General features: G+C 39.4%; 1 pseudogene; it reads right to left on the bottom strand.

Moving 5' to 3' along the window:
* Positions 1–4,496: 4,496 nt before the first annotated feature.
* Positions 4,497–39,922, bottom strand: LOC101538863 (cytochrome P450 2C42-like; annotated as a pseudogene).
* Between the last annotated feature and the right edge of the window lie 18,350 nt (positions 39,923–58,272).

Genomic DNA, 58,272 nt, shown 5'->3' on the forward strand with positions numbered 1-58,272 from the left:
ATACTCTTCGTAGCTTGCCGGGCTCTCCAAGAGGGTCAGAGGAATTGAACCCGGATTGGCTGCTTGCAGGGAAAGTGCCCTACCCACTATGCTATCACTCCAGCCCATTATAAACAATGGAGTTAATAATAGAGTTAATAGAGTTTATAATAGAGTTAATACCTATGCTTTTGATGTATAAAATGACAAAGACAAACCTTAGTGACCAGGTCCTTCTCCATAGGACTTATGTCACTTTACATCAGCCCCATATCTCACCATCTTTGATATATCTCACACCCCTGTCTATGGTAGCCTCAGTTCATTGTCTTAAAGCAACCACGTAATAAATGTTCCACAGTAAAAATTGTAAGAGTTTGCATCTCTGCAGAGTTTATGCATTAAGTGGTAGCGGTGAGCCCTTGGCACAAATGCAGCAGTGGTGTATGGATGCAGACTCAGGTACTTTGGCAAGGCAGAGGTATATACCCCATTTGTTTCCCTAGGGCCCTCTGGAATTTTTAGTTCCAGGGGCCAGTGTTTCCATGAGTTTTAGCTGCTTGGTGTGCATCACCTGGGAGATAAAATCAGGATCAGTAGAGCAAGACTGGTAGAATCAACCCTGTAGTACTCTTTTCCATAACCTTGAAGAATGCCAGTGGAATTTGTTTTTACCAATTATTTTTCCTATTGCAAGTTTTACTGAGGAACATTGTTTACTACATGGTTAATGATAGAATTTCAGTCATCCAATGTTCTAACATCACATTTGTCTTCGTGGTGTCAGCTTCCATACACCAATATCCCAAGTTTCCGCCCATTTATTCCCCCACATCTTGGTAAGCTCGGTTCTGTGGCTTATTTTCAGGTTCTGTTGCCTTTGGCAGTTTGTTCTTTTCTTTTCTTTTCTTTTCTTTTCTTTTCTTTTCTTTTCTTTTCTTTTCTTATATTCCACATACAAGAGAAATAATTATGTATTTGTCTGCCCCAGCCCCCGAAATTTTTTTACTGATTTCCCTCTAACTCTAAAATATTGCAGTAAATTTCATTATTTCATATTTTTTATAGCTAATTGTTATTTAATCGTGCATTTATAGCACAGTTTCTTTATCCAGTCATCTGTTCTTTAACACTTGAATTGTTTCAAATGTTGTATATTGTGGTTAGCATTGCAATGAATATAGGATGCACTGTAGCAGTGTAGTACTGTCATCTCATTGTTCATTGATTTGCTTGAGCCGGCACCAGTAACATCTCCATTGTGAGACTTGTTGTCCCTGGTTTTGGCATATCGAATACGCCTTGGGTAGCTTGCCAGGCTCTTCTGTTTTGGTGAGAAACTTTCAGTAGCTTGCTGAGCTCTCCAAGAGGGACAGAGGAATCGAACACAGGTCGGCCGCATGCAAGACAAATGCCCTACCTGCTGTGCTATCACTCCAGAATATAGGATAACAAAAGTATTTTCAAAATAACATTTTGGGAATTTCTGGGTAACATTGAATTTTGATTCATAATTTTTTTCCATTTGAAATGTTATTTAACCACTATGATTTACAAAGTTTTTCATATAAAATCATTTTAATATTTAATATTCCAATACCAATCCTACCATCAATGTGACCTTCTCTCCACAAATGTGTCAAGTTACCACCCAATCCCCCTTAATGCTCCTTAGCAAGCAGAATATAATTGACTTTGTATTGTTTGGTACAAACAATACAAAATAAATTATATAATTGTATATATCATAAGTTATTGTACCAGGATTTGCTAAGTTGTTAAGTGCTAGATGAACCTTCTGTGCTATTGTTTTTGCTCATTGAGCTTAGCAGGCCTATCTGCATCTTTCCCATTTAATTTTCTGGCTTCCTAAGGGGCTGTCAGCACTGTGAACTTTGGAGATGTCTCGGCCCTGCATCAGCAGATATATGACTAGGATGATCGAGCACCATTGCATTTTGGACCTACCAGGTTCATCTTGCATGCAGATTCTCTTCACGGTGGGTCATGGGACTGGGCGGTTAAATCCAAGCGGAAGCAGGATGGATACTGGGTCCTCCGATAGGGTTCTGAAAGCCTGCACCATCCTGAGAGCTCCATGATCAGGGTCCGAGAACAGGACTACCACCTTCAGCACGGGATGCAGCTTCTCTCAGATCAGACGTGGTGCTGGGCCATTTAAACAGGAGTAAAACTCAGTGTGGCACGGCTGGTAGGGCGCTGGGTCCTCCAACAGGTAGGGATGTGATTTGCGTTGTCCCAAGAAAATTCCATTGATCTGGGTCCAGAGACTAGGTTCAGCACAGTAGAGTCCGGTCACTTTAAGGAGAGCAGGATCAGGTGTGATTGGTGGCGCACTGGGGCTTCCAGCCAGGGAGGACTGCATATGACCCTCCAGACAAAGCTCCAGTGAGCTGGGTCAGGAGACTCAGTCTACCCGTTCCATAAGGGCTGAGGCTCTCTTTGAGATTGGTCAGGGGACCAATTAAATGCCAGCAGGAGCACTGAGATGCCAGCAGGGCTGGGACTCAGCCAGCCGGGTTCTAAGGAGGCTCGGGTGATCTTGTCCAGAGTCTGAGTCCACAATTTCAGCCAGGCTGCAGTTTCTCCCCAAGAGCGTTCTTGGGTTCATGCTATTTTCCTATTATATAGTTTTGAGTAATCTCCATACTTTTTCTCATAGAGAATGAACCTAATGGCATTGCCAACAGCACGTGACTGTTCCTTTTCTTCTACACCCCTGGTGGCACTGGTTGTTTATTCTTATTGTTTTGTGGGTTTTTTTGGGTAAAAGGCACAACCTTTTAGTAGCAGTGTTCAGAGCTTACTCCTGGCTCTGTGCTCAGGGGTCACTCTTGATAGGGATTGGAAGATCATATGGGGTGCTGGGAATCAAACGCCAGTTGACTGTGTGCAAGGCAAGTGCCGTATTTACTATCACTCCCACCCTGTTCCTACTTGTTCTGATGTGTGTCAGTCTCACTGGTGTGAAGTAAAAACTCATTACTTTGATTTGTGTATCTCTAATGGTGAGTAGAACATTTTTTCATATGCCTATTGGATATCTGGGTGCCTTCTTTGAGGACATGTCTGTTCATCTATTCTCCATTGTTTATAGAGTTATTATTTTCTCATTACTTTTTTGAATGCTTCATGTTTCTTGTACTTTAGTGCTTTACTAAATGTGTGATGAGCAGGTATTTTATATACATTATCAAATATAGGGCATAAAACTGCTAGTACTTCTTATTTTTTAATCCTTTTAATTTCAGTGAAATCAAACAATGATATCTTGTTAAATTTGGTATTAGACATTTGTATCTTCTCTCTTTTTTCGGAGTAGTCTGGTGTTATCAACATGACTATTTTAAAGAGTTTTGCTTTTTACAATATTGATTGTATGCTTATAATTTCATTGATTTCTGCTCTTATTTTTCTTCATAGTCTTCATGGCTTATGGGGGTAAAATGCCTCACCATCACTTATTTCAGTATCTCCCTACAGAATAAAGCTGCTTTTGAACAGCTTTCCCACATTTTCAAAATTGGTATCAATATCTCTCAATGATACTAAGACCAAAAGGCCTGTTCTATTCTCTTTCTTTTACTCCTTCCTGTGTGAATCATTATGAAGGTCAAAATATCTTTTTTGCATTATTTTCATTTTTTGGAGGGTGGGATACCCAGCAGTGCTCAGGGCTTATTCCTCGGGGATTATTCCTGATGGTATTAGGTCTCATAATAGAGATGTTACTGTGTCCACTCGAGCAAATCAATGAGCAATGGGATGACAGTGATACAGTGATATAGTGCTATGGGGTGCATAGGATCAATACTGGGTCCACTGCATGCACGGCCCATGTCCTACCTACTTATTATCTCTTTAGCGTCTCATTTTCATTCTTCTTTTATTATCTGACCTATGGAAAATGGAATAAAATTTAGTACTTGGCTCATCAAATTATAATTTTTATTTAGAACATACAGAAGAGAAATATATATATAAATAATTTGGTATAAATAATCTTTCTCTGTCATACTGTCTATCTAGAACTACGTAACATTAAGTAAATATTATATATAGTGGCCAGTACAAAAGTTATATATTGGTGAGGTAACTAATACATGTGCATTGAGATTAAGGAAATTCTCTTTATTGTTTAAATGTATTGTATTTTATTTAATTCTTTGCTTCTGGGGTCACACCAGGAAATGCACAGGAGTTACTCCTGGCTCTACACTCAGGAATTACTCCTGGTGGTGCTCAGAGAACCACATGGAATGCTGGGAATTGAACCAGAATGCGTGCAAGGTAAACGCCCTACCCCTTATACTATAATTCCAGCCCTGAAAATTCTCTTTTAATGTACATTGGTTGTTCTTGGGTTTTTGATGAAAATCAGAGAGGTAAACAGGGCAATTTCAGGAAATGGATAAAAAAGAAAGGAGGTAAACCCAGCCCCAGGTGAGCAGAAGTTATAGATAACATAACAGTAGAAACCAAATTGTCTGTACTCTTCACACAGGAATGAAGCGGAGTTTGTAGTTAGGGGGTACACGAGCAAGTCCACTGAAAGTTGGGGTAGTGTCAATGTCCTTGGGATCAACATCAGATTTCAAGGTAAAATTCTGTAAAATGGTGGTGAGGTACAAAAACAGCTCCATACGACCCAGACTCTCTCCAGCACATGCTCGTTTTCCTAAAAATAACAAACACAGAATGCAAAAATATCTTGAACATTTTTTCTCTTGTGAGAAGGAGAATATGCAATACCTATATGATGAATGGTTCCATTAGAGACAGAAGGTTTGAATAACCAGATGGACAAAAGGTAGACACCTATGCTATCTATTTACCTAAACACATATTTCTCTTTAAGTAAATATTCACTGAGGATCAACATTATGCCAAAGACTTTATTAAATAATCCTATAGTTGATATTTTGATATTTAAAACTTTGATCAGTGTTTCTCTAGAAATGCACATGCATAAGTAATAATTTCTGTTCCTACTCTGTTATTCCATTACTTTGTTTCCATTCTTCATAACCTCGCATTTCTGGTATTACTCTCATTATCAAAATTCAAAAAAACAAGAAATTTAGATATTTTACTACACTGTTATTTTTAGTATGCCCTTCATTCATATTTTTAATACCTAAATCAAATTGTGTTTCTAACCTTTTAAAAAGCTGGATGAAATACCCAAAGTTCTAGTGATCTGGATCAATAATTATTATCATATAGGAAATTGCATGGACACTAAGATGGATGTTTTTACTAAAAGACAGCAATTCTATCAACCCTGTATGAGCACTCAAGTGTCCAAGGATAGATGACTAAATAATAAAACTATGGTAAATATACACAATGGAATATTACTCAGCCATTAGAAAAGATAAAGAAAATTTGCTGCTACTACATGGAGAAACCTGGAGAGTATCACATTAAGAGAATTTAGTCAGAGAGAGAGACACACACACACTGATCTCTCTCATATGCAGGATATATAGAACCATAATGGTGGGACAACAAATGACTAAAGACAGTGGAAACAAAGGACATAAGAACTGGCCTTCAGTAGGAAACATGCCACTTGAGAATGCTAGGGGATAGGACAGGGAGGGGCAAAATATCTAGGGTGGAGGGAAGTGTTCAAGCAAGAGGAGGAGATGGTGCCGAAAGGTGGTAAAGTGTATGTATGAAACTCTATCAGCAATAGTACTGTAAATCACAGTACAAAATCTTACATAGAGCTTTTTTTTAAAGCACCTCTCTTAGGAGCAGACTGGTAGATGGGAGGCAAATGGGGTTTGGGGTGGGGAGTAATGAGAGAGGGAAGTGGACGCTGGTGAAGGAATCCATGTTGAAACATTTAATGCCTGAAACACAATCAAAATAACTTATGGTTGTTTGTTTGTTTGTTTTGGAGCCACACCTGGCAATACTTAAGAGTTATTTTTGGCTCTGCACTCAGCAATCATCCCTGGCAGTGGTCAGGGGACATGACTATGTGGAATGCTGAGAATAGAACCCTGGTTGGTCGTGTCCATGGAAAATGCTCTCTCTGCTGTACTAACGCTTCAAGCCCCGATAATCATGAATACTTTTATAATTTCACAATGACTATATCTGGATAAAAAGAATGGGTACTACATGAGTTTTTAATAATTCCCAAAATGGTCCTTGTCCTCTAAATACAAAGGAATTAAGCATTTGTTACCTGCTGAGAAAGCCATAAAATGGTCACTTTTCTTAAACTTTCCATTCTTATCCAGAAAGTGACCAGGGTCAAACACCTTTGGGTTGGGAAATTCTTTGTCATCATGCAGGACTGATGTCAGTGATGTTAATATCATTGTGCCCTGAAATAAATATAAACTGAGTTAGGAAGAAGGTGTGAAGTTGGAATAAATCCTCAAAATAATTCAATCCAATCATTTAGATTTTTTTAAACCCTGATTCCAAAAAATGTCAGTGTATCTTGAGTCAGATAAAATGAAAAATACAGAAAGATAAGTATAAAACTAGTGGTGCTAGTGGTGGTGATGTTAATAATGAGGACTTCAAAAGCATTTAAATAGTGAATACATGGGATCTAGGATACCAGACCTCTGAATCCATCCTGCTTATTTGGACACTGATATCTTACACTATCAGATGGATTATCTTATTTCTATTTTCAGTAATTTCTAATTTGGGTCAAAAATAAAATGAAAATATGTATGAAACTTGAGTTTAGTATTATCTGCATATAATAATTTTATAAATAAAAATGTGATCTAATAAAAATACTCTTTGTATTAATAAAATTGCATAGTAACAAGTACTAGTATTTACTAGTTAATACTAGTACTAGTACTAGTGTTAACAATGTTGATTCTCCATTGAGGATGATGCTTGCATAGGCTTGTTGTAGATGGCTTTGACTGTATTGAGGAAGGTCCCTTCTATACCCATTTTGGCAAGAGTTTTCATCATAAATGGTGCTAGATCTTGTCAAATACTTTCTCTGCATCTATTAATATGAATATATGATTTTTATCTTTTCTTTAGTTGATATGATGGATTATGTTGATTGATTTCTGAATGTTAAACCATCCTTGCATCCCCGGGATGAATCCCACTTGGTTGTGGTGTATGATCTTTTTGATGAGTTGTTGGATTCTGTTTGCTAATATTTTGTTAAGAATTTTCGCAACTGGGGCTGGAGTAATAGCACAGCGGGTAGGGAGTTTGCCTTGCACGCGGCCAACCCGGGTTCGATTCCCAGCATCCCATATGGTCCCCTGAGCACCGCCAGGGATAATTCCTGAGTGCAGAGCCAGGAGTGACCCCTGTGCAACGCCAAGTGTGACCCAAAAAGCAAAAAAAAAAAAAAGAATTTTCGCATCTGTGTTTATCAGGGATATTGGCCTGTAGTTTTCTTTTTTTGTGGTATCTTTGTTTGCTTTTGGTATTAGGGAGATGTGAGCCTCATAGAAACTGTTTGAGAGGGTTTCTGTTTCTTCAATTTCCTGGAAAAGCTTGAGAAGAACTGGCAATAGGTCCTCTTTAAATGTTTGGAAGAATTTGCTAGTGAATCTGTCTGGATCTGGGCTTTTGTTTTTGGGAAGACTTTTGATTACCATGTCAATTTCCTTGATGTTAATAGGACTATTCAGGTACTCCAGGTCTTCTTGGTTCTGCCTTGGGAGATTATAGGAATCTAGGAATTTATCTATTTCTTCTAGGTTCTTCTGTTTCGTGTCATAAAGATTTTCAAAGTAGTCTCTGATGATCTTTTGAATTTCTTTGGTTTCTGTTGTGATGCACCCTTTTCATTTCTGATTCTGCTTATAAATGTTCTCTCTCTTTCTTTGTGAGTCTTGCTAGTGGTTTATCAATCTTATTCATTTTCTCGAAGAACCAGCTCTTGGTTTCATTGATATTTCGAATTGTCTTTTGGGTTTCCATGTCATTAATTTCTGCTCTAAGTTTTATTATCTCTTTCCTTCTGCCTGGTTTGGGCTTCTTTTGTTGATCCTTTTCTAAGGTCTTGAGCTGTGAAGTCAAGTTATTTATGCGGGCCCTTTCTTCCTTCCTGAGCTATGCTTGCAGAGCTATAAATTTTCCCCTTAAAACAGCTTTAGCTGCATCCCACAGGTTCTGGTAGCTCGTGTCTTCATTCTCATTTGTTTCCAGGTACCTTTTGATTTCCTCCTTGATTTCCTTCCTGATCCACTCATTGTTCAACATCGAGCTATTTAATTTCCAGGTGTTTGATTTATTTTTCTGCATCTGTCCATGATTACCTTCTATTTTCAGTGCATCATGGTCTGAAAAAATAGCTGGTACAATGTCTAGTTTGTTGATTCTGTTGAGGTATGTTGCGTGGCCCAGCGCATGGTCTATTCTGGAAAATCTTCCATGTGCACTGGAAAAGAATGTGTAATCCTTTTTTTTTTGGATATAGAGCCCTGTATAGATCTATTAGCCCTCTCTCGTCTATTTCTTCCTTCAGAGCCAGTATTTCCTTGGTGAGTTTTAATATTCTTGATCTGTCCAGAGGTGATAGGGCGGTGTTGAAGTCTCCAACTACTATTGTGTTGCTCACAATGTCCTTCTTAAGGTCTGTTAGCAGCTGTTGTGGGTATTTAGCTGGCCCCTCATTGGGTCCCACATTTAAGAGTGTGATTTCTTCTTGCTGTGCATATCCGTTGATTAATAAAAAGTGGCCTTCACTATCCCTTCTAATCTTTTTCAACCTGAAGTCTATGTTGTCTGATACTAGTAGAGCCACCCCAGCTTTTTTGAGAGAGTTGTTTGCTTGTAGGATTGTTTTCCATCCTTTGACTTTGAGTCTGTGTTTGTTCTGGCTATTCAGATGTGTTTCTTGCAGGCAGAAGAATGTTGGGTTCAGTCTCTGAATCCATTTTGCCAGTCTGTGTCTCTTAATTGGTGAATTCAGACCATTGACATTGAGAGAGATTATTGTCATAGGGTTTTGTGCCATTTTTCTGTAAGTTTTTGTTGTGCTTGTAGGGGTTTTTCTTGTCTTATAATAGCCCCTTTAGACCTTCTTTTAGGTTTGGTTTAGAGTCTATGAAGTTCCTGCGTTGTTGTTTACCCGCAAAATAGTGTATAATTCCTTCGAGTTTGAATGAGAGTTTGGCCGGATAAAGTGTTCTTGGTGAAGCATTCATTTCATTGAGTTTTTTCACTATTCCACCACTGCCTTCGAGCTTGAAGGGTTTCCTCTGATAGGTCTACTGTGAACCTAAGGGGTGCTCCATTGTATGTGATTTCCTTCTTCGACTTTGTGGCTTGCAGTAATGTGTCTCTATTTGTTACGTCCATCATCCTAACTATGATATGTCTTGGAGTTTTTCTGCTAGGGTCTCTGAACCTTCCCTCTGAGAACAGGGACAAGACAAGGATGCCCACTCTCTCCTCTTCTGTTCAATATAGTACTGGAAGTACTTGCAATAGCGATTTGGCAAGAAAAAGATATTAAGGGCATTCAGGTAGGAAAGGAAGAAATCAAGCTCTCATTATTCGCTGATGATATGATATTATACTTAGAAAACCCTAAAACCTATACCAAGAAACTCCTAGAAACAAAAGACTCGTATAGTAAAGTTGCAGGCTATAAAATCAATACCCAAAAGTCCATGGCTTTATTATATGCAAATAGTGAGAGAGAAGAAAGCAACATGATAAAAGCAATCCCGTTCACAATTGTGCCTCAAAAAATCAAATACTTCGGAATCAGCTTAACTAAGGAGGTAAAGGACTTGTATAATGAAAACTACACAACGCTACTTCAGGAAACAAAAGAAGACACGAGGAAATGGGAAAATATTCCCTGCTCATGGATTGGAAGAATTAATATTGTCAAAATGGCAATTCTCCCCAAAGCATTGTACAAATTCAATTGAGGATGGAGATTCCCCATTGAGGTGGGGAAGCTTCTGCACCTCAAGAGAAAAAGTGACTAAAGTACAAAGACAATCTACAGAATGGGAAAGGATAGTTCCGCAGTACCCATGCGATAAAGGGTTGATAACAAAGATATACAATGCACTGGTTCAACTTCACAAGAAGAAAACTGCCAACCCGATCAAAAAATGGGGTGATGAAATTAACAGAAACTTTCCCAAAGAAGAAATCCTAATGGCTCAGAGGCACATGAGAAAATGTTCCACATCACTAATCATCAGGGAGATGCAGATCAAAACAACAATGAGATATCATCTCACACCACAGAGACTGGCCCACATCCCAAAAAAACAAAAACAAATGGTGTTGGCATGGATATGGGGAGAAAGGGACTCTTCTTCACTGCTGGTGGGAATGCCGACTCGTTCAGCCCTTTTGGAAAACAATATGGACTATTCTCAAAAAATTAGAAATTGAGCTTCCATTTGACCCAGCAATACCACTCCTGGGAATATATCCCGGAGAGGCAAAAAGGTATAGTAGAGATGGCATCTGCATTTCTATGTTCATTGCAGCACTGTTTACAATAACCAGAATCTGGAAAAAACCAGAGTGCCCCAAAACAGATGACTGGTTAAAGAAACTCTGATACATCTACACAATGGAATACTATGTAGTTGTCAGGAAACATGAAGTCATGAAATTTGCATATAAATGGATCAATATGGAAAGTATCATGTTGAGTGAAATGAGTCAGAAAAGAGACAGACATAGAAAGATTTCACTCATATGTGAAATATAATGTAACTGAGAAGTACAAATTGGCAATGATGCAACTTCTGGCAGATATTTCGCTGGACTTAGTTACTAAAATACTAAAATACAGAAACCCAAAACCGTGAGGCTGCTAAGTGCAGTCACTCGACCTCATACCTCTTCATTCTCAGCAATGGAAAACAAATTATCTAATGCTTCCTTTTCAGCAGGTCCGACTTTAGGGGAGAGACTCTCCAAACAGTAATAGTGAGTTTTGTTGAAATATTGAATGCAATCAAAGTGAAAGTAAAGTGAAATTTATTAGTTACACAGGCGGGGTGGCTAGGGGTGTGGGGGAGGCTAAGGCTGTGGGGGGGCTAGGGGTGTGGGGGTGTGGGGTGGAGCTATACTGTGATTCTTGGTGGTGGAATATGTGCACTGGTGAAGGGATGGGTGTTTGAGCATTGTATAACTGAGACTTAAACCTGAAAACTTTTTAACTTTCCACATGGTGACTCAATAAAAAAATTTTTAAAAATTTGCATTCCCTCAGCATTAAATGAGAGCTCATGTTAATAAACACTCCTAAACAGCATTTAGTGCAAAAAAAAAAAGAATTTCAAGAACAGCTGAAAAAGAAAATGTTGATTCTTCTGACCAGTGAACTAGACTATATTTTCATTTTCTTGTGCCTTCTTTTATTTATTTTAGAAGTGATTTATAGTTTTCCCTAACTAAATTTTTCTCTTCCTTTGTAAAATGAATTCATAGATATTTAACTATTTTTGAGATGATAATAAAATTGAAGTCCCTTATATTTTTCTGTCTCTTCCATGGCCTTGTTGACACCTCAGAATGTGATAATTTTTGCATTTGATTTTGTAGCCTGTTACTTTAATGGATTACTGGTTCTAGGAGATTTTTAGTGGAACCTTTGGGTTCTCTTTGCATAATATGATGTCTTCTTTACATAGTGATCATATAGCTTCTCTATTTATCTGAATTCTTTTGTCCTATTTTCTTGTCTAATTGCTGTGTCAAGGATTTCTCATATAATACTTGTCTTGTGCCTAAACTCAGGGGGACGCTTTTCAATTTTTATTCTAAGGATAATGACATCTGTGAGTTTATTGTATAAGGCCTTTACAGTACAGAGATACGTTTCTTCTATCCCAGTTCTGTTGAGAGTCTCTAGCAGGATGATTGGATTTTGTTAAATGTTTCTTCTGCATCTAAAAATATGATCCTGTGGTTCTTGTCCTCTTAACTGCTGTGAAACACATCAATTATGTATGTTAAAACAAACTTGCTGTGAGTTACATAATTATGTATGTTAAGAAAAACTTGCTTCTCTGGGATAAATACTATCTCACTTAATCATCATGTATGATGTTTTCAATGCAGTATCAATATTGTAAAAAAAAATTACCCAATGTACTTTATAGATGCTACACCATACTCATAAAAATTTCTATGGAATTTTATGTACATCTTTAATTTATTTGAGTCCTTAATACTCACAAAGTGGCCAATATAATCCTTGGCCTAAGAAAAAAGTATTTGGGAAACATTTCATTCTTAACTTTAATCTTTACTACAAAGTTATAGTCATTAAAACTGCATGGTAATGAAACAAAGAGTCTAGATAAGCAGATTATAGTTTAAAGTCCAGAGATTAACTTCAGATGTATGGACAGTGAGTTTATAACAAAGACTCTAGGTTTATGAAGTGGGACAAAAATAGCCATTTAACAAATGATGTTGGAAAATCTGGCTATCCAAGTACAAAAAATGGAAAAAACACCAGGACCCTTTGAATCACACTGTACATAACAGTTGATTCAATAGGTTAAAGACATTAATATCAAATCTTTATTCATAAAATACACTAAGGAAAACATAGGCAGATCTCCAATATCTTGACCTCAGAGGAGGTTTCACAAATATGACCCCACTGGCAAAGTAAACAAAGCAGAAACCATCAAATGGAACTATATCAACTAATATGCTTCTTTATTGTGGAAGAAATGAGGTCTAAAGTAAAAAAACACCCAACTGACTGGTAGAAATTCTATGAACATCATGTATAAGACAGAAAGCACCTATTATATCCTATCATATCTATATATCTATATCTATATTATCACCTTAAAAACTCAACAACACAAAATAACAAAAATCCCTATCAAAATGGGAACGGTGAATGAACAATATCTCAAAGATGTATAAAGACAGCCAAGACACTGAAAAAATGCTGCATTCTCACAATTTATCAGGGAAACTCAAATTAAAATGATAATTACATCATTTTACACCAGCAAGGATGGTTTATATAAAAAGGTCAGGAAAGAATAAGTGTTGGCAGATATATGGTGAAAAAGAAACTTTATCTACTGCTGTTTAGACTGTTGCTTACTTCAGCTTCTTTGGAAAATGGTTTGTATTAGTGTCAAAAATTTAGGAATAGAGTTTTCTTTGGACCCTGCAGCTTTATCATTGGACACTACAATAACATGAAAATATTAATAAAAAAGACACGTTGAAGTTTTGGTGCCACCAGCAGCTCAACCTGTACCCGAGAAGGGTGGGAGGCAAAATGAATCAGCAGCCTGATGGATCCTTTAAGCTTTAAGTTTTTGACACCCCCAAATTGCTGCTGTGCCTCTTGGTCAAACTCCAACAACTCAGAACCAAGTTTCTCCAAGAAATTAAACTGCCAAAGGTTAGATATGTGGGAGCCACGCCCACAAAACACCCCCAGCTTAGCTATACTAGCTCATTTATGGGCCTTGCTTCAGAGTGCCATACAAAAAAAAAATTCTTGGAAGACTCTCTGCTGCTGCACAAGCACGATCCTGGAGGCCAACTGAACTACTTTAGACAAGAGCAGTTCACAAAAATGCCTCCAGACTGTGAACTGAGCCACTGCCCCATGCGGCGCCAGTGGGCTAGGGTTTCTCTCTTGTTGCAACAATGTTGCGATTTTACTGGAGAGTCAGAGGCACTTTACTCAGAGAATAAATATCTTTTGTGGAGTATCACAGGACTGCCTCCGAAGGTTTTGTGTTATGGCCTGCCGGAGAGCAGCCTGTTCAACCTCCTTTTATTTATAAAATTAACATACAAACCAATCATATTCAGCCACATAGGCAAATATGCAAATCAACCAACGGAAACAGTAACCGCCATTTAAAGTTACAGTAACCAAAACATAAACTGTTTACACCCAGGCCTAGCTAGGCCTGAGATTTCAACCGTTTACATCCAGGCCTAGCTAGGCCTGAGATTATGGGATGTTGTATACCAACACTCTCTCTCAACCCTTTCTTCCTGGGCACAGCATGGCGATCGCCACTTTTTGAGCACAAAATGGAGATACCAGCCTGGATGCCATGGGACGGGCATGAGATCCCAGGGGGCGGTACCGGCTCCACCCTCTGCCGATATTTAAGCGCAGCAACTACACATGTGTTGCCTCTCCTCTGCTGCACGAGCACTATCCCGGAGGCCAACTGAACTACTTTTGACACAAGCAGCTCACAAAAATGCCTCCAGACTGTGAACTGAGCCACTGCCCCATGCGGCAACAGCGGGCAAGGGTTTCTCTCTCCAGGCTTCTCCATCTTATGAGCACCACAAAAGGGAAGTAAAAGGTTGAAGTGATACAATTTCTGGTAGAATTTTCCCTGGACTTTATACAGAAATCCAAAACCGTGCAGCCGCGACAGTGGTCACACGACCCAATATCTCTTAATTGTCAGCAATGTGAAATGATTCCTTTTTAGTAGGTCTGACTTTGGGGGGAAACTCCAAACAGTAATAATGGGGTTTTTGTTGAAATATTGAAGGTAATCAAAGTAGCAGTCATTGTGAACTAAGCTATAGCCCCACGCCGGCCGAGGAGAGAAAATACCCTTGTTTCTCGGTTCTTTTCCCTTTTCGGGGAGAAACGCGGTGTGGTGTCCGCCATATTATGAGGTCTATTAAGCAGGCACAAACTTGGTGGCATGGGAAGGGAAAAAAGAAAAAAATATTATGTACTTGGAACAGTGGGATGCTTGGGCAGTCTTGGGCTGGGGCCGATACCAGCGCACGCTCCACCGAGATTTGATCGGGGTGGCCTCACTTTTGTGCAGCTGCTTTGCTGCTGATCAACCAGAATCCAGAGGCCAACTAGACTACTTTTGGTTCCAGAAACTGCTTGCAGCCATGTCTCTAGACTGTGAACTAAACCATAGCCCCATGCTGGCCAAGGACAGGAAATATCTTTCTTTCTCGGTTTTCTTTACCCTTATTGTGTGGCGTGGCGTCAGCCATATTATGAGGACTATTAAGCAGGCATGAACTTAGTAATGCGGGAAGGAGGGGGAAAAAGTTATGTACTTGGAACAGCGGGACTTCATTCTCAGCAATGGAAAACTAATTATCAAATGCATCCTTGGCAGTAGGGCTGTCTTTTTTGGGGGGAACTCCAATAACAATAGTGAGTTTTGTGTTGAAATAAGGAATGTAATCAAGGTAAAGAGAAAATGAAGTGAAATTTATCATTTACGTAGGTGGGGGGTGTGGGGTGATGTGGGGGAGGTATATTTGGGTTTTTGGTGGTGGAATATGGGCACTGGTGAAGGGATGGGTGTTTGAGTATTGTATAATTGAGACATAAGCCTGAGAACTTTGTAACTTTCCACATGGTGATTCAATTAAAAAAAAAAGAAAAGGAAGAAAAAAAATCTTGGAAGAGATCAAAAACTTCGTTTAAACTCAGGCCTTTGCAAGGCCTAATAGACCAGGATAAGTCAGAGGGGGCAAGATTAATCCCTCACTCCCACAATCCAAAATCACTGCCATGCTCCCACCAGACCCCAACATCTCAGGACAGATCTTTATGAGATACTAACCTGCTGAAAATTTGAGTATGTGGATTTTGTGACTGAAATACCCAAGATCTTTGGGGTTGGAATGGGCTACCTCCTCTCACTTCCCTATACTCCAGCAATCACCCCAACCAACCAACTCCAGTGCCTCCATGTAAGCTTTTCTATCAGCCTTGTTTCAGAGACCCATAAATAAATCTCGAAAGAGATCAAAAGCCAGTTAATCTCAGACCTGTATAAGGCTGAACAGGACAAATAAGAAGGGCATGGGTCCGCCTGGTACTCACCCAAGCAGAAATCTCTCCCTCACCCCCAGCTGCTTGCTTCCACAATCCAAAATCACTGCCACGTCCCTTGCCAGATTCCACCACCTTGGGATGGACCTCACCAAGATAGAGTCGCTGAAAATTTGAGTAAGCAGGTTTTGTGACTGAAATCTACAGGCTTTCAGGGGGTCAGGATGAACTACATTCCTCAACCTCCCCATATTTTGGAAGCCTCAGCAGTCACATTCCAAAACTGCCACCCAGTTGAAAAAGCTACTCCAGCCTTACCTTCCCAAAAAATTTACTAAATTCCCTGAACCAACACAATGACTTCCTCTTAGTACCTGTATTGCAAATAATAATTCAAAAAGGAGAGAAATGCAGGTGGGCAATAGTGTTGGAAGGTGGGGGGATGGAAAGGGGGTTATTGGTGGTAGGAAATGTACACTGGTGGAGGAATGGGTGTTGTATCATTGTATGAATGAAATCTAATCATGAACAGCTTTGTAATGGTCTTATAAATATTCAATAAAATTAAAAAAACACATGTACATCTATGTTTACCACAGCATTATTCACAACAACCAAGATTTAGAAACAATCCAAATGCCCAACAACAATTAAATGATAAAAACTTGTGGTGTATGCACAATGGAATCCTACTCAGCTATGAAATAAGGTCAAATTTTATAGTTCACTGGATGAAACTAGACACAGTCATACTGAGTTATGTGAACCAGAAGAAAAAATACAAGAATCAGTTGACTCCTCTCATTTTTGAATCTGAAGAATATTCAAGTGATTATAAAATCCCCCGTGGAAACAACTACAAGTTATGATCAAGAGAAACGTGAACTGAGTGTGTTAGTCAGAAGGGAACCAGGAGATAATGGTGAAGAGATCCTGACACTTTTATAGTGGCCATGTTGTACCAGTAATGCAAGTAGAAAACAATAATATTTTGTACTATTGTAAAAAATATTTGGCTAGAGGGCCAAAGACGTGAGAGGCCCTGGGATTGACACACGACAAAATGAACAAACTAAAATACATCAAACTATAAAGATTCTTTACTATGAAAGAAACTCACTAAAACAAAAGCATCATATTGAATGGGTAAATTATTCACATATTGTAATATAACATAGGACAAGTATTGAAGATATTTAAGGAGTACACAAAACTGCAATAAAATTAACAGATGACCCCATCAGAAATGGGAAGAGGAGGTAGACAGTGAAAATTATTATTATCAGTGGTTATTAAATAAAGCTGTCAATGAGTTAACACCTCATATATTGTGAGTGATGTATATCAAAGTGACCAGAAACAATGAGAGCCAGCAGAGAAGTGGTGAAACATGAACCTTGATTCAATGTTGGTAGAAATGTAAACTGGTTCAACTGCTATGGAAAACAGTATGAAGACCTCAAAAATATTAAAAATAGAACACCAAACAATACATAAATTGTACTCCAAGTACCTATTCCAAGAACACGAAAACACTTATTTGAAAAGATATATGCATACCCTATGTTCATTGAAGCATGACTTACAATAGCCAAGATCTGGATACAACTTAAGTGCTCAATGACAGATGAGTGAACCAAGGTGTGGAACACCGACACAATGAAAAACTACTTAGCCATGAGAGAAGGTGAACTCTTGCTTCTTAGTCTAACCTGAATTGGAGGATGTCATGCTAAGTGAAATCAGTCAGAAAGTGAAAGACAAAGACTCGGTGACCTTCTTCACATGTGATACAGTAAGAAGGTAAGGGAATAGACTATTTAGAATGAAAATATTCCCTAGGCATCCATGTCTACCTCCCACAACTGCCTGCCATATTGACTTACCCACAGATCCTGTTCTACCAATTCATGACTAAATCTTCAAGGAGATGAAAGCAAAACATCTAAAATGTATGGACATTCTAGGGTACCCTTGGGAAGCAGGTGGGTCAAGTACCCTGCTGAAGCCCCAACAGCTGTACCCACACTCCACCGATGGAGTCACACCAAGGGTTAACTCCACCACTTCACTAATATTCTCTGCAGAGACACCAAACTTCAATATATTTCAGGTACACTGGTGCCAAGGCTTAGAAAACTGGGGTCTTCTCAGAGTGGGGGTAGGAAGCCTCCTCCCAGGCCTAAAATTTCAGGAAACCCAGGCAGCCACAATCATGTCCCCCAGTTACCACCATGTCACCTTATTGGCTCAGACCTAAGATTCTGAAGTCTCTGGTATGTGACTGCACAACACCTCCTAATTTCTTAAGACACTGAAATTCCAGCAGCAAGACACCCAATTGGATGCTAATGTAACAGAAGCCAGTCAAACTCAACAAACAAAAACAATAATACAGAAGGCTCAACTAGCAACAAAGAGCTTAGTAAATCCTGAGATATGGACTTAGCAACCCAGTGATGAGATATAACAATTTACACAAAAATAAATATTTATACTTATCAATTTTAATATTGGAGCTTTTTTATCTAATAAATTTTAGCTCTAGAATGAATTATATCCACAGTTGTGGCTATTTTCTACATTAAAATAAATAATTTTTTAAAAATTTCTATAATTTACCATAGAAATTAAAATGCCTTGTGAAGGAATATGGGCCAAAATTACCACTGAACTGTGGTGTTGTGTACTGTCACTATGTAAGTAGCAAAGTGTATACCTTATGAGTGTGTAAATATTTATGTGTTTTTAAACCAATGTTGCCTCAAAAATGTTAAAACAAATATGGAATAAATTTCCTCAAAGATTAATTCTAACTAAATGCACAGAAAAGATAAAATTAAATAAATCACTGTATCACTGTCATCTCATTGTTCATTGATTTACTCGAGTGGGCACCAGTAATGTCTCTATCACACTCAGCCCTGAGATTTTAGCAGCATCTGCTTACTCATCTTTCTCAAAGATTGGAGGCTCTTTCAGGATCAAGGGAATGAGACCTATCATTACTGTTTTTGGCATATCAAATACACCATGGGTAGCTTGCCAGGCTCTGCCGTTCAGGTGGGATACTCTTGGTAGTTTGCTGGGCTCTCTGAGAGGTATGTATATATCTTTTACTACATTTGGGATATGAATACACCATGGGGAGCTTGCCAGGCTCTCATGTGTGGGCAATAGACTCCTGGTAGCTTGCCAGGTTCTTCAAGAGGCAGAACAAGCCTATTAGATGTCTCGTGGCCACAAAGGAGCTTGGTCTTAAGTCTCTGGATGTTGGCCATTGGTGGGGTTACACGGCACCAGGGGCAGTTTGTGAGTGTGGCTGCCAAGGTACCAAAAAATGGGGGGTTTGGATGGAGAAGGCTCAGTCCCAATCCGAACAAGCTTGGAAATCTCAGCCCCGGGTTCCGTACACCTAGGTTCCTCTCTGGTCCCTTCATGGGTGAGGCTCATCAGAATGTGTGGAGAGTGACCTTGAGTGGCTTGTTTCCAGAGGTCTTCAACTGTCAAGGCTCTGCTTGGGGCTGGGATAATTCATCATATGCAATAACTCATAAGGGATCATTGATTCAAGCAGTTTTTATCCATCAGGCGAAACCTTTTGGGAAATTATTAGTCAGTTTCTTGTTTATAACTTACTGAAGTGTCATTCCTAGTTTCGTAGTAGTGAAATGTAAAAACCAAGCCAAACAGAAACAAAATGAACTCTGACCTCTGTCTAGTAACAGACACAAAAGTCAGATCAAAGTGGACTAAAAATCTCAATATCAGACATCAAGCCATAAGGTACATACAGGAAATGTAGGCAGAATCCTCCATGACATTGAAACTAAAAGCATCTTTAAGGACGAAACACCACTGAGGAAGCAAGTGGAAATCATCAGGAAGAATAAATGAACAGAAGTTTCCTCAAAAAAGAAATACAAATGGCCAAAAGGCACATGAAAAAATGCTCCACATCGCTAGTCATCAGGGAGATGCAAATCAAAGCAACAATGAGATATCTCACACCACAGAGATTGGCACATATTCAAAAGAAAAAAAGCAACCAGTGCTGGCGTGGATGTGGGGAAAAAGGGACGCTCTTTCACTTTGGTGGGAATACCAACTGGTTCAGCTTTTTTGGAAAACAATATGGACAGTCCTTCAAAAACTAGAAATTGAGCTTCCATAGGATCCTTCAATACAACTTTTGGAACTATATCCCAAGGCTGCGAAAGAGCACAGTAGAAATGACATCTGTAGCTATATGTTCATTGCAGCACTGTTCACAATAGCCAAAATCTGGAAACAACCCAAGTGCCTGAGAACAGACGATTGGTTAAAGAAACTTTGGTATATCTACACAATGGAATACTATGCAGTTGTTAGGAGAGATCACTGTCACTGTTACACTGTCATCCCATTGCTCATCGATTTGCTCGAGGGGGCACCAATAACATTTCCATTGTGAGACTTGTTACTGTTTTTGGTATATCAAATATGCTACGGGTAGCTTGCCAGGCTTTGTTCTTCGAGCGAGATACTCTTGATAGCTTGCGGGGCTCTCCGAGAGGGGCAGAGGAACAGAACTTGGGTCGGCCACATGCAAGCAAACATCTTACCCGCTGTGCTATCTCTCCAGTTCCTTAGGAGAGATGAAGTCATGAAATTTGCTTATAAGTGGATACAAATGGAGAGTATCATCTACGTGAAATGAGTCAGAAGAGAGGGACAGATATAGAAGGACTGCACTCATTTGTGAAGTATAGAATAACATAAGACCAACACCCAAGGACAGTAAACAGAAGGGTCAGGAAGATTGCTCCATAGTTGGAAGCCTGCCAATGAGTAGGCGGGGAGAGGACAGCAAGAATAGAGAAGGAATCACTAGGAAAATGATGGTTGGTGGAATCGTTCAGGATGGATGTGTGCCAAAAGTAGATAAAGGACCAAACATGATAACCTCTCAGTATCTGCATTGCAAACCATAATGCCCAAAAGTAGAGAGAGAGTATGAGGAATATTGTATGCCATGGAGGCAATGGGAGGGTAGGATATGTGGGGATATATACTAGGGATATTGGTAGTGGAGAATGTGCACTGGTGGAAGGATGAGTGTTTGATCATTGTGTGATTGTAACTCAGATATGAAAGCTTGTAACTATATCTCATGGTCAATCAATAAAATTTTAAAAGTTTTTTTTTCTTTTTGGGTCACACCCGGCAACACACAGGGGTGACTCCTGGCTCTGCACTCAGGAATCATCCCTGGCAGTGCTCAGGAGACCGTATGGGATGCTGGGAATCGAACCCGGGTCGGCCAAATGCAAGGCAAACGCCCTCCCCGCTGTGCTATTGCTCCAGCCCCAAAATTTTAAAAGTTTTTTAAAAAGAACATTGTATGCCTAAAACTCTACTATTTTCACAATTGTACATTATAGTGCCTGAATAAAATTTATTTTAAAACTAAAACAAAACAAAACCTAAAAACAAACAGGTATCTCCTTAGAAATTACTAGAACAGAATAATCAATACTGGCATAAGTAACATGATCCACTTCCCTGGTCACTTTCAGTGGGATATACAAAGCAACTAAGTGCTTTTTTAGTCAAAGTTGTAACAAAAATATAAGCTCTGGAAAACAGTTACACAGAACAAGACTCAGAAATACTTTGCATGTTGGTTTTCCCAGACACTACAAAGTTTAATAAACTGAAAGAAAAACAAGAAATAGAATAACAAAAATCTAAAGGGAATGATAGACAAATTATATGTTATTCTCTGAAAACTTATTGAAAAGAAAAAATGAAATATTAATGTATTGATGATAACTTGAGTATAAATGCTATAATACCATTTGAGACAAAAATAAATTATTATTAAATATATACACTGAGGACTGGAGGGATAGCACAGGACTGAGGACTGAGCGATAGCACAGTGGGTAGGGCATTTGCCTTGCACGCGGCCGACCCGTGTTTGATTCCTCTGTCCCTCTCAGAGAGCCTGGCAAGCTACCGAGAGTATCCTCCTTGCATGGCAGAGCCTGGCAAGCTAGCTGTGGTATATTCAGTATGACAAAAACAGTAACAACAAGTCTCAGAATGGAGACATTACTGGTGCCTGCTCGAGCAAATCGATAAACAACAAAATGACAATGCAGTGCAGTGCTATATACACTGAAATATTTAAGGTGTTGATAGGTGCATACATATGCATAAATGCATATAAATGTATACACATTAATTTATATATTATACAATCTAAGCATATTTATTTTATTATTTTTAGTTTTTAAAACTTTTTCATGTAAAACTGGGAAATTCCATCCCTTAAAGTTATGTAAAAGATCTGTGACTATTTTAAAAATTGTTCCCTCATATGTTTTAAGCAAGTAATATAAGAAAATTCTACTTAAGTCTTACGAAGATCCTAAATATATGTGCATATATATGTATATATATTTCTTTTTGGGTCACACCCAGCATTGCTCAGTGGTTACTCCTGACTCTGCACTCAGGAATTACTCCTGCTGAGGGGACCATATGGAATGCTGGGAATCGAACCCAGTTCGACCATGTGCAAGACAAATGCCCTACCTGCTGTGCTATTGCTCCAGGACCAAACAATTGAATATTTTTAAAGAAATAAAAAGAATCATAACTATTATATCACTGTGTAATTAAAAACTTCTATAAACTTTTACCTGAATTTAAACCCATTGTAAACATTGATTATGATAATTTTTTAAATTCTTACCTGAATTGAAAAATAAATTAAGTGTAAGCACTAAGTCAATAAAGGTTTATAGATAAATAATGGTAAATCTTTGGGCCCCTGTACTGGAAATGTCCTTTACACAGAAGGAGGAAACCACAAATACATCAATGCAATGTGCTCTATTATATCATCTTACAACAGACTTTGATAACAACAACCAATATGCAGATTGATTCTATCACCTTTTTGCGCTCTTATCTTGTATTTTTGGGCTGGAGCGATAGCACAGCGGGTAGGGCGTTTGCTTTGCATGCAGCCGACCCTGGTTCAATTCCTCCATCCCTCTCGGAGAGTCCAGCAAGCTACTGAGAGTATCTCACACACACAGAAGAGCTTGGCAAGCTACCTGTGGCATATTCGATATGCCAAAAACAGTAACAAGTTTCACAATGGAGATGTTACTGGTCCCAGCTCAAGCAAATCAATGAGCTATGGGATGACAGTGACAGTGATCTTGTATTCTTTGATGATTGGATACATAATGTGAAATATAGAACCACTGAGATCAGAATAACAAAAGCAACAACAATAAAATCTAACCTTGGGGATAAAGTAATTTCTGAATGTAACATCACGGGTCACAGCATGAGGCACACTGTTGGGAGCGATGTCAATGAATCTCTGGACCTCGTGCACCAAGGCATCCATGTAGGGCATGTTGCTCCTGTCCTGCATGCAAGGGCTTCGGTGTCTACCAATCACACGCTCAATCTCTTCTCGGGCTTTGGCTGATGAGATGCAAGTAAGACTCATTGAAAAAGAGAATGATAAGTACCACAGTGTACACCATTTCAGGGATATGCAAAGTATTATGTAAATACCAGCATCATTATAGGCACCAACTACATTTCAGAACTTATATATGCATATAACTTTTTCACACTTAAGTTACATCTCTCCACACCTATATACTAGCACATATGATAAGAAAACGGAAATACTTGTATATTAGCAGATATGATAATAAAACAGAAAAAATGTCTCAAAATATAAATAAAATTAAGACATTTTAGTTTGTTTAGGAAGAAAACTAGGAAGTATTAATTTTATATCTAATAATTATCAGTTAAAATTAAATTACAGTTAAATTACAGGGACTGGAGTATAGCAGGTAAGACATTTGTCTTGCATGTGGCCAACCAAAGTTTGGTCCCTGACACCCCATATAGTGCCCAAGACTGCCAGGAGTGATCACTGAGAGTAAGGAGTAAGCCCTGGGCACTGCTGAGTGTGGTCCACAAACAAATTAAATTACAATGACTAAATGTGGGGTTGCAGCATAATTGTGTATTGTTAGTATTACCAGTACAGGAGAGATCTCTACTAATATATGTACTATTCAGGCATCAGAGCAATAGTACAGTGGGCAGGGTATTTGCCTTGCACATGGTAGAACTGTGTTCAATCCCTGGCATCTTATATGGTCTCCCAAACACTGTCAAGATAAATTCCTGAGTGCAGAGCCAGGAATCACTTGGTGTAACCCAAAAATATAATAATAATAATAATACATGTACTGTTCAGACTAATTTTTCTCATATGAAAACAAATAGGTAGTTCTTGCCAATTCAAGATGGACATCCTGTCACAGCAGTCCTTCCCATGAAGTCCAATCACTGTTTTCCATTTTTCGTTGGTTGTATCCTGCCTGTCACTGTCACTGTCATCCCATTGCTCATCGATTTGCTTGAGCAGGCACCAGTAATGTCTCCATTGTGAGACTTGTTGTTACTGTTTTTGGCATATCGAATACGCCAGGGGTAGCTTGCCAGGCTCTGCCATATGGGTGAGATACTCTCGGTAGCTTGCCAGTCTCTCCGAGAGGGATGAAGGAATCGAACCCTGATTGGCCGCATGCAAGGCATATGCCCTACCCACTGTGCTATCACTTCAGCCCTATTTTATGCCTACTATGATTTAATTTGTCCCAATTATGTCCTCATATTGAACAAAGATTCCCATTATTTCCTCTTTATTACATTTGAGAAGATTAAGCAAGTAGTCAGACAACTGAAAAATGAAGTTTTTCTAAGAAAAACAAGACACTCTCTGTGCCTTTGCTATGTCTATCAAGATGTTTCTGAAATTCTCCCAGTCTACCATGCTGGCGATACCTGTGACATCTGGGTGCTTTAGCAGCAGAAGCAAAGCATATTTCAGTGTGGAACTTGTTGTCTGTGTCCCAGCTACAAACAGACCAATTACAGTGATCACCAAATTTCCGAAAGTAAATATCAGCTCTTGACTCTGTTTTTCCTAAAAAAAATTTTGATAAAATTACTTGAGAAATAGTTTCCCAGAATTATAGCTGATCCAGTTTTGCTCATATTATAAAATGTAGCCAACATATGAGATTCTAGTTATATTTTAGAAAATATTACCATGTGGTATGATAAAACACAGTAGATCAGATGAATAGAAGATCATTTTCCAGTATCTAATTCCTTGCTCACCTAGAAGTTCTGTTTCTTAGATTTTTTTCACAGTTAGATATGTCATGCAACATAATCTTTATCAGTGAGAAATAAGGAGAATTGAGTGTGTTATTTTCTTTATTTATCCTTCTTATCCCAACCTAAGATGGAAGAGCATAGCAGATCTCATCTTGGGTGAGAGGAATCAATCATTAATTAAGGCTTATTATAAAATACTCTGTGTGAATGAAGAATAGTGAGAGACATTTGATTCTGATATTCCAGCGTCACTGTATTAAACCATGCTAGCATCATGTTCGCGGGCTCTCAGGGCAGCACACTCTCTCTCTTTCTCTCTCTCTCTCTCTCTCTCTCTCTCTCTCTCTCTCTCCACTCATGTTCGGTGCTCTCACGCCACTCAGTATAAACTGGATCTTGATGGCTCCTCCCTTGTCCTCCTATTTTGTGTGCTGCTGTGCTCTCTTCTATCTGTCTCTCTATCTCTGACTCTGTCTCTGTAGTCTCTTCTCTGGTCTCTTCCGATCTCTCTCTGTCTCTGTCGTCTCTCCTCTGGTCTTCTGATCTCTCTACCAATCTCATCCAGATCTTTTCTGCTTCTCTCTATGGAGCCCCACTCACTCTCACTTCTGACTCTGACCCTACTTCTAACTCTGACTCTGACTGTGATTCTCACTCTACTCTGACTCTAACTCTGACTCTGATTCTCACTCGCTTTGCTCTTACAATCTTAGTTTATATAGCAATCACATAAGTTGGTGATACATAGATGGACTGAAGATTAACAAATCAACAAAGAGAGGTAAAACCATTCCTCTAGGAGATTAACAAAATCTTATCTAAGGAGACTACTCCAGATTATAGGAGATCCACATAAGGACAGGATCCCATCTAGGGTGTGTCACTTTCTTCTTTTCTCAGCTAATAATCCACTTAAATAGTTATAGTAAATTTACTTCTAATATTTCTAGCAATGTGGTGATAGCACAGCGGGCAAGGCATTTGACTTGCACGCAGCCAATGCGGGTTCGATTCTTCTGTCCCTCTCAAGAGACTGACAAGCTACCGAGAGTATCCTGCCCACACAGCAGAGCCTGACAAGCTACCCATGGCGTATTCGATGTGTCAAGAATAGTAACAAGTCTCACAATGGAGACATTACTGGGGCCCGCTCGAGCAATTGATGAACAATGGGACGACAGTGCTACATTCTGTATGAGCACAGTAAGAGATATATTAAACTTAAAGTATAGTTCTTCCTGAGGACATCTCACAATATTTTCTAGACCAAATTTCTCAGGTCAGGTTAGTCTTTGTAACCCCAGCAGGGTCCTAGTCTCATCGTTATTTTTAGTTGTATCACACTTGTATCACTTGTCATCCCATTGATCTTTGATTTGCACGAGCGGGCACCAGTAACGTCCCCAATTGTCCCTGTCGAGAGCTAGGGTAGCCCAATGATATCTGCTCACTCTAGGAACAGGAAGAGCCTCAAACCATTTATTCAGGGTTTTGACGAAGAAGTCTGACCATCTCTTTGGTGGGCGGCCACACGGTCTTTTGTTGTCCTGTGGAATCCAGTTGGTAATAGCTCTAGTCCAGTGGTCATCTCTGAATCGCATTATGTGTCTGACCCATCTGATTTTTGATGCCTTGGCAAATGAGACAGCATCCTGATTTATTTTTTTTTAGTAATGTTGATTTTTTTTTTACTAGTGAATCACCGTGAGATAAAGTTACAGACTTACAAGTTTACATGCTTATGTTTCAGTCATACAATGATCGAGTACCCATACCTCCAATAGTGTCCATTTTCCACCACCAGTGGTTTCAGCATCACTCACACCACCCCCACCCTGTCTCCTTCACCCCACCCTGCCTCGGTGGCAGGGCATTCCCTTTTGCTCTCTCTCTCTCTTTGGGTGTTGTGGTTGGCTACAGAGGTATTAAGTAGGCATCACATTCAGTCTATAGTCTGTTTTCAGCCCATATCTCTCACTCCAGTGGGCCCACCTAGCACCCTAGGTGATCCCGTCTCTATCAGAGCTCCTTCTTCCTAGCAATTGAGGCCAGCTTCCAAGCTGTGGAGTAATCCTCCTGGTACTTATGTCCACTATTCTTGGGTGTTAGTATCCCATTCTGTTACTTTATATTTCATAATTGAGTGCAATCTTTCTGTTTGTCCCTCTATTTCTGACTCATTTCACTTAACATACTTTCCATGTTGACCCACCTATATGCAAATTTCATGACTTCATCTTTTCTAACAGCTGAATAGTATTCCATTGTGTAGATGTACCAAACTTTCTTTAACCAGTCATCTGTTCTTGGGCACTCGGGTTTTTCCCAGATTCTGGCTATTGTGAACAGTGCTGCAATGAACATATACATGCAGATGTCACATTTCCTATACTTTTTTGCATCTCTGGGATATATTCCCATAAGTGGTATTGCTGGGTCAAAGGGGAGCTCAATTTCTAATATTTTGAGAAGTGTCCATACTGTTTTCCAAAAAGGCTGAACCAGTGAGCATTCCCACCAGCAGAGAAGGAAAGTCTCTTTCTCCCCACATCCGTGCCAACACGAATCACTTTTGTTCTTTTGGATGTATGCCAGTCTGATCCGTGCCAACATGGGTCACTTTTGTTCTTTTGGATGTATGCCAGTCTTTGCGGTGTGAGATGGTATCTTACTGTTGTTTTGATTTGCATCTCCCTTATGATTAGTGATGAGGAGCATTTTTTCATGTGTCTTTTAGCCATTCGGACTTCTTCCTTGAGAAAATTTATATTCATACCCCATTTCTGATGGAGTTGAGCATCCCTGATTCTTGATGTCGATGAAAGTCAGAACTCCAGATTCCTTCTCTCACTTGAGTGAAATGTGATATTCCAAGCATAGCTCTCTCTATTCCTCTTTGGGATACCTGAATAGCATTCTCATCCTGTTTTCGAAGGGGCCAGGTCTCTAAGGCGTATGTTAGTGCTGGAAGAATGGTGGAGTAGAAAAGATGTGCCCTGAGCCAGAGTTTCTTTGTCCTCTTAACCACTTTTAATACTCTTGAAGGTGTTCCACGCTGCTTTCTTCCTCCTGCGCAATTCTGGTGCCAAGTTGTTCATCATGTTGAATTCTCGACCCAGGTGCATATAGCTGCTGCATTTGGAGATGTTCATTCCATAGAGAGCAAATAGAACATCAGGGACTAGTTCGCTTTTCATGAACATTGTTTTGCTAGGTTTTAACTGCAGTCCGACCTTTCCACACTCGCAGTCGAAGTCGGCCAGGATTCGTGCCGCTTGGCTAATGTTTGGCTAATGATGTCATCAGTGAAGCGGAGGTGGTGTAGTTGCCAACGGTCTATCTTCACTCCCATTCCTTCCCATTCCAGTCCTCGCATGATGTTCTCAAGGGTGGCACAGAAGAATTTTGGTGAAATGGTATCACCCAGCCGAACTTCTCTCTTTACGTCAATGATCACTTCCTTGTAGAATGGCGAAATCCTGTTGGTGAATCCTTAATACAGCTCACAGAGGATCTTGATGTACTGAGTTAGAACGCACTCTTTGGCTAGGGCTTCGATGACTATTTCAGTCTCAACAGAATTGAAGGACTTCTTTAAATCGATGAAAAATAAACAGAGTGGTATCTTGAACTCTTGCAAAACTTTGATGAGCTTGGTCACCATGTGGATATGGTCAATCGTGCTGAAATCATTTCAGAACCCAGCTTGCTCACATGGTTGTCCTTTATCTAGTGTTCTGCCTATTCTATTCTGGATGACTGAAGTGAACAACTTGTTGAAGATGAGCAACAAGCACATTGGGTGATAGTTGACGATGTCGAGGATGTATCCCTTCTTTTACAACAGAATGGTCCTCCTGGTTTTTTATTGGGAGGGAACCTTGCATACAGACAGGTAGCGTGTGAAGAGCTGAGACAGAGTATTGACGAGTACTGGCGGCCGATTCTTCAGGTGTTCGTTGTCTGGATAAGGTGCTATACACATCTTTACTGACAAAATGGCATGTTGGATTTTGGAAGGGAGGATGTGGGGAATGACATATCCATCCTGCATAATTTGGTATGTTGGCAGGTGGAAGTGACTGTTGAAGAGATCCGAGTAGAAGTCATGAATAATCCTTTCCATTGCCCTTCTGGAAGATGTGATAGATCCATTAGGAGGGCAGTCATCTTGGTCTTGTAGTTGGCAAAGGACAGCGAGCATTGCAAATACTTTTTTCAGCTTCTGCCACATTGGCCAACACTGCTGCTCTTCTCTCTTTGAGGTCTTCCTTTACTGCTTCTCTACATAGCTTTGCGAGTTCTGACGTTAGCATGTGGTTGCCTGAGGTCGTGTAAAACCACTTTGGTGAATGAGCTCGAGAGTTTCTGAAGTCAGGCATCTGTTTGTCACTTTCCCATTCTTGGCATTTTTCGTACAGTCATGGAGGTGATGAACCAGTTGATCGTATTCCTCGTTGATGTTGTCAATGATGGCATCTTCTTTTTTTTTTAATGGTCTGAGTGCATTCTTTATTTTTTTAATTTATTTTATTGAATCACCATGTGGAAAGTTACAAAGTTCTCAGGTTTATGTCTCAGTTATACAATGCTCAAACACCCATCCTTTCACCAGTGCCCATATTTCACCACCAAAAAAAAGAAAACTCAGTATACCTCCCACCCCCCCAACCCCGAGTCCCCCACCCCCCGAATAACTGATAAATTTCACTTCCTTTTCTCTTTACCTTGATTACATTCCATATTTCAACACAAAACTCACTATTGTTGTTGGAGTTTCAACTCAGAACTCACTATTCTTGTTGGAGTTTATCCCCCAAGAATACGGCCCTATTGACAAGGAGACATTTGATAATTAATTTCCCACTAATGAGAATGAAGAGATGTAAAGTCACGCAGCTGCAGCGGCCATGCAATTTAGGATTTCTGTATTTTAGTAATTAAGTCCAGGGAGATTTAAGTTGGAAATTGCATCATTTCCCTTCCTGGAGCAGCATGTAGCAAAAGCTTAGTTCACAGTCTGGAGACATGGCTGCAAGCACTCGCTGGGACCCCAAGTAATACAGCTGGCTCTGGATCCTGGTCGTTCAGCAGCAAAGCGGCTGTACAAAGGCATGGCCACCCGGGTCGAATCTCGGCGGAGCTTGAGCCTGCACAGGCCCCAGCCTAGACTGCCCAAGAATCCCGCTGTTTTAAGCTCAAAACACATTTTTTTTCTCCCGCTCCACCAAGTTCATACCTGCTTAAAAGTTCCATAAAATGGTGGACGAACGATGGTATCTTCTCAAGTTGCCGCAATAGTGCCAAAGAGCTCCCAGTTGGTGCTCATTCTGGAAGTTCTCTTCTTAAACTTAAACTTGACAGTCCTTTCATCCTGCTCTGTGAAGTAGAATTTCTCATGAAGGAGACAGTGGTCTGATTCCATTTGGAATTTGGGGACAACAGCGACATCAGTCAAGCAAAACCTTCGATTGAATATGATGTGGTCAATTTTGTTGTGGAACTGTCCACTGCGAGATTCCCATGTCCAGTGTTTAGATTCGGTCTTCTGGAACTGTGAGTTACCATGGATTGTCTTGGTCAACATGGTGAACTCAGACAATCTCTCACCCTGAGATTATGATTGTGATTTTTGGATTATGACACCTGTATCTATGACCATGTTCTCAACATATAGTTGAGTATTATGGTGCTTTGGGCTGGCCCATTTCGATGCCAGGGTCGCTCACAGCTTGCCCTGGGTCCATTCCATCCCTAGTCAAGACCATGCTTTTGGGGTGCTGGAAATAAGGGCAATTGAGTCTAGAAAGCAGATGTCCAGGAGTAAATATTATTGGAGTCATCAACTCCCAAGTTACAAGCGTAATATTAACTGTCTTCCTGTGTCCATACAGAAAGGACATTGCATTAAGTTAAACTAAGTTTCCTGTGGCAAGGCTGAAAGGGCAAATCCAGTGTTATCCTACACATCATAGTCCCTGAATGGGAGGTGAATAAATCCTTTACTTGTGAGAATAATAATAAATCTACTCGTAGTAAACTCCTCTTAATTGTAGACAAGCATAATATTAATTACTAGAGAAAGCTGAACTGGATGTTTTTCATGGAAGATACAAATATCTGATTCAAGACTTTACAATTTTCTCAGTGAAAAACTTATATGAATTCAATATTGTGAGTACTTTGAAATGCTATGATAGCTAATATGGCATTTCAACCTTAAATATATTCTAGCAAAGCAATAGGTTCACAAACACAATATAGTATCATAAAATATTGTATATATCATTCATTGAAATAGGCGTCTAGGTCTAGGAAACAAATTTAAGAATAAATATTGATTTAGAAGACACTGCAAAAAAAACCCACCCCCAAAGTCCCCCCAAGAGTGATTCCTGAGTGCAGAGCCAGGAGTAACCCCCTGAATACTGCTGGATGTTGCCCAAAAACTAAAAAGAAAACAAGAACTGAGGTAAAGATGTGACATAGAATAGCAAGGGGAAGTATTACATGTGGAAGGTATCATTAACACACAAAAGAGTATGTATTTGCAAACAGATCCCTCGACTTCCATTAATTTTATTATGTTCTTGTACTTATCAGTGAGCAAATGTATATTAAATATTGTGTATAAATACAATAAAGCACAGTAAGTCTTCTGAATGCTTGAAATTTCTTGATAATAATGTGTTTGTTATCATTGTCTTCACATAGTACTTAAATTTCTCAGTTCAAAATACTCTAATCAACATGAACAACTTTGTAAATCACAGTGTTTATATAAAATGTAAAGGGAAAACAAAATGTAAAAGTTAAAAATAAAAACCTCTACTGCCAGGAAAAAGAGCAGTCAACTCACAAAACATTTTCGGAAGTTTGAGAAGCAGTGGGTATGTACACATAGTCTATCATTATAAAATCGGACAAAAAAAAGTTAACATAAATTACATGAAATAATGCTGAGAGAAATCAAAGAAGATCTAAATAATCAGCAAGACTTCCCTTGCACAGATCCGGGCACTCTATGTTGTAATAATGACATTACTGGTGTAACCTCACAAACATGGCAGAGATGAAGTTCCCACAAATCAGTCCTTACACTGAAACAACTATTAACGATGCACAAATATTCTAAATGAGCACTTGAATCTGATAATTTTTGGTCAGTTGAGGTACACAATGCAGTGCTTAAATCAGTGTTTTGCACATTTACAATATTATGTTCTTATATTCTTCCAAGACAGACAATTCGTAAGAGTATGAATGGTATTTCTGCCACAGATAAAGGTCCCAAAATGGCAAAAGAGATGGAATCTTCAGCAATGGAGTTTTGTTCAGATAACTAAGAGGGTGGCACGGAGAATATCTACGATTTCAATCCAGACAGCCTTAAGAAACCTCTCCACTGGCTTTCATCAAGGATACAAACAGAAAGCCAGCTTTTATTCTGCTTTGCTTTTTTAAAATCTAGCTATTCAAGGGCAACTTTCTGTAAGGGCACTGTCACAGAGATAACCAGAGATTTAAGTATCTACCAAGATGAGAAAAAAACTATTGGCAAAAATGATTGGGCCTGGAGCGATAGCACAGCGGGTAGAGCATTTGCCTTGCACGCGGCCGACCCAGGTTCACCTTGCACGCGGACGACCCAGGTTCGATTCCCAGCATCCCATATGGTCCCCTGAGCACGGCCAGGGGTGATTCCTGAGTGCAGAGCCAGGAGTAACCCCTGTGCATCGCCAGGTGTGACCCAAAAAGAAAAAAATACAGAAAATTACTAAACAAATGTTTAGCAAGCAACAATGTAATTCCAAAGAGAAAATTCTTATTTGTCAAGGTACCTTATTGCAATAATATTTCAATGATCTATTACCAAAAGAAAAATAACCGTGATTTTTTAAAAAAGACACAAGTGTATGACCGATTAATAACTGAAAATTTAAATTGACACAAAATTCTTAGTAAGCCCAGAAAATAAAATTGCAAGATAATACTTTAAATAAATGTATTAAATATGCTCAATAAGAATATCAATAAGAATATAAATATTTTAAATAAGTGTCTTAAATATAAAAACTAAGGATAATCATAAAACTGCATAAACAAGCTGAGAATTGATAATAAAAATAAGTTAATAGTTTCAGATACTGAAAAGTACAATATCATAACAGACAACCAGGATTATAAGGATAATAGAGCAGGTAGGGTGCTTGCCTTGCCTGCTGCTAACCTGGGTTGGATCCTCAGCATTTTATATGGTTCCCTGAGCACCTCCAGGAGTGATCCCTGAGTACAAAGGAGTAAGCCCTGAGCTACAGTTATATGTGGCCTAAGCACCACCCTCTCTCCAAAAAACATCCAGAAATAGACAACCATAAAGAGTATGTTATAATATCCAAAAGTAGAGAGAGAGAGTATGAGGAAAACTGTCTTCCATAGAGGCAGGGGCAGGATTGGGATGAGGGTGTAGATACTGGGGGACATCGGTGGTAGAAAATGTGCACTGGTGGAGAGATGGGTGTTTGATCATTGTATGACTGAAACTCAAACAGAAAAGCTTTGCAGCTGTATCTCATCGTGATTCAATAAATTTTTTTTAAAAAAGAGTATGTTAAATCTAACTAGAAATAACTAAGGAATATAATAAAGTGACAGACTACAAAATCAGTATATTAAAGTCTTATGGTGTTAAAATGTCCATCTTGCCTGATACATTTTACAGATTCAACATAATACCCATCAAAATCCTAACAACATTTTAAGGAAATAGGACAAGCAACATTTCTATGTAGTATCCCACTCATATGGCAGAGCCTGGCAAGCCACCTGTGATGTATTCTATATGCCAGAAACAGCAACAAGAACAACGTGCTCTTCATGTTCCTGGAGTGAGCAGATGCCATTGGGCTAGACTAGCACATGACAGGGACGAATGAAGATGTTACTGGCTCCCACTCAAACAATCGATGAGCAACAGGATGACAGTGACAGTGATACACTGATTTACCGTTAGGAAGTTTTGGTGACATTTATGTGGAACCACAAATACTGTGAACAGACAAAAGAACCCTAAGGGGAAAAATATTGAGCTCCCATAGGACACGAACTCAAACTACATTACAAAGAATCACTAATAATAAAAATTAAGATATTGAACAAGCATAAACATAGGATATGGAATATAATTGTGAGTCTGAAAATAAGCACCAGTGCATATGGACAGTTAATTAATAACAAAAGAGTAAGACCATACAAAGAAGAAAGTTTCTTGAACAAATAGTGTTGAAACGAGGTTATATAGCCACAGGGGGAAATGACAAATGAAAATAGATCATTATTTAACTCCTTGTGCAAAGCTATGAAAATAACTCAAGAGTGCTAGATAATCTCATCATCAGCCAGGATTCAGAATCTCACGTCCTACTCTCCTGGAAGGGAGCATAATACAACACTGGCCATAACCATATTATCGGACATTGGACCAGGCTTTTTATTTGAGGCGCCCTGGAATGGGGGTGGGTAAGACCCCTTCCCATCCCAAAGGACCAAGCCCCGTCAGCCAAAAACCTCCAGAACTCAACCTCTGCCACGTTCAGGGCCGCTCTCCACATGCTCAAGCGGAGCCTCATCCAGAAATGAATGTATTTCTGGATTCGCAACAACTCATACCTCACACTACCCATACTCCAAGACTACCACACCACATTTGATGAGATTTAAAGTAGGGGGCAGCAATCTTAGAGGGAAATATTTTTTATAGACATATATACACACATATGTATAGATATATACACACACATATATATATGTATACACACATATATATATACATATAAATATATATGTATACACACATATATGTGTGTGTGTGTGTGTGTATATATATATATATATATATATATAAAGAGAGAGAGTGAGAGAGCATTTACCTTGCATGTGGCCAACCCGTGTTAGATTGCTCTGTCCCTCTCGGAGAGCCCAGCAAGCTACCGGCACAGCAGAGCCCAGCAAGCTACCGGCACAGCAGAGCCCAGCAAGCTACCAGCACAGCAGAGCCCTGGCAAGCTAGCCGTGGCGTATTCAATATGCCAAAAACGGTAACAACAAGTCTCACAATGGAAACGTTACTGGAACCGCTCAACCAAATCGATGAACAGCAGGATTTCAGTGCAGTGCAGTGCTATATATATATAAGCACGCAAGGCTCAACCTTAAAGAACAAGGTAGTGATCTCTTATAGAAGGGCTTAATGGCCCCTGCATGAAATACAATAATATTCACTTTTCTCTAAGAAAATGTCCTTCTAGCATTTTCATTGTTTATTCAAAACAAACAATACAAAATAAATTATTTTTGTTCTGCTTTAGGGCAAGGGTTGGGGTTCAGGATGGAAACATCCAAAACATGGTGGTGAGAAGGAGTAATGGCGAAATTTCTATTTCTAGTTATTTATTTGAAGAATATGAAAGCAGTCAAAAGACTAATACATCTCTACATTGACTATAACATTATTCATAATACCCAAAACATGAAGGGATTCTTAATGTCTATGAATAAATCATTTGAAAGAGTAATTGTGGTTTACATACTAAATGAAATACTACTTAGCTATTAAAAACGATGAAATTATGTTATATTTGAGCATGATAAAATCTTCCTGTAAATATGCAAAGTAAAATAAAACAGAAAGTGAAAGATAAACGCTGGATGCTTTTATTCACATCTGTAATATAAAGAAAGCAACAGACTAACAAAATACCAACACAAAAATAACTTTTAGGGACCAGAGCCATAGTACAGTGGGTAGGGCTGTACCATTTCCATTTTGGAGAAAACTTTGTTCTCCTTTTAACACATTTCCCCGTTTTTTTCTCCTCTCACGTTTTTATTTTTTTGGTGGGGGGTCACACCCAGTGATGCTCAGGGGTTAGGGTTTACTCCTGGCTATAAACTCAGGAATTACTCCTGTCTGTGCTTGGGGGACCATATGGGATGCCAGGGATTGAACCCATGTCAGCCATGTGCAAGGCAAATGCCCTCCCCCTATACTATCGCTCCAGCTCTCCTCTCACATTTTTAAAAGTAAGTTTTATTTAATAAAAATTATCTTGCTTCCAAAAAAAGTTGACAACTTTATTCTAAAACGCATGTGGAAATTCGATGGACCCAGAATAATAACCAAGATTAAATTATAGAAAAATAACAGAGATTTACAGTTCAATATCAAACTTCTATAAATCTAGTAATTAAGACTAGTAGTTGAGATTCAAAGTATCATTTCTTAGATTTACATCAACTAATTTTTGACCAGGTACTATAACTGTTCACTCACGTAGGAAAAATCATATTTTCAACAGATGTTTTCAAATAACCCTCCTCCTCCATATCATGCTTTCAAACACAACCCTCCTCTTCATATCAAATTCTTTCTGTTTTGTATTCAAGTACTTTTATTTCTATCTACATTATCCAAGCATAGAGCTCTGTATGTTATATGCATTATTGACATCTCTGAAATTCCTTCTCTTGTCTTTCCTGAAAATATTTTAGATTTACCTGCAATCACCAGCTGTAAGAGAAGGCCATCATCTGGAGCCCTTTTTAACCTTCCCTCACACATTGTATATAACAATTATGTATATCCTGATATTATAACATGATATTCTATAAGCTCCAAATTTTCTGTAACTGTATCCATTTTATGTGAGTATTATTTTATCACTTCTTGAGTGAATTATTAGTTACCATAGAGCAGGACAAAATATTCTACTTATTTTTAACAATTTAATTCGCATCTTCCCTAAAGCTTAGTGTAGATTCATGCATATAATACACAATGAAAGCACTTGACAGCATTATTTGTGTAATTATTAAGAGATCACTGGTAAATGCAGAACTGTTCAACAAACCACAAAATGTTAAAAGTGTACTAACAACCAAGTAATTGAACTTCCACTAACATCTTACCTGCTCCATTTTGATGAGGAAACAATCAATAAAGTCTCGAGGATTATCAATATCCAAGGATGCTTGATGTTCCACCACTTTCTCCATAAAATAACTTTTAAAATAAGAAAAATTCTGACATAATTTGCTATAAGTCCCTGGGTAATAATCAAGGAGAATCGGAAAAGAATTGCAGAGCTAGAAGAGAAGACAAGTTTATTAAATAGTGAACATTTAAAAATCTACATATAAACACCAAGCCTGGTGAGGAATTGCATTATGTATTTAAATAAAACAGTCTTTGTTTTGAGAGAAAATATTTATTTTTTAAATAGCTGCTATTTTATGCTGATAGATGATTTGCTAGAAAACATTTTTTACCAGGTGATCAATATGATAATCATGCAATCATGCTTTCATTCATATGTAATGTTTATAGAATTCAAGAATCCTTAACAATTCACTTATGTGTAGATGAAATCTTTCATATACTCTTAAAATATTGAAACTACTAGAATTCACGTTTTGTGAGTTTTAGACAACACTGAAGAAATACACTGGGGGCTACCCCTACCTCTGTGCTCAGGAGGTAGATTTACATATTTTATTTTACTTTTCCTTGTTTTTTGGGCCACATGCTATAATACAAATGGCTTACTCCTGGCTCTGTGCTCAGTATCACTCCTGGAAAGACTGGAGAATCATATGTGGTACCAGGGAGCTAAACTAGATCAGTTGTTTGGAAGGCAAACATCTTACCTCCTGTACTGTCTCTGCACATCCACAAATGAACATATATTAAACGACACCAGAGATTAAGGAAGTTTGGGCAGTAAAGAAAATCCTGCTATTTCTACTAGCTTCAAATAAGAATTAATGTTTTAGAAGTGCAGGTGTCTTTAAGATGCTGTGAAATATCTCAACAGAAGATACTATCTAAATATTCTACAATATAGAAATTGCGCAATAGAATAGTGAGATTTCTTTGAAATAACATCACTATCGTTGAGGCAGAGTACAGATAGATCAGCTCAAAACAGAGTAAGACTGATTTTCCTTGTGACCCCTTCAAAAAATAAAACAATTATTTTGTTATTTAGGAGGTCACTTGAAGCTCAACACATCACTACAATGGTACTCCCTGAAAGAATATTGTCCTCTTCTCCAAATACAGATAGTTTTTCATCTAATGTGATGAAAGTATTATTCAGGGTTGAAAGACAATATTTGTAGCGAATAAAATCTTTTAATGATTGTAAAGAAATCTTAATGCAATGGACATGTTTTGGGGAAGTTACCAAAGTACTTTATAGATTTGAACTTTAGTGAGAAAAACACTGAACAAATTCAAGGGAATTTAATTCCGGTTCTTTATTCTGGAAGTACTCTGAGCACTTTATTGCCAATATTTTCAGGGGGCAAGGCCTTATGATGAGACTGACGCTCTGCCTACTGCGCTAAGAGGACTGCTGGGGCAAGGCCACATCTCAGAGATGAGCAATCTGAGAGCTAAGCTCTGCAGGGCTGTGGGGTCCACACATTTACTTCTCAGCTTAGTCTATCGAGAGGTTTGCCATCTTGGAGAAAAGAACAAAATAATTCCTATGTAAAAGTGAATAATAGCCTCACCTGAATCCATGGGGAGCTAAGAATTTCAACATTTTCATTCAATTTTTTTCACACAAGTTTGTATAAAATGAGTGTCATTTTCTGTGAAACTGAAAACAGAGTTCCTTTACTAATATTTTGATATTTCTCTATCCATCCTTTCACAAATTTTAAAGTTGCAGCAAACCTCCACAGTTCCAGATGTTGAGGCCTACCTGGAATACTGGGCTTTGGAGGAGAAAGTTCTGCCATGTTCCATAGTACAATCATGTTGGAATAAGCTGTCATAACTTCAGTTTCTCTAATAATATTTCTATTCAATTTAAATAATTTTTGTGTGCACTGGCAAAACCAAAAGGTCTCCAATCAATTATCTTGCTGTGGTGGTAGTTAGTAGGATTCTACCTGTTCTGCTTATTCATTGTCCCATAGTATCCAAAATCTAAAACCAGAAGTCAGATGGTTTGACTTTTCAAGTTAACATATCTGGCCTGGAGATATTTGTAACTCCAATATCTTTTTGAGTCACAGGTCCAAGTCATTTAAGAGAAAAGTCTAATAACAATTGTAAGGCTAACAGAAAAGCCAAATAACAACTGTAAGGCTAAATCCCCTTCTGTAGTATTTATAGGTCTGAAGCCAGACCTGATTTGCTAGTTTGAGACATGATCTCCATAGCCTTTACAGGTTAGGAAAGTGAAAAAACTCAGGCACAGTTTCTGAGAAATGTCCCTTTTTTCATTGTTTTTTCTGATGCCAGGGACCTGGCATCCATATAGTTTCATTAGTGAATTCCAAAGGTGGTATATCTCCCTTTCCATTACCTGAGTAGTTGGGGGGTGGGTGACGTAAGCCCAGTATGGTGCTCACAAGGATACCATACCAATATTTTCATAGTATCAATTATACATAGAAACACGGTAGTCGTGCTTTGCCACTGTTGGTCCTGATCAATGCTCTTTCTTCTTGCCTCGAATCTCCATGACTATTGAAGCTAAAGATGAAAGACCACTGACCAAGCAAGTGGAAGCAAAGATAAACAAATGGAACCACATGAAACCAAGAAATGTCTGCGCCTCAAAAGAAATAGTGACCAAGATACAAAGACAGCCCATAGATTAGAAAAAGGTATTTACACAATAGCACTGTCATGTAGCATTGTCATCCTGTTAATCATCGATTTACTCAAGTGGGCACCAGTAGCGTCTCCATTTGTCCCAGCCCTGAGATTTTAGCATCGTAAACTTGATGCCCTCTCTCTGTGGATGTGGCACACCAACTGGATGTCCTTGGGCATAATGGTGATGTGCGTGGCATAGATGGCGCAGAGTTTGGTTTCCTTGAAGAGCTCACCAGGTAGGCCTCACACGCCTCCTGCAGAGTCATGACGGCCAAACTCTGGGAGCGCAGGTTGGTCTTGAAATCCTACGCAATCTCACACACTAGTCGCTGGAACGGCAGCTTTCGGATAAGCAGCTTAGTGGACTCCTGGTAGCTGCGGATCTTGCACAGCACTGTGGTGTAGACCAGTATTGGTGCACGCCGCCCGTGGCTGGCGTACTGTTGCGTGCCACCTTGGTGGCCAGTTGCTTGCAGGGCCCCTTCCCACCCATTGACTTGCACGCCGTGTGCTTAGTATGAGCCCTCTTGTTCTTCCCAACTCAGCTGGAGACTCCTTCAGGGTTAGGGAAATGAGACCCATTTTTGCTATTGTTGCTGGCATATTTAGTACATCATGGGTAGCTTACCAGGCTCTTCTGTGCGGGCGAGATACTCTCAGTAGCTTGCCAGACTCTCTGGAGTGGGAAAGATTATTTACACAATACCCATCAGATAAGGGGTAATATCCAAGATATATAAGGCACTGGTAGAACTTTACAAGAAAAAAAAATCCAACCCCATCAAAAAATGGAGAGAAAAATGAACAGAAACTTCCTCAAAAGAGTTACACAAATGGCCAAAAGGCACAGGAAAAAAAATGCTCTTCATCACTAATCATCGGGGAGATCAAATTAAAACAACAAGGAGATATCATCTCACACCACAGAGACTGGCACACATCAAAAAGAACAAGAACAACCAGTGCTGGTGTGGAGGTAGAGAGAAAGGGACTCTTATTCCTTGTTGGTGGGAATACCCACTGGTTCAGTCTTCTTGGAAAATAATATGAGCATTCCTCAGAAAAAAAAAAAGAAAGAAATCTAGCTTCCATATGACCCAGCAGCACCACTTCTGGGAGCACAAAGACACACAACAGAAATGCCATCTGCATTATTCATAATAGCCAGAAAAGAAAGAAATCTAGCTTCCATATGACCCAGCAGCACCACTCTGGGAGCACAAAGACACACAACAGAAATGCCATCTGCACTTTTATTTTCATTGCAGCATTATTCATAATAGCCAGAATCTGGAAACAACCCAAGTGCTCAAGAACAGACGACTGGTTAAAGAAACTATGGTATATCTACATAATGCATCTATGAGCTATAAGGAAAAATAAAGTTATGAAATTTGCTTATAAATGAATGGAGAGTGTCAGACTGAGTAAAATGAGTGAGAAGAAGAGGGGCAGACAGAATGAGTGCACTCATTTGTGGGATATAAAATAAAACATAGTATGATACTAATACCCAAGGATAGTACAAACAAGGACCATGAGGATTGGTCCACAGTTAGAAGCCCAGTGCTTCCAACCTAGTGCTTCTCCCAAGTGCTGGGGTAGAAGGCAGTTGAGAAAGAAAAGGGACCATTATGACAGTGATAGTTGGAAATGATCACTCCGAACAAGAACTGCATGCTAAAAGTAGGTAAAAGGGCAGACATGATAATCTCTCAGTATCTATAGAGATTGATACAATACATTGTAAACCATAAAGCTCAATAGAAGAGAGAGAGAGTGAGAGAGAGAAGAAAATTTCTGGCCTTAGAGACAGGCTTGGGGGTGGCAGGAGGGATAATAGGGACATTGGTGATGGTGAATGAACACTGGTGGAGGGATGGGTGATAGAACATTGTATGACTGAAACCTATGCATGAACAGGTTTGTAACTGTATCTCAAAATGATTCCACTTTTTTTAAAAAAGAAAACAACTTCTACCTGCCTCCTGGGTAGCACTGTAGCACTATCATCCCATTGTTCATTGATTTGCTCACCGCAGACACCAGTAAGCGGGCACCAGTAACGTCTACATTGTTGTTGTTACTGTTTTTGGCATATCAAATATGCCACAGGTAGCTTGCCAGGCTCTGCCGTATAGGCTGGATACTCTTGGTAGCTTTCCAGGCTCTTCAAGAGGGATGGAGGAATCGAATCCGGATCTTTATTAGTCCCCAGCGGGGCAGTGATGCTTGATAAATCACTGACTTGGATCTTTTGAAGTAAAGGTTGGGTATCTTTTCTTGTCAAATTACAAGCATATCCTCTCCGCCAAACATTTGCATCTTCCTATTTATTCCGTTTCCTCTGTTCTTCATCCATAAACCAGATATGCTCATTTTTCTGGATTTTATCACTGGCTCGTTGCCAATGTTTTTCAGCTGCACAATTTTTCTTTTCCTTGAAGACCAAAAAAAATAGGATTGTTTTTGCAAATGAAATTTTATGCACAATAAATACTTTAACTTGACAATTTTGTAAATGCCTTTAAAATTAATCAGTTTCTTCATGGGCTCCTAAAGTTTAATACTTTCTGTATCTTGCACTACTCTGACCACATACAGGCTATCAGAAATAGTATTTCTTCTGTCACATGTTTTAATAATTGAATCTCTGCATAGCACAAAGCGAAAGATGATCAGGGAGTCATTGGAGCCAGAAGCAGGGGAAAGAAAGAGCACAAAGCAAGTCAGAAGTAAGAATCATAGTCAGAAGTGAGAGCAGGTCAGAGTCAGAAGTAAGAGCCAGAGCCAGAAATGAGAGTGAGTGGGGCTCCAGAGACTGCAGCAGAAGGGCTCCGGAGAGAGAGATCAGAAGAAGAGAGATTGAAAGAGACCAGAGGAGAGATGACAGACACAGAGAGTGGTCAAAACAAACAAAAGGAAAGACTACAGAGTCAGAGTCAGAGATAGAGAGACAGACAGAAGAGAGCACAGCAGCACACACAGAAGCAGAGCACAAAGGAGGAGTCATCGCAGTCCGGTTCATACACAGTGGCTCGAGAGCACCGAATGCGAGTGGCGAGAGTGAGAGAGAGAGAAAGAGAGAGAGAGAGCACTGCCCCGAGAGCCCTCTAAAGATTCACATCACATCACCCTTCCGCGTGCACGTTTATATTTTTTACAGTGGGGCAGTTGCCTTGTATGCAGCTGACCCAGGTTCAATACCTGAGACATCATACAGACCCCTGAATCTGCCAGAAGTGATCCCTGAGCACAGAGCCAGGAGTAAGCCTTGAATGCTGCCAGGTGTGGTCCATTAAACAAGAAAACAAAAAGATAGGAAAAAAGGAAAGAAAAAATGCAAGATATATTTTAAAAGAATTTTTTATTGTTTTTCACCAGAGAATCTCTGCATATGCACATATCAAGAGTTTATAATTGTTCTATTTTTTTAACAGAAGTAATTTATATGGACCACTCTTAGTGATGCCTACAAAGAGTATAGGTGTAAACAGTTCACTGAAGTACTTGGGCCCAGGGGAACTGAGGACGCCAGGGGCCCCCAGCTGTGCTCAGAAGCCACCAGGGTCACACCCAACAGTGTTTGAGGACCATCAGGGCTACACTGATACCCAGGAGACATGTGGTAGGTATCAGAATCACAGTCTTAAACATTATGGACATATGTCCTATCTCCCCAGAACATATGAATATTTTTATAAAGTTTAATTTGCAATTTTAACTAAAATTATCACTGGAGTTATAGCACAGCGGGTAGGGAGTTTGCCTTGCACGGAGTTCAATTTCCAGCATTCCATATGGTCCCCTATGGACCGCCAGGAGTAATTCCTGAGTGCATGAGCCAGGAGTAACCCCTGTGCAACACTGGCTGTGACTCAAAAAGCAAAAATAATAACAATAATTTGCAAATTTAATTATAAAGTACAAAGTTCAATTATGCTTTGAAAACACAAGTATAGATAAAGTCTTGGACAACTTACATCAGAATGGCTATTAGAAAAGACTTATTTTCAAAAACTTGAAATTCTTTTGGTTTTAGAATTAACCCCAAATGTTACTCTTATTTAGGTGTTCCCCAGATCTTCTGATAAAAGATGCATATACACTTTAGTTAGGTTTAATAAATTTCAGTAATTTCAGTTCCCTAGTAGACAACAGTCCTTTCTGCTACAAAGTACATTCACTCCTCTTTCTAACCAATCCTCAGAAGCAGCCAGTACCCTGGATTCTAATAATAGATTAGCTTTGTGTTTCTGGAACTCTAAAGACAGAGACACTTTTAGAACACTGTTGTCAATATTTTCCCAATAGGATGAAAATTCTCCAGTGCACAATTTCTTTCATTTCCAAGTTGATACATGAAGAAATTCCAGAAGACATGTAGAAAAAAAAGCTCACCTACTCTAATCCTCTTTGTCCTTCTCTGTGACTATCACTATGAAGACAAGCATAATCCCAAAGCCGCTGGTTTAATTCTGTTTCTTGCCTGCATTGTGGAGAGAGCAAAGGAAGTTTGAAAATTGGCTCCAAAATTTTATTTTTAAAATTTAGAACATAAGAAAAAATGTCTGTGTATTGGCATACACTAATCTCTTGCTCAATTTTATAGTGCCGACTTTAAATTTTTGGAAGTATGAGCATATTGATGTTATGATTCCATTTTAGAAAATATGACATATAAATGTTACAGCCTATGAAGTAATAATATGGTTTTGAAGTGAAACTCTGAAAACCCTTTTTTAATGAACACTGGATGTTTTTGAATCTGGAGACAATGGGGAGGTGAGGGGAGGAGAGATCAGAAATAGCATCTCAAGAAATGGATAAAGATAGAAGGAGATAAACAAAGCCCCATAGGGAGAGATTTTCAGACAAAATCATAGGAGAATTAGGTGATCTCATCGTCTCACCCAGGAACAAAGCAGAAACAGGGGTAGTATCAAGGTCCTTGGGATTAACCACTGATTTCAAATTAAATTTCTGTAAAATAGTGGTCAGGAATAAGAATAGTTCCATGCAGGCCAGGCTTTCTCCTGCACATGAGCGTTTTCCTGAAAAAAAGCAAATATAAAGAAAAGCTAGTCATTCCTTGAACTCTGTTTCTGGCTGTCAGAAGAAGAATATGCAACAATTATTTAAAGAATGCCTAAATGGGTGAGTTAAAAAAATGATGGTTTAACCTGGAATGCCCCCTTGCACCCTGCGGCCATGGGAGCAACAGCCCCCAAGTCGGCGCCCCGCCAGCGTGGGCTCTCCAAGAACCCTACCCGCACCTTGCCGCTGCTGCCAGTCTTCCTCAGTGCTGCCCTAAAAAACACATCCTGCCCTGGTTGTGGGGGCGTGTCTTACGTCAGGAGGCGTGGCCTCAAAGGGGGCATGGCCTCCCTTTGAAGAGGCAGTCGCTAATGCGGCCTCAGTTGTTTCTCCCCTCTCAATGTATTGCTCACTTGTGTCACAATTTATCTAACCTACTCTTTTGAAGAACACCCTGGCTCTCTTATCACTCTATGCGAATCATCAACTACCATATCCCATCCTAACTTCATAAAAACTGTCAGTGAAGACAAGAAGTTGCACAAAAAACCTTTATGAAGAGATTACAGCCTGAAGTCTTCAATAGAGGCCCTATATAAGCCAGGAGGAGCGCCTGAGGGTAAGGCCTATAACATCATGAAGAAACAGCGAAAATTCCCACCACCGGGAGAGAATGAAGAAAAACTGACAGAAGCCTCAAGAGGGACTACCCACAAATACAGCCTCCTCTCAGATAGAGAATTCAGAGAGGAAATTGTGAAGATAATTGATGATCTCAAAGCAACAATGGAACAGACATCAAATAAATTCAGGGAGGATATGAACACAGCATAGGAACGGACCACCAAGATAATAAGGGAAGAAATGAGAGCATAAATCTCAAAGCTACGAACAGAAGTGACTCAATTAAAGGAATCGGTAGATGAAATAAAAAACTCAGTAGGAGCCTTCAACAGTAGAATGACCTCAGCCGAAGAAAGAATCAGTGAGCTTGAGGCTGAGCTACAGAAAGCATATAGGCAACAACAAATAATGGCAAAAGACCTCAAAATGGCTCTAGGGTGAATCAGAGTCCTAGGGGATGACCTCAAGAGGAACAACATAAGAATCATTGGAGTACCAGAAGCACAGGGAACTAATCTCAATAAAAAAAAAAAACAGTCAAAGACATCATTGCTAAGGCATTCCCAGAGTTAGAGAATGCAGGAATTCAGATCCAAGGAGCCTGAAGGGTGCCAGCTAAAAGAGACCCCAATAAAAAAATCTCCAAAGCATATCATAGTCACAATAATGGATGCCATGGGTAGAGACACAATACTGCAAGCAGCAAGGTCAAAGAAGGAAATCACATACAAAGGAGCACCCCTTAGATTTACAGCAGACCTATCAGAGGAAACCCTCCAAGTCCGAAGACAATGGTGGGATATAGTAGAAAAACTCAATGAAATGAATGCCTCACCAAGAATACTTTACTGGCAAAGCTCTCACTTAAACTTGAAGGAACCATACATTACTTCACGGATAAACAAGAGTTCAGGAATTTCATAGACTCAAAACCAAACTTAAAAGGAGGACTAGAGGGGCTACTGTAAGACAAGGAAAAACCCCACGAGAACAACAAACCCTACAGAAAAATGACACAAAAGCCCATGACAATAATCTCTCTCAATGTCAATGGCCTAAACTCACCAATTAAAGGACACAGAGTGGCAAAATGTATTTGGAAACAGAACCCAACATTCTGCTGTCTACAAGAAACACATCTGAACAGTTAGAGCAAACACAGACTCAAAGTCAAAGGATGGAAAACAATCCTGCAAGCAAACAACGCTCTCAAAAGAGCTGGGGTGGCCATACTAGTATCCTACAACATAGATTTCAGACTGAAAAAGATTAGAAGGGACAGGAAGGTCATTTTCTATTTATCAAGGGATATGTACAAAAGGAAGAAATCACACTCCTAAACGTATATGCACCAAATGAGCGACCAGCTAAATACTTAAAAAAAACTCCTAACAGAATTTAATGGGGACATCACTAGCTCCATGATAGTAGTTGCAGACTTCAACACTGCCTTATCACCTCTGGATAGATCAACAAGAACAAATCTCATCAAGGAAACAAAGGCTCTGAAGGAAGAAATGGAGGAGGGAGGGTTAATAGACCTATACAGGGCTTTAAACACCCAAAAGAAAGAATACACTTTTTTTTCTAGTGCACACGGAACATTCTCCAAAATAGGCCACACTCTGGGTCACAAATCATATCACAATAGAATCGCGAAGATAGAAATTGTATCAACTATCTTTTTAGACCATGATGCGCTGAAGATAGAAATTAATCACACACAGATGCAGAGAACCAAATCAAACACTTGGAAGTTAAACAACTCATTGTTGAACAATGAGTGGGTCATAAAAGAAATCAAGGAAGAAATCAAGAGATACCTTGAAACAAATGAGAATGAACTCACAAGCTACCAGAACCTATGAAATGCAGCTAATGCTGTGTTAAGGGGAAATTTTATAGCCCTACAAGCAATTTTCAGGAGGGAAGAAAGGGTCTACATAGATGGCTTGACTTCGCAGCTCAAGATCTTAGAAAAGGACCAGCAGAAGGAACACAAACCGGAGAGAAGGAAAGAAATAATAAAACTTAGAGCAGAAATTAACGACATGGAAACTCAGAAAACAATCCAAAAGGTCAATGAAACTAAGAGCTGGTTCTTTGAGAAAATAAACAAGATTGATAAACCGCTAGCAAGACTCACAAAGAAAAGAGAGAGAGAAACCTAATAAACCGAATCAGAAATGAAAAGAGGGACATCACTACAGAAACTAATGAAATTCAAAGGATCATCAGAGACTACTTTGAAAGTCTGTATGCCAAAAAACAAGAGAATTTAGAAGAAATGGATAAATTCCTGGATTCCTACAATCTCCCAAGACTGAACCAAGAAGACTTGGAATAACTGAACAGACCCATTAATATCAAGGAAATTGAAACTGTAATCAAGTCTCCCCAAAAACAAAAGCTCAGGCCCAGATGGCTTCACCAACGAATTCTTCCAAACATTTAAAGAAGACCTGTTGCCAGTTCTCCTCAAGCTTTTCCAGGAAATTGAAAAAACAGGAACTCTCCCAAACAGTTTCTATGAAGCGTATATCTCCATAATGCCAAAAGCATATGAATACACTGCTAACAAGGAAAACTTCGGGCCAATATCCCTGATGAATACAGATGTGAAGATCCTAAACAAAATACTAGCAAATAGAATCCAACAACTTATCAAAAAGATTATACATCATGACCAAGTTGGATTCATCCCTGGGATGCAAAGATGGTTTAACATTTGGAAATCAATCAACATAACCCATCACATCAACAAAAGTAAAAATAAAAACTACATGACCATTTGAATAGATGCAGAGAAAGCATTTGACAAGATCCAACATTCATTTATGATGAAAACTCTCACCAAAATCGGTTTTGGAGGAACTTTCCTCATGATAGTCAAAACCATCTATCACAAACCCGTGGCAAGTATTATCCTCAATGGAGAAAAACTAAGGGTGTTTCCTCTAAGATCAGGCACAAGACAAGGATGCCCACTGTCACCACTTCTGTTCAACATAGTACTTGCGATAGCAAGTAGGCAGGAAAAAGACATTAAGGGCATCCAGATAGGAAAGGAAGAAATCAAGCTCTCACTATTAGCAGATGACATGATTCTATACCTAGAAAATCATAAAACCTCCATTATGAAACTCCTAGAAACAATATACTTGTACAGTAAAATTGCAGACTATAAAATCAATACCCAAAGATCCATGGCCTTCCTATATGAAAACAGTGAGATAGAGGAAAATTACATAAATAAAACAATGCCATTTACAATTGTGCCCCAGAAAATCAAGTAACTCACAATCAGCCTAACTAAAGAGGTTAAGGATCTCTACAACGAAAACTACAAAACCCTACTCCATGAAGTAAAAGAAGACATGAGGAAATGGAAAAATATTCTCTGCTCATGGATAGGAAGACTTAACATTGTCAAAATGGCAATACTCCCTAAAGCACTATACAGATTCAATGCGATCCCCATAAGTATACCCATGACATTCTTCAAAGAAATAGACCAAGCAATTCTGAAATTCATATGGAACAACAAATGCCCACAAATAGTTAAAGCAATTCTTGGGAAAAAGACGATGGGAGGCATCACCCTCCCCAATCTTAAACTCTACTACAAAGTGGTAACAATTAAAACATCATGGTACTGGAACAAAAGCAGAGTCACAGACCAATGAAACAGGGTGGAATATCCCTACACATCACCCCAATTGTATGAACACCTAATCTTTGATAAGGTAGCAAGAAATGTGAAGTGAAGCAAGGAAAGCCTCTTAAATGGTGCTGGCATAACTGGTCAGCCACATGCAAAAGAATGGGCTTAGACCTTGACCTGACACCATGCACAAAAGCAGATCAAAATTGATTAAAGACCTCAACATCAGACCACGATCTGTAAGGTACATTGAAGACCAGGTCAGAAAAACCCTAGATGATATTGAAGCCAAAGGTATCTTCAATGATGACATGGAACTAAGCAATCAAGTAGAAACCAAAATAAACAAATGGGACTATATTAAACTAAGAAGCTTCTGCACCACAAGAGACACAGTGACCCGAATACAAAGGCAATCTACAGAATGGGAAAGGATATTCACTCAATACTCATCTGATAAGGGGTTGATATCAAGGGCATATAAGGCACTGGTTGAACTCTACAAGAAGAAAACATCCAGCCTCATGAGAAAATGGGGCGAAGAAATGAACAGAATCTTTCTCAAGGAAGAAATACGAATGGCCAAAAGGCACATGGAAAAATGCTCATCATCACTAATCATCTGGGAGATGCAGATCAAAACAACTATGAGATACCACCTAACACCACATAGACTGGCACACATCCAAAAGAACAAAAGCAACCGCTGTTGGCGTGGATGTGGGGAGAATGGGACCCTCCTACACTGCTGGTGGGAATGCCAACTAGTTCAACCCTTCTGGAAAACAATATGGCTGCTCCTCAAAACATTAGAAATTGAGCTCCCATTTGACTCAGCAATACCACTTCTGGGAATATATCCTGGAAAAACAAAAAAGTATAGTCGAAATGACATCTGCACATGTATGTTGATCGCAGCACTGTTTACGATAGCCAAAATCTGGAAAAAACTCGAATGCCCAAGAACAGATGACTGGCTAAAGAAACTTTAATACATCTACACAATGGAATACTATGCAGCTGTCAGAATAGATGAAGTCATGAACTTTGCATACAAGTGGATCAACATGGAAAGTATCATGCTAAGTGAAATGAGTCAGAAAGAGAGAGACAGACATAGAAAAATTGCACTCAACTGCAGAATATAAAACAACAGAATGGAAGACTAACAAACAAGAATAACAGAAATAAGTACCAGATTTGCTGCATGACTTGGAGACCAGCCCCACATTCTGGGGGAAAGGGCAGCTCAGACAGAGATGGGAATACCAAGCAAAAATGTGGTGGGAGGACCCGTGCGGGATGGGAGAACTGTGCTCAGAGCAGACTATAGACCGAACACATTGGCCATCCTAGACCTCCATTAATAACCACAACGACCAAAGGGAGAGAGGGAACAGAGGAGAATGCCTTGCTATAAGGATGGGGAGGGGGATGGGGTGGGGGTGGGTGGGAGGGATGATGGGGTCATCAGCGGAGGACAGGCACTGGTGGAAGGATAGATACTCAAGTTGTATATGACTAAAACACAAGCACGAGAATAAGTAAACCTGTATCTGTACCCCCACGGTGATTCATTAATTAAAAAAAAACATAAATATGAGTTACTGTAGTAACTGCCAATAATGGATAACCTAGGATATGACAAACAAATGCCCAAGCAACAGTACACGGGTTATAATTAATAATCACATAAATTAAACATCAAATAAACCTGCAGCAGTTTTACTTGCCTCACTTAATAATGTTTATTTGCCCAATAAATAAGGAAACAACTAAGAAATTTCTCTCCTTAGTAACAGAGCACAACAGAGTGCTCTGCCATCCCATTATAGTAGTTGAGCTGACTGGGAACTGAGAGATCCGACTTGCCTCAGCCTAACCAAACAAGTCTAGTCCACTCCAGTCCACATCTGACTGCTAGCAACATGCCTATAGCTATAAAGCACTCTGTGGTGCTCCCAGAGCCCAACCAGGTAGCAAAGTATCTCGCATTGTCTGCTGTGTTCCATCCAGCCCTTTTGGGACTTGTACTCTGTGACTGAAGCATAGCTTCCTCCTAAGGCCACTCCTCCACAAATTGTTGAGCCACACAGAGGCCTGTTTGACTACAGCAGAACAGACTGGGGCTGTCAACATTAGATATTGAACTCCTGGTTGTCACTTAGGCCTCTTTGTCTTGGTGCTCTGGAGCCTCTGGGCACTCACAATCTTGAACCCAAATTCCCTCTGTCCTCACTAGTCTATTAAAAATTACAGCACAACTTCCCCTGTAAATCCCTAAGTTTCAACTCTTAGTCTTTGCTTCTCAGGGATTCTGGGAGATTTGTATCCATGTTATACTTTTGGAAGATTGAACTTGATATGGAGCCAACAGAGTTTCCTGTGACTGTGCACCCTTGTCATTATTCAGACTTCCTCAAACTTGAGGTACAGGAGTGTCCAGCCCTTGGATAGTAGAGACAAGAGCCAGGAGGATTGGTCCATGAATAGAAGTCCGCCTCAAGTGCTGGGAGGAGAGGACAGCTATGATAAAGAAGGGACCACGATAAGAATGGTTGTTGGAAGGGTTTACTCTGAATGGGAGATGTGTGCTGCAAGTAATAAAACATTATGGCCTCTCACTATCTGTACTGGAAACCATAATACCCAAAAGTAGAGAGAGAAAGAAGAAAAGTGTCAGCCATAAAGGCAGGCTGGGGTCATGCGGGCAGAAGGGATACTGGAGATATGGGTGCTGGAAAATGTACACTGGTGGAAGGACATTATATGACTCAATCCTGATTGTGAAAGCTTTGTAAATATGTATTTCACAATGGTTCAATTAAAAGGGAAAAAATTGAGTATCTAGGTACTGCCATTTCAAACCCAGGCTAGCTCGCAGGCTTATCAAACACGACAGGCAGGCATTTTCAGGTATTTACTAGGTCAACTCTTGGACCCATCCCAGGACTCACGGGCTGATTTTCTAAACAGATTCTGGGGACCCATTATTTGGAAATTTGGTAGAGGAAGTTCCATGAAAATGTGGTGCTCTGAGTCTTGACAGATATTTGTAATCTCAATCACAAGATTCTACTAATGACCTTGCTGCTACAGTTGCTGCCAGGTTCTGGAAAATCAAATCCTTTCGTAGATGTGGGACTGCTGAGTATTACAGCTGCTACTGCACACTCAAGACCACAAATCCTCAATAACTTCTCAGGCCCACTGAATTTCAATGCTACTCCAATTACCAGGCACGAGCCTGGGTCTCAATCCAGGTCCCATTAGCAGCTGCTAGAAACTTATGACATCATCAGCAGCCATCTAAGTCCACAAAATTACAGAATCACTGTGTGGAATTTATTGTGATGAATCATACCGAGTGCTTCTAGAACATAGGTCTTCCTCGCAAGCCTTATATAGCACCAGACATAATGAAAAAGTTGAGAGACTCGCCTGCCAGGACAGAAACAAAATTCTGGGAAGTGCTCTAGAACTTTAGACCTTTCTAAATTCCCTGATTAAGACTTTAAAACAACTTGGTCAAACTGTTGGACCCCTGCTCAGTGAAGTGAGTACTCAGTGGAAGAGAATTTCAATAGGACAAAGTATGAGAAAAATCCAAGCACATCACTAAGGTAAGAAATAGTGTAGTTAAATTTTTTAAATAATACAATTCAGCTATTCTCTCTGTTTGTGTTTTTTGAAGCATGGGGTCAAACCTAGGACCTCATGCATTTAAGGTAAGTCTTGAGGCCAGAGCGGTAGCACATAGGGTAATGCGTTTGCCTTGCACGCAGCCAACCTGGGTTCCATCCCCGGCATCCCATATGGTCCCCCAAGCACCGCCAGGTGTAATTCCTGAGTGCAAAGCCAGGAGTAACCCCTGAGCATCACTGGGTGTGACCAAAAAAAGTGGGAAAAAAAAGTAAGTGTTCTCCCACAGAGCACAATCCCTGACCCTTGTTAAAATCAACCATCTCTAAGCAACATGGTTTCCCCCTTGTTTGAGTGCCTCACATTTCTTAATACAGTGAGTAAATTATGAACTGTAACTTCAACAAAGATGAGGTAACCTGGTTTGCAGCAGTCAGGGAAAGCTGTTGTAAGCATACTACTTTCAAAATGAAGGTCTTTAGTAAGTGTGTGCATCTTTATTTTCCCTACTTTCAGATTGGGAATAGGCCATACTGCACACAAACACACACACACACACACACACACACACACACACACCAAAATACAATTCAGGGGCTGGAGTGATAGTACAATTAGTAGTGTGTTTGCCAAGCATGTGGCAAACCTCGGTTCAATTCCTGGCATCCCATGTGGTCCCTTGAGTCCTACCAAGAGAGATGCCTGAGCAGAGCAAGGAGTAAGCCCTGATTACTGCTGAGTGTGGCAAAAACAAAAAAAACAAATCAACAAAAAATACAAGATGGGTACTCAATAACAGAATAACAGCAGTTAAATATGGAATCAGTCAGTTATAGGATACAGCAGAAAAAAATGTTTAAAAAAGTACTAGCAAGCATAAGGAATGTAAAAACATCATCCAGTGGAAAAACAATTGCATAATATTAATTTCAAAGATAAAGAAAAACCAGAAAGGCACAAAGATGCTTAAGCAGGAATTAATAGCAAAAAACCTTCCTAAATTGAAGGAGGCAGATAAACAAATCAAGATGTCTAGTTTTACAAACTAAATAAACACAGAGCTACACTTAGACACAGTGTACCTCAGTTTTCTATATAGTCTCAAGAACATATATCAAACGAAATTATTTTTCACTGTGGGAAAAAATGGGTAAAATTAAAGGAAACCTTTCTGAATAATGGAAAATATTTGTACACCATATGTCTTTTAAAAAACTAATATACAAATATAAAACACAGAACTCAACAAGCTTGTAGAAAAATGGAGAGAGGATATGAAGAAACACTTTCTTGAAGGAGACACACAGGTGGTGATATATTTATAAAAATTTGGGGGCTGGATAGAGAATACAGCCAGTGAGCATCTGCCTTGCTTGCTGCTGACCCAGGTTCAAACTCTGGAATCCCATAGAAGACCTCAAGCACAGCTAGGAGTAATTCCCAAGTGAAGAACTAGGAGAAATCCCTGGGCATCCATGGTGTACCCCCCAAACCAAAAAATATTCATTATTAGCTATTAAAAAGGAAATGCAAATCAAATGACAATAAGTTACCACCTCATACTAGTGAGAATGGCCTATATCAAAGAGAGTGGAAACAGTGTTAGCAGGAATGTGGTAGAAAAGGAGACCTTATTCACTATTTGTAGAAAATGTTGTCTGGGTCAACTCCTAATGAAAAACGGTACAGAGATGACTGAAAAAATTAAAAGTAGGGCTCTCTTATGACCTAGTGTTTCCACTCCTTGGCATCCATCCCCAGAACACAAAAACATAAATGCAAAAGATATCTACACATCTGTATTCATTATAGCACTATTTAATATATGAACACTATCAATGATAACAAAACTACATAATTGAGGTTATAAGGCAGTTGAGCAAGAGTGAGGTCAGAATAAATAGAATAGACATAACATAAGAACAGTGATTGAGGGTCTTCGGCACTTCAGAGATGGTAAAGGTACAGTAACTTTGTATACCATAAGCATAAATGTTAACACTATTATTACTATGTTACCTCAACTACAATAAAAATAAAGCTGTATCATCCAGCAATTTCATTCTTGGGCATTAAGGGCATAAAATGCAAACTAGAAGATAAATATATATGCATATGCATATATATGTATATAAATGCTTGTTATGTATCCCACTCACCTATAAGAAGGAAAAAAGAATAAGAAATCCTATCTTTTACTACAACATGAGTGTAGGTAATACTAAGCAAGAAACCTAGGAGAAAAATATATACCAGAAGTTCTCACTCACACACGATATATAATGAAGCAAGTACAAAGAAGACAGAAGACAGAAAACATCCAATGCAGTCAAACACTTAGGCTCTCCTGATGAATTGGGGATACTGGTACTTTGTTGACAGGTATGGTGTCTTAGCAATGTAGTTCCAAACTCAGGTATGCTGGACTTTGTGACCAAAAACTCTAGATTCAACAGAATCTGGAACGGGGATGCCTCACCCATATCTCCCTGCTTCCAGCAACTCAGCATTCAGCCCATAAACCATCTCTGGCTGGTGCCAGATAATTTCATCATCGGCCACGATCCAGAGTCGCATATCCTTCTCTCCTGGAAGAGAGCATAAAACGACACATGCCATACCATGCTTCCAGACCCCACTCCAGGCTGTTTCATTTAGGGTGCCCTGGAGGGAGGAGGTGAGACCACTCTATGCCCCAAGGGACCCAGCCCTGGCATCCTAAAACCTCCAGAACTCAACCATTGCCATATTCACAGCCTCTGCCACATGCTCAGCCAAGCCTCATCCAGAAATGAATGTATTTCTGGACCGTAGAGTCACATATGTGGCTGCATGACAACTCATAAATCATACCACGTATACTCCAAGAATATGGCAACACATTTCATGTCGTTTAAAGTAGGAGACAACCAATTTTAGAGGGGAATATTTTTTAACAAATATATATGTATACATATATATATGCACATAAGACTCAACTTTTAGCAACATGTCTAATCTTTTATAGATGTGCTTAATGGCCCCTGAGTGAAGTATAACAATCTTCACATTCTTTCCTCTAAGGAAACTTTTGTGTAGCATTTTCAGCAGTTTTTCATCAACAAACTACAAAATAAATTATTTTGGTTGTGCTTTGGGCAGAGGCTTCGTTCAGGATGGAAACATCTGAAATATAGTGATGGGAAGTTATAATAGTGGTGGGATTGGTGTGCTAATATTAAATGTAATCAAATATTGTGAACCACTTTATAAAATAAAAAATTTTTAAAAATGTAGTGCTAAACGTAAAATTTCCACACCTTTAACCAATGCTACTCGATAAAACATACATTTCATAAATAAATAAATAGATTCAGGTGCTCTAATGCAGGTGTTTCAACTACCAGTCCCCGGGTGGGTGCTAGCCTGCAGGTATGAGAAGGTTGAAATTTTCTAATGCCCAGGCTGATAAGCAGTCCCTCTCCAAATATAGCGAATAGTGGTATCACAGAGGTAGTTTAGCATACTCAGAACCTCATGGAAGCACAATTTTTCCAGTCTGAGTCTTCATAGGATACAGAAAGAAGTTCTTGTTAGCATTCATATGAATTTTGTTATTAACATTGGGTCCTCCTGATTATTTCTTTCTTTTAGTCATTCAAGCTACTCCCAGAGCAATATATTGAAATCAGGCCCTATATATCACTTCAGAGTAAATCAATGTTCATTGTTATTCTTAGAAAAACACTTTCTAAGGGCAACTCAGAGAAGCGATCACCAACTACATTGTAGTCGAAGGCCATGTGGGGGAAGGGAGTTGCGGGCTGAATGAGGGCTAGAGACTGAGCACAGTGGCCACTCAACACCTTTATTGCAAACCACAACAGCTAATTAGAGAGAGAGAACAGAAGGGAATGCCCTGCCACAGTGGCAGGGTGGGGTGGGGGGGAGATGGGATTGGGGAGGGTGGGAGGGACGCTGGGTTTACGGGTGGTGGAGAATGGGCACTGGTGAAGGGATGGGTTCCCGAACTTTGTATGAGGTAAGTATAAGCACAAAAGTGTATAGATCTGTAACTGTACCCTCACGGTGATTCTCTAATTAAAAATAAATAAATTTAAATAAATAAATAAATAAAAAAGAAAAAACACTTTCTATAGTAGAGGAATATGGCGTAAAATCTATAATCACAAAACCCTTTCTTCCATTTATCCTGAACCAAAAATTACAGCAAATGACTAAAACAAAATTGTTTTCCATAGTAGTATACTGGACTTGAGTGATAGCACAGCAGGTAGGGTGTTTGCTTTGCAGGCAGCCACCCAGGTTTGATTCCTCCATCCCTCTTGGAGAACCCAGCAAGCTACCAAGAGTATCCCGCCCACACGGCAGAGCCTGGCAAGCTACCTGTGGTGTATTCGATATGCCAAAAACATAACAACAAGTCTCACAGTGGAGTTGTTACTGGAGTCTGCTCGAGCAAATCGATGAGCAATGGGACGACAGTGCTAGAATGCAGTATATTGCAGTATGTTATAGAAAACTAAATGTTTCTAAATTTCTACTGTTTGTGAAAATACATTGAAAATGGCAAAAGAAATGAGAATCATTTCAGGAAATAAAATAATTTTATTCGCAGTGATTAATCTTTTTTTTTGCTTTTTTTGGGTCACACCCGGGGCAATGCACAGGGGTTACTCCTAGTTCTACACTCAGGAATTACTCCTGGCGGTGCTCAGGGGACCATATGGGATGCTGGGATTCGAACCCAGGTTGGCCGCGTGCAAGGCAAACGCCCTACCCGCTGTGCTATCGCTCCAGCCACCCCTCGCAGTGATTAATTTTAATAATGTGCCAAGACTAGATATCATTTTCAAATTTGAAGCTAATTTATTTACCCATTACAAGTCACTGGAAGAACATAAAACATACTTACATTGCTCAGGGATTTGCTGATATCCTTAACAACTAACTTGTAAAATATTTCCAATAATTGGTAGAGGAGTAGGGTCAGGAGAGAGATGTCTTTTGTGAGAACTCTGTTCCCAGAATGAAAAAAGAGGCAACAGGACATACAGAGCACCAAGAACATAAGTGAATCCATTGAAGCTTTCTCTACTTAGATAATCATGAACCTCAAACTGAACACTATCCACTAAATCAGCTTGTGCCTCTCAACCTATGAAGAAACCAATTTGTTACATCCATTTTATACTGTCTCCTGTGTGGACTCTGATCTATACTAATAAAATAAAAATGTGCTTTAGTCCAGATTTTCTTCAAGACAATGAGTTCACTAGAGTTTCTGGCCTCCTTGGACTGCCTTGGAGGAACAGGTTAATAATTCTTAAAAAGTGCGCCACATTCAACAGAGAAGAAGCCAGGCGTTCTGGTGAGCAACACGACCCGAAACCAGGCCAGCAACACCAGGGATCCAGATGGAGGAGGTGCAGCCACCACACCTTCTCCAGATGGAGCCCTGGCGACACTGAGCAGCAACTAACACGGCTCCGAGATGCGGGACTGGAACAACTCTGAACCGCGGGGGGGCACTGGAGTGGGGCGGCTCCAGCCAGCCTCCAGGTGGCTAACGTGGCCGCACGACCTTTTCTAAAAATTGAAAACATACAATCTTTTAATGGAAAACTAATTATCAAATGCTTCCTTAGT

Source organism: Sorex araneus, chromosome 11 (genome assembly GCF_027595985.1).
Source record: "Sorex araneus isolate mSorAra2 chromosome 11, mSorAra2.pri, whole genome shotgun sequence".
NCBI classification, from domain to species: domain Eukaryota; kingdom Metazoa; phylum Chordata; class Mammalia; order Eulipotyphla; family Soricidae; genus Sorex; species Sorex araneus.